The sequence below is a fragment of the Podarcis raffonei genome, chromosome 16, assembly GCF_027172205.1.
Source record: "Podarcis raffonei isolate rPodRaf1 chromosome 16, rPodRaf1.pri, whole genome shotgun sequence".
NCBI lineage: Eukaryota > Metazoa > Chordata > Lepidosauria > Squamata > Lacertidae > Podarcis > Podarcis raffonei.
Window position 1 is genome coordinate 985,503 of NC_070617.1, and position 69,782 is coordinate 1,055,284.

At 45.7% G+C, this 69,782-nt stretch overlaps 5 protein-coding genes and 1 non-coding gene across 8 annotated transcripts in view; 3 read left to right on the forward strand and 3 right to left on the reverse strand.

Moving 5' to 3' along the window:
- The first annotated feature begins 3,503 nt into the window (after nt 1-3,503).
- Nucleotides 3,504-10,341, forward strand: LOC128404416 (uncharacterized). The gene is made up of 3 exons (XM_053370013.1): nt 3,504-4,916; nt 7,193-7,531; nt 9,892-10,341. The coding sequence occupies exons 1-3, from the start codon at nt 4,835-4,837 to the stop codon at nt 10,248-10,250; spliced, it is 780 nt and encodes a 259-aa protein (XP_053225988.1). The 5' UTR covers nt 3,504-4,834; the 3' UTR covers nt 10,251-10,341.
- A 9,414-nt stretch (nt 10,342-19,755) lies between these two features.
- On the forward strand, nt 19,756-35,444 carry LOC128404415 (SLAM family member 6-like). Of its 3 annotated transcripts, XM_053370009.1 has the most exons (6): nt 19,756-20,090; nt 20,170-20,223; nt 30,195-30,539; nt 31,473-31,772; nt 33,005-33,138; nt 34,386-35,444. In XM_053370009.1, exons 1-6 carry the CDS (start codon nt 19,802-19,804, stop codon nt 34,392-34,394), a joined length of 1,131 nt encoding a protein of 376 aa, XP_053225984.1. In that variant the 5' UTR covers nt 19,756-19,801; the 3' UTR covers nt 34,395-35,444. The 3 variants fall into 3 exon arrangements, with proteins under 3 accessions (XP_053225984.1, XP_053225987.1, XP_053225985.1); XM_053370012.1 differs by lacking the exon at nt 33,005-33,138 and having other exon boundaries at nt 34,386-35,443; XM_053370010.1 differs by lacking the exons at nt 33,005-33,138; nt 34,386-35,444 and adding an exon at nt 32,088-32,845.
- A 5,241-nt stretch (nt 35,445-40,685) lies between these two features.
- On the reverse strand, nt 40,686-40,811 carry LOC128404536 (small nucleolar RNA SNORA40). Its single transcript, XR_008328133.1, has one exon. It is a non-coding gene; the product is annotated as a small nucleolar RNA SNORA40 (small nucleolar RNA).
- A 3,196-nt stretch (nt 40,812-44,007) lies between these two features.
- LOC128404047 (SLAM family member 9-like) lies at nt 44,008-48,536 on the forward strand. The gene is made up of 3 exons (XM_053369307.1): nt 44,008-44,344; nt 44,451-44,753; nt 47,899-48,536. Exons 1-3 carry the CDS (start codon nt 44,221-44,223, stop codon nt 48,012-48,014), a joined length of 543 nt encoding a protein of 180 aa, XP_053225282.1. The 5' UTR covers nt 44,008-44,220; the 3' UTR covers nt 48,015-48,536.
- A 4,065-nt stretch (nt 48,537-52,601) lies between these two features.
- Nucleotides 52,602-53,501, reverse strand: LOC128404219 (vomeronasal type-2 receptor 26-like). Its single transcript, XM_053369701.1, has one exon. It carries the CDS (start codon nt 53,499-53,501, stop codon nt 52,602-52,604), a length of 900 nt encoding a protein of 299 aa, XP_053225676.1.
- A 10,996-nt stretch (nt 53,502-64,497) lies between these two features.
- Nucleotides 64,498-69,782, reverse strand: part of LOC128404220 (vomeronasal type-2 receptor 26-like) — a 6,895-nt gene continuing 1,610 nt past the window's right edge. The window contains exons 2-5 of the mRNA XM_053369702.1: nt 68,921-69,091; nt 66,809-67,036; nt 65,868-65,994; nt 64,498-65,399 (exon numbers count right to left, since the gene is read on the reverse strand). Coding sequence (XP_053225677.1) covers nt 64,498-65,399; nt 65,868-65,994; nt 66,809-67,036; nt 68,921-69,091 — 1,428 coding nt within the window. The remainder of the gene's footprint in view (nt 65,400-65,867; nt 65,995-66,808; nt 67,037-68,920; nt 69,092-69,782) is intronic.

The window sequence follows — 69,782 nt, forward strand, 5'->3', positions numbered from 1 at the left end:
AAAACAAGGCGGCTTCTGGGAGAGCGCAGAGGAGCCGAGGCTGGGCGGATCAGTTGGCAACCCTCCTCAACCCGCGGGAACCCCCGCCGCCGGAGAGCCCCGCGCCTGCGCAGTCGTACCCGGCTCTGCACGGGAAGGCGGAGCATGCGCACTTTGCCCCTTCGGCTCCCTCCCTTCCCTTCTAGGCGAAGCGGGCATAGAGATACGGCTGGTCCCGGTAGGGGGGGGGCGAGAAGGAGGAGGAGCGAGGACGAACCGCCTCAGTATTGCAGAGAGAGAGAGAGAGAGAGAGAGAAAGGGATTGCCTTCCTTCCTTCTCCGAGCTGCGTCTCCCTTCTGCGCTGCAGAAATGATGCCGGGGGCACTGGAAAGGGGGCCCGAAGAAAAGCGAGGAGGGGTCGGACTCGTCTCTTGCAAGGAGGGCGGACCCTGCTAGGGCAGTTCGGCTTGCAAGGACAGGGCCGGCTTTGCTTTAGGTTTCGCCCTGGTCTTGCCCTCCGAGCGCGGGGGATCCTTTCTCCTGGGGGGCTCACGGAATCCCCCTAAGGACTGGAGAGCAGCCGGGGAGCATTTGGGGTTCTTTCCCGTTCCTTCCTTCTCTGAGCCGCGACCTCCTGCAATCCTGCCTTCCTCTTCTCTGGAAGAAGGGGCGCCCCCCGCCATCCCCCCCGCCTCCTCCAGCATCTCGCCACCCCCCAGTCCTTGACAAGGCGCTCGGACTAGATGAGGGTTGCCATGTTCCCCAAGGGGGGAATCTTTGCAGCTGTTAACCCCCCAGCAAAACAATGAATGGGGGGGAACTCCAAAGAACTCCGGGGCGCAGGAGGGAGCCGGGCAAAGGCCGCCTCGTCCCAGGCAGAACTTTGGGAGCGAGTTGCCCCGGGTCTCGTTTGCCGACCTCGCTCCTGGCCTGGGGGGTGTTTTGCACATTGCACTCTTTGTGCCTCTGGGGCGCAAGGCACGCGAGAAATAGTCCCCCCTCGATAGACAACTCGCCCACCCCCGTCCTTGCAGGGGGAGCTCCGCCCAGGGACCGCCTTGCCTCGGAGCGCGCGGGGCTGACATGAGAACATGCTCGGTCGGTGCCGACTCCAGCTGGCAAGGCGCGCCCCGCGTGACTCAGATCTCCGGCCAGCTCCTCCCTTGTCCTGCAGTCCCGCCTTCCTCCTCCATCTCGCCGCCCCTCCAGGCTCCAAAACGTGCCTCCCATTGGCTTGGCGGCTCCTTGGCCGGCGCCTTCCCCTTGCCCGCCCCTCTTCTCTGCACATGGTCAAGTGGGAAAGGGAACCGGCGCCCCGGCTCAGACCCCGCCGGGCTTCCACCTTCCCGTGCAGAGGCGAGAGCGGGGCTCTCCCATCCGCGAAGGTAAGAGCGTCGCGCCTCGGCCGCGAAGAAAGTTTGCAAGGAACTTTTTTTTTGCAAAATGAAAAAATCCCTTCCCGTATCTCCTTCGAGACCAGCGAAGTTTGTTCTTGGTCTGAGCGTTGGTGCGCAGGCACACTTCTTCAGATGCACACTCTCTCTATGTAAGGGTCTGGTGACTTCTGTTTCAGTGCATCGGAAGAAGTGTGCCTGCACACGAAAGCGCACGCCAAGGACAAACTTCGCTGGTCTCTAAGCCCTGCTGCTGGAAGGATTTTCTTTTCTTTTCTTGCAGTTCGGAGAAAAGGCGACTTGCTAGGGATCCTAGGATCGAGGGGTTGGAAGGGGCCACGCGGCGCAGGCAACTCCCTGCAGCAGCGACGCGGACTTATAAAAAATATTGGGGGGGCCCGGGAAAGCTCATGAATAATAAATAAGCTCATGAATATGCAAATAAAGTGGCGCCGCCTCCTCGTGAGCGAATAGGGGAGAGCGTGCTGCGCCTATTAATCAGCTCCAAAGGAAATTGGGTGGAGCTTTTGCTCGGGAGGGAGGGCAGGAGGCATGCAGCCCGCCCCCCCCGTGCATTTTGGGCTGGGGGAGGGGCGGCGATGGCGCTCTGCTGGAGGGGCGCCGGAGATTATTGGGGGGGCGGAGCCCCCCCAAACGAATTTTTGAGGGGGCTCGGGCCCCCTCAAGCCCCATGGAGTCGGCGCCTATGCCCTGCAGCGCAGGGAAGAAATAAAAAATCCTCCCGGTAGCACCTTAGAGCCCCGTGATGGTGCGGCTCCTTGGGGAGTTGGTGAAGTTATATGGGCAGAGAAGTTTTCCTCCCTCCCTCCCTCTCTCCTGTTACTAGAACGGGGGGGGGGGGGGCGCACATCCAATGAAGTTGAACGATGGGAAAAAATTAAGGACAGATATATTTTTAAAACCCGGTCCTTCTTGACACAACGCAGAGTTAAACTAACGGAGCTCCCTCTTGCATGTGGCTGTGATGGCTCTCAAACTTAATCAACTGTTTGGTGTTTTGTTTTGAATGTTTTTACTGGATTAATATTCGGTGTTTGCCGCCCTGAGACGGGTCTTGGCCGGGGAGGGTGGGGTATAAAGAAAACATTATTATTATTATTATGACTAAAAGGGGTTTAGGCAAATTCTTGGAGGAGGAGAGGGCTGTGGATGGCAACTAGGCAAGAGAGCTCTCAGTCGGAGTCTGCAGCCAGCAGTTCCTCTGAATGAGAGTTGCAGGAAACTTGGAAGGCAGAGTGGCAGCAGAGTGGTATTGTGTTTACACGCGGGGGTTTCCCCCTCATTGCAACAGCTCCAGTCCATTCTTGGCTGTTTGCAGGACCATTTATATCACGCCACCAAAGGTCAGTGAAACAGTGACGTCTCTCAAGAAGTGTGCATGCACACAAAAGCTTATACCAAGAAAAAACTTAGTTGGTCTCTAAAGTGCTACTGGACAATTTTTTATTTTTTTATATTTTTCCACCCAACATCAGTGTGTGACGTTTCTTCTCCTGTTCCCAGCTGGTCTCCCCCCCTCTCCCCCCTCACAGTTTCATCATCCGGTAGCTCAGCTCATTGAAATGGGAAAAGACCAGCCTTCTCTGCAGCTTTTGACAAGAGCGGCGCTTCTGGTATAAGGCTAGCTTCCTTTTGTGGTGCTGTGTGGCAGCTTTTACATTGCCGCCACCACCTCCAAGCTCCCCCCCACCCCATTGCAGGCACCACCAGTGTTATGTACTGAAGTTCTCACCCTGTCCAGGAGCAGCGTCCGGAGTGCTGGTGAGCAGGGGGCGCACTGGGCTGGCAGCCCTGACCTGGGTCAGCTTGCCACCCAGGCAGGTTTCTTCACTCTGCCTAATCAGGGAGCTGGCCCTGCCCCACTTTTCAACTTCAAAACGAGGAAAGCTGGTCAAAGTCATTGACACCCTTGCTTATCCGGACCCCCCCAAACCCCACCCCCACCCCTCCATTGAATCATAGAACTGCAAAGTTAGAAGGCGCCCTGTGGGTCAACCCCCTGCAATGCAGGAATCTCAACTGAAATATGCTCAGAGTCAAGTGTGGATTTCATGCTCTTTGTTCAGCTCATAGTAGTGAGGAATGGAAGTTCCCCCAGAATGTCTGCTTTATCTACATTATTTACACAATGGGCCCCACGTGATTGGCTAATTCCGGGATTCTCCTGTAGCCCAATTAGGTTGCGGATTCCCTTCCACCTGGAGCTGGATTGGGTGTCTCCTGTGGACCAATCAGACTGCTGCATTCTGGATCCTATTGTTCTAGGACCAATCAGACTGCAGCATTCTGGATCCTATTGTTCTAGGACCAAGCAGACTGCTGCATTCTGAATCCTATTGTTCTAGGACCAACCAGACTGCTGCATTCTGGATCCTATTGTTCTAGGACCAATCAGACTGCTGCATTCTGAATCCTATTGTTCTAGGACCAACCAGACTGCTGCATTCTGAATCCTATTGTTCTAGGACCAACCAGACTGCTGCATTCTGAATCCTATTGTTCTAGGACCAACCAGACTGCTGCATTCTGAATCCTATTGTTCTAGGACCAATCAGACTGCTGCATTCTGAATCCTATTGTTCTAGGACCAATCAGACTGCTGCCTTTTGGATCCTATTCAACTCAGTACATAACATCAACTATCACACCCAAGGAATACAGAGAGGTGAATCATGAACTAAACAACTCTGTAGATGGCTTGTGAAAATTCGTTCACAATAATGTAGGACATTTCAACTCCTAATACATGGAATCTTAAATAATATGTACAATGCAAAAATTTCAATAACAATGACAGACGCAGCTCACGATTTTGAAGCCAAACAGTCCAGGTATTCCCGAAATAAGTCCGTGAGAATGACTATGTATACTTGTGCTGGTGCGATCCCAGCGGAACTCCAATGACGAGAGACCCAGATTTCAATCCCTGTTTCATGATTCTCCTTCTGGTCGGCCCAAAAAGGGACTCTAAATGATGCCTGACTTGCTTATAAGAAGTTATTCATTATATAGTAGTTCCTTGAGATGCATTGTGGGGAATGTATGTGGGAGAACAACAGCATGAACCAGAATGAATGTAGCCTTTGGTGGGGCCAGGACAAGTTCCCTGTGCTGGGGCTAAGCCATGGGACAGGTGCAGTCCCTTTGAGCATGTGCAGAGTGCATGTTACGAAGCGCCATTAGCCATCCTCCATACAGTTAGCATTAGAAGAAATACCTGTATTCTCCAGACTGAATTCCAGGCAGACTTGGTGAACAGGGAAAGTGGTGTCTAAGCCGGGGCTTTCCTGGGGGAACCCAGAATGGAGAGAGATTTACACCCCCTACATTTAGGGTGTCTTCTCTTTTCGGACAGGTGCTTGCTGCTAGAAGGACTGAAGATGTGAATCTCTGAGCCAGACTCCCAAGTTCTGATCTGCAGAGACCAAAATCGTGTGCAATGCCTTCTGATGGGCCAAGCATGGGTGGCAGAAGATTCAAGTTTTCACTTCACTTTGGAATAGTCATCAACCTTCTCTTTGGTAAGTCCTCCAATTGCAATAGAAGGTCTGTCACTCAGGTGACCCCTATCAAAAGCCTGGAGAAGTTCTGCCAGTCTGTACACAAAACAATGCTAAATATACCACATCAAGGGAAGTCATGTTGTTGTTCTTTGGTCGTTTAGTCGTGCCCAACTCTTCGTGACCCCCTGGACCAGAGCACGCCAGGCCCTCCTGTCTTCCACTGCCTCCTGCAGTTTGGTCAAACTCATGCTGGTAGCTTCGAGAACACTGTCCCACCATCTCGTCCTCTGTCGTCCCCTTCTCCTTGTGCCCTCCATCTTTCCCAACATCAGGGTCTTTTCCAGGGAGTCTTCTCTTCTCATGAGGTGGCCAAAGTCTTGGAGCCTCAGCTTCAGGATCTGTCCTTCCAGTGAGCACTCAGGGCTGATTTCCTTCAGAATGGAGAGGTTTGATCTTCTTGCAGTCCATGGGACTCTCAAGAATCTCCTCCAGCACCACAATTCAAAAGCATCCATTCTTCTGCAATCAGCCTTCTTGATGGTCCAGCTCTCACTTCCATACATCACTACTGGGAAAACCAGAGCTTGAGCTATACGGACCTTTGTTGGCAAGGTGATGTCTCTGCTTTTTAAGGGAAGTCGTAGTCCCACTCTATTCTGCCTTGGTCAAAGCACACCTGGAATACCTTGTCCAATTCAAGGGCACCACAGTTTAAGAAGGATGTTGGCAATCTGGAGCATATGCAGAGGAGAGAGACCAAGAGTGTGAAGGGTCTGGAAACCAAGCCTTATGAGGAGCGGTTGAAAGAGCTGGGTGTGTTTAGCCTGGTAAAGAGGAGAATCCTCCAGGAAAACAATCTCTCAAAGGACCTGTTGATGGCATTTTACCACTGTACAGTGGAGAGTGTATTAACTTATGGTCTGTGTGTGTGGTTTTGGAGCTGCACGGTCAGGGGAAAAACAATCTGTCCAGGGTTGTAAAGACTGCGGAGAGAATAATTGGGTGCCCTCTTCCCACCTTGGATCAAATCTATGCTTCCAGGTGCCATAAGAAAGCGGCAGAGATAGCGCAGAATAGTGCGCACCCCGGAAATGATCTCTTTCAGCTTCTGCCTTCTGGAAGAAGGTCCAGGGTTAGAAAGACTAGGACCAGCCGCCTGAGAAACAGTTTCTATCCAAATGCGATTTTGGTTTTAAATGCAGTGTAAGGAGTCCCTATGGGAGTATATTGTATTTAATTATGGGGTATCAGAGTTTTTAGAGGGCTAACCAGGCTGGGATAGCTGGGATAGCAGGCTTGTGGGTTTTTGAATGTCTGATGTAGATTTTTTTGATTTTGTTCTGTATGGGACAATGACAGTAAAGATTATCGTATTGTATTGTATCGTATCATATGAAAGCCATCATCAAATATCTCAAGGGCTGTCACATGGAGGAGGGAACCAGCATGTTTTTTTCTGCTCTGGAGGGGAGGACTCGAACCCATGGCTTCAGGTTACAAGAAAGGAGATACTGACTAAACATCAGGAAGAACTTTCTGACAGGAAGAGCTGTTCGGCAGTAGAACGGTCTCCCTCAGGAGGTTGTGGACTCTCCTTCTTTGGAGGTTTTTAAGCAGAGGTTGGATGGCCATCTGTCATGGGTACTTGAGTTTAGATTCTTGCCTTGCGGGGGTTGGACTAGATGACCCTTAGGATCCCTTCCAACCCTTCATTTCTATGGTTCTATGATTTTTTTATTCGATATTATTTTGGGTGATTGTATTTTTTGCAAGTATACATTTTGTAGGGACGCGGGTGGTGCTGTGGTCTAAACCACAGAGCCTAGGGCTTGCCGATCAGAAGGTCGGCGGTTCGAATCCCCGCGATGGGGTGAGCTCCCGTTGCTCGGTCCCTGCTCCTGCCAACCTAGCAGTTCAAAAGCATGTCAAAGTGCAAGTAGATAAATAGGTACCACTCCTGCGGGAAGGTAAACGGCGTTTCCGTGCGCTGCTCTGGTGCGCCAGAGTCCTGCTGGCCACATGACCCGGAAGCTGTACGCCGGCTCCCTCGGCCAATAAAGCAAGATGAGCGCCGCAACCCCAGAGTCGGCCACGACTGGACCTAATGGTCAGGGGTCCCTTTACCTTTACCTTATACGTTTTGTAACTCTTGGACTACAACTCCCATCACCCGTAGCTAGCAGGGCCAGTGGTCAGGGATGATGGAAACTGTAGTCTTTGTAGTCCAAAAACTGGCGACCCAAGTTTGAGGAATATGGCCTTATTTCCTTCCTTCCTTTTCTTTTACTTATCAGGAACTGGACCCACAGCACAGAATTCTCCCCCTACCTATGTGAATGAGCTCCAGGGAAGATCGGTTTTGCTTCCTATAAACATTCCCCCAGGAGAAACAGTAGCCAAAATCAAATTGGATTTCCAGTCCCGGACGGGTGAGATCAACCACCTTGCTGAAATAAGCAATGGAAGGTTGGAATATACCAGTGTCTGGTTGGGGCAGCGGCTCATGATGGTCAATGAGACCACCCTGAATATCAGCCACCTGCAAATGGAAGACAGTGGAGTCTACAAGGTTCATGTGAGGTTTAATGGAACTTCATGGTATCCAACGTACTACTTCAACGTCACCGTCTCTGGTAAGCAATTATTCTAAGATCCTTCTCTGCCTCTGGTGGAACTGAACGTGGAACCTAAGAACCCAGGAAGAGCGAGCTGGATCAGGCCCATGGGCCATCTTGTCCAGCATCATCTTCTCACACTGGCCAGCCAGATGCCCATGCGAAAACAGGAAGCGGGATTCGAACACAAGAGCCCTTTCCTCTCCAGTGGTTTCCAGCAAGAGGGTTTTCAGAAGCATAGCTGCCTCTAGCTGTAGTGAACGCCACCAACTCAGATGGCTTTAAAATAGGGCCAGGCAGGTTAATGGAGGATATTGATGGCTGAAAGCGATGATAGCTAGGGTCTACTTCCTCCGTTGCAGACAGTGAGCTTCTGAGTCCCCCCTGCCAGGAATCCCAGGTGGAGAGAGTTTGCTGTTGTGGGTCAGGTCTTGCATGTGGGCACCTGGTTGGCCACCGTGAGGGAAGGCTGTTGGACTAGATGGGCCCCTTTGGTCCGATCCTGCTGAAGGGTGCATCTGATGTTCTTACATTGCAGCTATTTTTGTCTCTGTGTGTGGGGAAGCCAAGTTTAAAGCCCTAAACGGCCTCAATCCAGTATCCCTGAAGGGGCGTCTCCACCTCCATCGTTCAGCCCGGACACTGAGGTCAAGCTCCGAGGGCCTTTATTTTAATACTTTGTTGGAAGCCGCCCAGAGTGGCTGGGGAAACCCAGCCAGATGGGCGGGGTACAAATAAATTATTATTATTATTATTATTATTATTATTATTATTATTATTATTTAGTCAGAATATCCTTTCTTGCCATTTGAATCCATTGGTTCAGGGCTCCAGAGCAGCAGAAAACAAGCGCGCTCCACCTTCCCTGTGACAGCACTTCAGATATTTGAAGGTGGCTCTCGTGTCACCTGGCCCTCCGCTCTTCTCCAGGCAAAACATCCCCAACTCCCTCAACCTTCCTCATAAGGCTTGGTTTTCAGGCCCTTGGTCATCTTGCGTGCCCTCCTTAAATGAATGAAAAACTTACGCTGTTTTTGCACCAGGGGTTTCCAGAATTTATTCTTCTTATTATTAATTTATTGTTAATATTCTTTATTATTTATACATATATACATACACCGCCCATCTGACTTGGTTTCCCCAGACACTCTGGGTGGCTTCCAATAGAATATTAAAATACACTAATAATTAAATATTAAAAGCTTCCCTGAACAGGGCTGCCATCAGATGTCTTCTAAAAGTCTGGTAGTTGTTGTTCTCTTTGACATCTGATGGGAGGGCGTTCCACAGGGTGGGTGCCATCACCGAGAAGGCCCTCTGCCTGGTTCCTTGTAACCTCAGTTCTCGCAGGGTGGGAACCGCCAGAAGGCTCTTGGCAGAATGATGGGGGTGGAGACGCTCCTTCAGGTCTACTGGGCTGAGGCTGTTTAGGGCTTTCAAGGTCAGCACCAACACTTTGAATTGTGCTCAGAAACATACTGGGAGCCAATGAAAAGTTTTCAGGACCAGTGTTATATGGTCCTGGCAACCACTCCCAGTCACTAGTTTAGCTGCCGCATTCTGGATCAGTTGTAGTTTCCGGGTCACCTTCAAAGGTAGCCCCACATAGAGTGCATTGCAGTAGTCCAAGCGGGAGATAACTAGAGCAAAGACTAAACCTTTGGAATAGCTTTCTGACAGTAATAACTGTTCAGTGGTGGAATGGTCTCCTTCAGAAGGTGGTGGACTCTCCTTCCTTGGGGGTTTTGAAGCAGAGGTAGATGGCCACCTGTCAGGGGTGATCTAGTTGAGATTCCTGCATGGCGGGGGCTAGGAGTACAGGACCCTTGGAAATCCTTTCTACAACTCTATGATTCATTTTTTTAAAAATAAATTTTTATTAGTTTCTCATCATATCATTTTCATCAATAATTAAACATACTTTTATATCTTATACCATTTTTTTGACTTCCATCAATCACATCTGAAAATTTTCCAATCTATTCACTTAATATACATTTCTTACTTTTATTCTTACTTTTAAATCTCATAACTCATATCTCTATTCTTTCTCTACTTTGCAATGTTTCATATATTTCTCCTTACAAAGCTTCCTGTAGTTCTACTAGCGTAATTTGTTGATTACAGTTGCTCTTCAATTAGTTCGTGTACGTCTTCCAATCTTCTGTGAATCTCTGGTCCCGCAGGTTTCGAATCCTTCCTGTCATTTTGTCCAATTCTGCATAGTCCATTAATTTCGTCTGCCATCCTTCTTTTGTCAGAATTTCTTCTTGCTTCCATTTCTGGGCTAACAATACTCTTGCCGCTGTTGTTGCATATAAGAACAATTTATCATCTTTCCTGTTAATATCCTCACCTATATAATTCATTTTTAACAGCTCCAGTGCCAAAGCCGCAGATCACTCGGCTAGACATCTCCAAGACTTCAGAGGGCTTCAACGTGACCCTGCAGTGTCTGGCACCTGGAGAGGAAAAGATTGACATCTCCTGGGGAAGAGGGGACCCCGTCAGCCCCTTGGAAGAAAGCTCAGATAGGCACTGCCTCTCTGGCAATGACACTGTTCTAGAGTTGTTCTGGCAAACCTGTTCCACAAACTCCACCATCATCACCTGCCAAGCCAGCAATGCTGTCGATCAGAAGAATGCCTCGTATGACTTGAGCAGCATCCCCGAGTGTGAAGGTGTGTGCCTTCTTTCCCCCATTATGCACTGCTTGCAAAAACCTTTGTTTCCCTGAGCCTTTGAGGCAGTAGCAGTGGATGCAAAATGTACTATCAATCAGGCTGAGAATTTTTCCACCCTGGTTTTTAAATATTTGAGTGTTTCGATTTGGCGATTTGATGGCAATTTGGATGGATTCTTGAGCTGGGATTCCTGCATTGCTGGGGGTTGGACTAGATGAGCCCTGGGGCTCCCTTCCAGTTCTGTAATTCTATTATCTCACCTCCTCTGCGAGTGTATCAACTAAGTTGAAATGAAATGCAGCTTATCCCTTAAAGCACTGTACAGTTCTACCTCTGGATGCGAGTAGAACATAACACGCGACTGCGCGTGCGTGGGTCGTGTTTTGCCGCTTCAGCGCATGCGCGTGACGTCATTTTGAGTGTCTGCGCATGTGCGAGCAATGAAACCCGGAAGTAACACGCTCCGTTACTTCCGGGTCGCTGTGGAGCGCAACCCGAAAATACTTAACTTGAAGCACATTTAACCCGAGCTATGACTGTATTCAGTATGAGTAATGAGCTGTTAAGTTGGTTCCCTGGAAACTGGACTTTGGCTTCCAGTATTCCAAAACTGCAAAATTGGGATGGAGTGTTCGGCAGTCCAGGCAGCTGTGTGGTATATACTGCTTTTGCTCAGCTAAAAAATCAAATTAAGGTTTTGTGGCAGCCCAATTCTCATTCTGTGTGGGGAAAAGCTGAAATCAGTTCACAATCTTTTCTGATCCCCTCTGTGGTTGTTGCTGTCGCCCTCAAGGGAGAATTTTTGCTTATTATTACAGGTGAAAAGAGTAGTTCTTGGATTATTTTTGGGAGTATTTTTGGGATCATGGCTCCTATAGTTGCTGGACTCATCTGTTGGAAGCAGAAAAATCCATTAAAATCCAGATTGGAAAAGGTAGGAGTGTGTGTGTGTGTGTGTGTGTGTGTGTGTGTGTGTTGTTCTTTTGCCCCTCTCATCTGAGTTTGGGTTGCCACTTATTGTTTTCCCTTCCTCTTTGTTTATCCTGAGAGGCAGAATCTGGCCAGTTCCTCCAAATGATGTGTTTCATTTTACGTGCCACAGTTTTTACATCCGCAAGGCCAAAGGCACAATTGGGTGCCACCCGATATTAACGCTCCTCTAGTGTTTTCTCTCAAGTATTTCCGCATAAGGTTGGAACTCCACAAAGATTTGAATCCTCTTTGCAAAACTGCTTTTAAAAAGAAGGGTGTGTGTGAAGGAGGAGTGTGCTTTGTTCTGCCTGCTAAAGTGGGAGGCGCCCGGCTGATGAACAACCCACAAGTTTTGAGGTTTCCACATTTAAACCCATTAGTGAATATTCCTGGGTTATTTCAGGAAGTCTGAGGCTTAAGGATTTCCAGCAGAAGAGCAATTCGTGTCCCTCTACCAGTGGGGGGAGGAAAAGTGCTGCCCCACCTGCCACCCACTGTGTGTGTGTGTGTGTGTTGTATTGTGTGCTGAGATTCCTCCTGTCTGGTTGATGGAGCTCCTTTGTAGCACGATGCCCAAGACGCCAGTTGTGCCTGGGTTTAGGTGGGCTCAATTCTGTTTTAGGAGCTGGTGCCAGGCCCAGCAAACTAGATCCTCTTAAGTCTCACCCAAGGATCCTCACCATCAACTTAATCAACAGCCCTGTTTCTTCTTTCCCTGCAGGTTTTCTGCCGCAAGAATTCCACATCCAACACAACTGAATTGCAGGAAGTGGTAACTTCACCAAGTGCCTCTCAAAATGGCTATTTAGCATGTCCACCTTCGGAGCAAGACGAAGCCAGCGACTCCACCCCACAGACCACGTGAAAATTCCTGAGGGGTCTTGGCAGACCTCTTCCTGATTTTTGCAAAGTACTGTGCCAAGTACTGTTTTTAATTCGATTTTTACTACTTCCCTTATTTCTTATATTGCACTTTGTTGCATTACAATCTGCACTGGATAGAATTTAAATTGCAATGCAGTACAATGCAATACAAGGAATAAATGGAACAATAAATAAAATCTAGAAGTTCAATGTGAACATTTAATGTGATGGACGGTGCCATCTCTTGCCTTCAAGCACAAATTTACAGACAACCCCAGGGCTCCTGTCTGCTCAAAAGATTCCAAAATACTCTTCTTGGAGGTTCTATTAATTGGGACTGTGCGAATCGTATCAGTTCATTTTTGGTATTGCTTCATTTCTCCTTTTTATAAACTCACATTTGGTTCATCACATTTTCACATTGATTTGCTTGGAAACCCCTAGACTATGTCCAAGCACTGATCGTGGGTTGGGGGATCATCCAGTCATATGGAAGGCTTCCTGATCTGCTTGCGGTTCTCCTAGAAGCATTTCAGCAACTGTCATGCAGAGTACACTGTGGGACGCAATGGACCTCCTGCATGATGTCATGTGCAATAAGCTGCGATCAATTGCCATTTTCTTCTCTGACATTTGAACGTGTTTCTATTTTTAACTATAGCACTTTTATCACTGTAGCATTCTTGGTCTTCCTGAAGGACTTCCAGTGGGTGTTGTTGTTGTTTAGTCATTTAGTCGTGTCTGACTCTTCATGACCCCATGGACCAGAGCACGCCAGGCCCTCCTGTCTTCCACTGCCTCCCGCAGTTTGGTCAAACTCATGCTGGTCGCTTTGAGAACACTGTCCAACCATCTCGTCCTCTGTCGCCCCCTTCTCCTTGTGCCCTCCATCTTTCCCAACATCAGGGTCTTTTCCAGGGAGTCTTCTCTTCTCATGAGGTGGTCAAAGTCTTGGAGCCTCAGCTTCAGGATCTGTCCTTCCAGTGAGCACTCAGGGCTGATTTCCTTCAGAATGGAGAGGTTGGATCTTCTTGCAGTCCATGGGACTCTCCAGAGTCTCCTCCAGCACCACAATTCAAAAGCATCCATTCTTCGGCCATCCAGTGGGTAGGGTAGGATATAGTTTTGATAGTTGTGTTTAAGAGTGACGCTTATGATGCTATGTGTGCATTATACAGTAAGCCTAATGAATTTAAGGAAAACTCAACCTTTATAATCATGATAGGCAGTGGTGTGTTTCTAGGAAAAGGTGCTGGAACACCTCTCTCGTTGCTTACCTCTACTATGCATCCAGTAGCCTAGAAAAACAATTTAGCCTTAAAAACCAGGACAACCTTTTCTGGAACACCTTGGCAGCTGCAAAATGTTCGTTGATCCTACCAGCACTCCTGACCATCCTTACGGGGATGAAATTATTTAACGTTACATAAACGTTACATAAATCATAGGATTTGGTAAGGTTTAGTGCTTTTTCATTGCAAAGGTAGGGGGTGAGTTAACCCCAAGGGCTTGGTCTTGAGCTCCTGGATAGAGTTTGAAAGTGTTTGCACACGGTTTCAACTGGCTTGCTAAACCCTCTGTGATTTAGGGCTTGCCCTGCATGCAAAAACAGGCTCTGGCGAACTGAGCGGACCAGACCAAGCGTGGGTCCAGCAGTCGAGAAGGCGGTTTCCACACATGCTGTAGAGGGAAGTTGAAAGGCTTCTTTGCCTCTGTGATGTTGATTGACTACTTCCTCTAATGTTGTATCGACTGAATGTTATCCTTTGTGAATCCACTGTACATTTTCCGCTTAAGAACTGTGAAATAATGCGTGTTGCCAATATTTTGTTAGCCAAAAAGCTGCTAATAACATTGTCCATGGTTCTGCCCCAGGGAGACAGCTTTGGTGCTACCAATGCAGCGGTTAGACTCACTCCTTGAGGGGCACGCCATGGTCTCTCAAGACAGATGGATGCCAACTGAGGATGCCAATAGCAATAAAATACGCCAATGAACTGGCTTTTAGAGACTTAAGAGACGAAGAATGCACATATACACCTCGTCTCTTTGTCTTAGTGTTAGCTCCTTGGAGCCAACCAACTTGAAGCAAGCTGTGAAAAAGGAGATACGTCTACGTTTTATTTTCCTTTTCTCTCTCTCTCTTGTTTATGTATCTTTGTTCTTTCCAATTCCTTTTTCTACCTTGCAGTTTTGTAAGCTTTTTTCATGTATATTTTTGTGTTTTTAATTTCATAATTCATTTAAATGTATTTGTATGTATGTAGAAATTAAATTAAAATAAAGGACAAAAAGGGAGGTAGAATTACCAGCTGTGCCTTACACTACGACCAGCAATATATGAACAAATTTATGTAGCTGACACCATGTAGCTTTTGTTGGTTTTGTAATGTTTGAAACTTAAGTCTTTTTAAGTAAAGCTTTGAAAACCATATTTGGGATCGAAGAGTTTTATTTCCACACAAAAGTCAGCAGAGATTAAAAAAAACAACAACCCGCCATTTGCTTCAACACTCTCAATACATTTGCCATGTTGGCAGCTGGAAGCAGGAGTCCAGTGACATCGGAAGGAGGGCATATTCCCCCAAATGTTTGGAGCCTGGAGCGCCATGGAATGAGGTTCGGCCACAGAGTGGCCCCTAAGTCTCAGGTTGCCTGCCTGTGTCATCCAGGGCCACCCCTGCCTTTGGCTACAGAGAACGGTGCCTAGTTAGTGGCCTTAGTCTGCAGATCGGGGCCAGATAGCGGGGCATATGTGGCCCCCCAGTCCTCTCCATCACCCTACTGAGCTTGGGGGTGTTGCAGGACTCTCCACAACAGCCACCCTCCCTGACCGTGTGCCATGCTGGCTGCTGGGGACGGTGGCCGTTGGGAACGCCCAGAGGGCAGCATGTTACACAACACACCAGACAAAACAAAATAAAATTCCTTCCAGTAGCACCTTAAAGGGACCCCTGACCATTAGGTCCAGTCGTGGCCGACTCGGGTTGCAGCGCTCATCTCGCTTTACTGGCCGAGGGAGCCGGCGTACAGCTTCTGGGTCATGTGGCCAGCAGGACTAAGCCGCTTCTGGCGAACCAGAGCAGCGCACGGAAACGCCGTTTACCTTCCCGCTGGTGTGGTACCTATTTATCTACTTGCACTTGGATGTGCTTTCGGACTGCTAGGTTGGCAGGAGCAGGGACCGAGCAATAGGAGCTCACCCTGTCGCGGGGATTCGAACCACCGACCTTCTGATCGGCAAGTTCTGGGCTCTGGTTTAACCCACAGCGCCACCCGCGTCCCTTAGTAGCACCTTAGAGACCAACTAAGTTAGTTCTTGGTATGAGCTTTCGTGTGCATGCACACTTCTTCAGATACACTGAAACAGAAGTCACCAGGCCCTTATATATAGTGAGAGGGCGGGGAGGCTTCACCCATTCCCGCCACCTTTCTGAGTAATACCCCTCCCTGGTCCCTAAGTCAAGTCAAATTCACCCCTTTGTTTTGTCTAGGCTTCATCCCACTATGGGACGCGGTGGCGCTGTGGGTTAAACCACAGAGCCCTAGGACTTGCCGATCAGAAGGTCAGCGGTTTGAATCCCCGCGACGGGGTGAGCTCCTGTTGCTCAGTCCCTGCTCCTGTCAACCTAGCAGTTCAAGAGCACCTCAAAGTGCAAGTAGATAAATAGGTACCACTCTGGCGGGAAGGTAAACGGCATTTCCATGTGCTGCTGTGGTTTGCCAGAAGCAGCTTAGTCCTGCTGGCCACATGACCCAGAAGCTGTACGCCGGCTCCCTCGGCCAGTAAAGCGAGATGAGCGCCGCAACCCCAGAGTCGGTCATGACTGGACCCAATGGTTAGGGGTCCCTTTACCTTACCTTTACCTTTACCATCCCACTATGGGGCAGGTAGGCATTGTGATTGAGATGGTTATCTGTCTTACACTCTTGGGCAGGATATCATAACTTCAGTGATTATGGTGGGCTCTCACCCTCTTCCCTGGGTCCTAAATGCCACTGGAACTGATTGACACAACAGGTGATTTCTTATGAATGTCTAAAGTTTTCCCACTGAGCCTGTACGTGGATACATTTATCAGCAATTTGCTGCATTTGGTAATGTGCAGCAGAGGCTCTTCGTCTTTGCCTTGCGGTTTGCAGAGGCAAGGCTCGTGAGACAATTTCTCGGTAACGATGCCAAACATACATACATACATACACACACACACACACACACAGAGAGAGAGAGAGAGAGAGAGTTTTGTCTGCCTCACGGCACAGTTCCCTGAATCAAGAAGCATTGCAAAATAACCTTTGCAGAGAAAAAAGAAAAGAAAACAGGAAGTGGTGATGTTATCCACATCAAGACGCACAGATAACAGACGCACAGATTCCTTGCTGCTGGTCTCTCCAGGTCCTTTGGAAGGGTAAGTTCTCTTCTGGGACTGGGGAGGAGGGACAGCTGATTCACCAAGGTCCAGTCTTTCTGAGCTTTGTGCACCTTGATCATTGAACCCAGAGCAGCTGGGCTGATCCCTTGTGCTCCATCTTGACCACTGAGATCATCTGATGGGACACGTCTGGGGGTTCCTCAGGGAGGGCTTTGCTTGGCACAGGGCCTTGGGGGTGGCAGGCCCTACTCTGGAACTCCCTGCCAGCAGATGAGGTTCAGCAGGAATCCTTGCTGCCTGTGAGCCAAGTACTGTGGTACCTCGGGTTACAGACACTTCAGGTTACAGATGCTTCAGGTTGCAGACTCTGCTAACCCAGAAATAGTACCTCGGGTTAAGAACTTTGCTTCAGGATGAGAACAGAAATCGCGCAACGGCAGCAGGAGGCCCCATTAGCTAAAGTGGTGCTTCAGGTTAAGAACAGTTTCAGGTTAAGAACGGACCTCTGGAACGAATTAAGTACTTAACCCGAGGTACCACTGTAGTTGCATGAAGTGGGAAATGTGGTGGGATGGCAGGAGGTTGGTGGACAGAACCAGCCCCTAGGACTCACATAACTTCACAAAGTCATCCCCCCAAATAGAATGCCTGGGTTCAAAGCCCCCACTTGGCCATCACGAAGCTCCCTGGAGGTCATGCTCTTGGGGTCCAGCCACTGCCTCTCAGCCTAACCTACCTCACAGGGTTGATGTGGGGTTTAAATGAGGAGGGCAAGAACCATCTATGCCACCTTGAGGTCCTCAAGAGAACAGGTGAGTTAGAAAGGCAATAAGAAAGTGAATAAGATTAAGCCTTGAGATGTGTAAGATGGCAACTCGGGAGAAGAGAGCCCCTGAGCATCTAACCCAGTGCTGTTGTTGTTTTAAATGAGCTAATAACAATAATAATAATAATTTATTATTTATACCCCGCCCATCTGGCTGGGTTTCCCCAGCCACTCTGGGCGGCTTCCAACACAATATTAAAATACAGTAATACAGTAATCAAACTTCCCTAAACAACTATTGTTGCACTCAGTGCAGAAATTAGGGAAAGGCTGTATTATGGCTAGGTCCAGTGCTTTCCACCCAAGCCAAATACAGCGGAACCTCGGTTCTCGAACGTCTCCGTTGAGCAGCGTTTTGGAACCTGAACGCCGAAAACCCAGAAGTAAATGCTTCCATTTTCAAACGCGCCTCGGAAGTCGAATTTTCTCAATTTTCAATTTTCTCAAATGAATTTGCTGACAGCCCTTTGTGCCTTGGTTTCCGAATGTTTCGGAAGTCGAACGGTCTTCCTGAATGGATCACATTTGAAAACTGAGGTTCAGCTGTAAGTGCTGGAACTTGCCATGAAGTGGTTAGAGTAAGTCAACTCGGGGCAGTCCTGAACAGATGCTGGTCTGACTACAGCCGGGTTCTCCACTGGTAGAGGTGCTATCAAGTATGGCAAGCTGTCTCCCTCACTGCTTTGGGAGTTGCCCCTGGTTCTGGTGCAGGTCCGTTAAATGTGCCCTGACTCCTTTCTGTAGACTCGCATGCGCTGGCCAGCTTCTGTTCTGAATTGAAATGTTCGTTTGGGGCTTCTCAGAAGTACATAAAGGCAAGAAGAGGGCCCACCTGAGAGGTGCCAGAAATGTGCTCTGGTGCCCTCCGGCTGGGAAGAAAGACTGGGTAGGTCACTAATGCAGGCGAATAAAGTAAAGGTAAAGAGACCCCTGACCATTAGGTCCAGTTGTGACCGACTCTGGGGTTCCAGCGCTCATCTCACTTTACTGGCCAAGGGAGCCGGCGTACAGCTTCTGGGTCATGTGGCCAGCATGACTAAGCTGCTTCTGGCGAACCAGAGCAGCGAACGGAAACGCCATTTACCTTCCCGCCGGAGCGGTACCTATTTATCTACTTGCACTTTGATGTGCTTTCGAACTGCTAGGTTGGCAGGAGCAGGGAACAAGCAACGGGAGCTCACCTTGTCGCAGGGATTCGAACCCAGAGCCCTAGGCTCTGTGGTTTAACCCACAGCGCCACCCGCATCCCTAATGCAGGCAAATATGTAACATCAAAAAAAGAAGTGCAGGATGTACTGTATAGTGGTGATAAGGGGACAGGAAGTGTGTTTGGAGAGATGGAGCATGACATGAGCGTGATGAAGGAAATCTCACCCCCTCCACTCCTCAGTGGCTCTCCTGGACTTGCACCACATGCCACCGCTTGTGCCTTTGCAGGAGAAGGAAAGCAGAAGTCTTGCTTCTTGAACCACCACTTCAAATTGCTTCCGTAATAAAGTTGTTGATGCATCTATCTGTCCACCGCAGGGCAAGATGACTGCGGGAGGTTCAAGCGAAGGCTCCCTTACCCTCTTGGGGGTCCTCATCGGCTTGTTCTTTGGTGAGTTACCAGAGGTTCACCTCAGAGGTTTCCCTGGATAGGTTTTCTTTAAAATGTATGAGCAATCACATGGGGCTGCTTAAGCAGATTGGGAATATGTTTATGAAATATACTCAGAGTTGAGAGTGGATTTCATGCTCTTTATTCAGCTCATAGTGGTGAGGAGGAATGGAAGCTCCTCCAGAATGTCTGCTTATATACCCGTATTTTTCGCTCTATAACACGCACCCGACCATAACACGCACGTAGTTTTTAGAGGAGGAAAATCCGTAGGCATGCCACCCGTAGGCATTCCCTCCATAACACGCACAGACATTTCCCCTTACTTTCTAGGAGGAAAAAAGTGAGTGTTATGGTGCAAAAAATACGGTACATTATTTACACAATGGGCCCCACGTGATTGGCTAATTCCAGGATTCTCCTGCACGCCAATCAGGTCACGGATTCACTTCCACCTGGAGCTGGATTGGGTAGCTCCTGTGGACCAGTCAGACTGCTGTATTCTGGGCCCTATTGTTCTAGGACCAATCAGACTGCTGTGTTTTGGATCCTATTCAACTCAGTACATAACAGTTTAACTCTGTCATATGCCATTTTCCCAGTCAAAATCCTCCCTAAAAACAGCCGCTGTTAGACTCTGTGTGTCAGGGGCCCTCTCTTCAAAAGCCTCAGGAGCTATTAGGTTGCGGTGGCTGAATAGATCCTTCATGTTCAGAAGCACTCTACCTTGGAATATCATTCACTGCCGGGGGGGGGGGGGAGGCAGAGAGAGACACCTCTTCCTCTTCCTCCCCCTCCTTGATTTTCCTCTTCTTTCTTGGTTTTTCCCTCCTCCTCCTCCTCCTCCTCCTCAATTTTCTCGTTCTCGTTCTCTGGATCTTCTCCTCCTCCTCAACTCTTTCTTCTTCCTCTTCTTCATTAGGTGCTGTTGCTAACCCGAATAAAGCTCCTCTGCATCAGGTTACTGGGATGGCTGGAAAACCAGTCCTTTTCCCTTTAAACATAACCTCTGGGGAAACTGTGCTGATGATCAAATGGGACTTATACCCCCGAAATGGCACCCCCTTTGAGCTTGCTGTGCTCAGGAACGGACAACTGAGGACTTCCAACCTGAAAGACATGGACAGACTAGACGTGCTTAATGAGACCACGCTGCGGATCAAGGCCTTGCAGGAAAACGAGACTGGGGTTTTGAAATCTCGAGTGACATACACCACCTCCGAGATGGAAATATTCGAATTCAATCTCACTGTCTCTGGTAAGTCACGACAAATCCATCCATTTTTGTCCATCCTTCTGAGCAATTAATAAGATGGCTGCAACTTTCCCCCTGACAGTTCCTGCGCCAGAGAGCAACCCACCTGATGTGCCCAGCGTTTCCCAAAGTGAAGGTAAGCAATTCATTGCTCCCCTACCCCATTCTCCACATTTTCTGCCTGGGAAATTTAAGTATTCATATATAATTCATAGGGACACAGGTGTGGGTTAAACCACAGAGCCTAGGACTTGCCGATCAGAAGGTCGGTGGTTCGAATCCCCGCGACGGGGTGAGCTCCCGTTGCTCGGTCCCTGCTCCTGCCAACCTAGCAGTTCGAAAGCACGTCAAAGTGCAAGTAGATAAATAGGTACCGCTCTGGCGGGAAGGTAAATGGCGTTTCCGTGCGCTGCTCTGGTTCGCCAGAAGCGGCTTAGTCATGCTGGCCACATGACCCAGAAGTTGTATGCCGAATCCCTTGGCCAGTAAAGCAAGATGAGCACCGCAAGCCCAGAGTCGGTCACGACTGGACCTAATGGTCAGGGGTCCCTTTATCTTTACCTTAAGTTGTGTTTTGCTGGAAATTCTGTTGTGTGTAACAGAATTTGCACCCTGTTCTCTCGAAACTGAAGCCCCTTGTGTTTTCAGTGTTCCTACATGCTTAGCTTTGGAGCACACAGAGCAGCTCTGCCTCAGTGCCCCCCCTTGTCCCCCCCTTGCCTCTTATTCCGCAGCCTGCCGAGGGGGCTGCCACCCACTCTGGGAACTACTCAGTTAAAGCTATTTCCAAATGCGTACATACCATGCAGGGACAGTTATTAATTCACACCATTAAGGTGCACCAAATGCCTGAGTTTTTATCACTTCGATGGCTTTGTCCTGTCCAGCAATCTATAAACATTTTAATAGAACAAAACCCTTCAGTTTAAAGCTAAAGGTAAAGGTACCCCTGCCCGTACGGGCCAGTCTTGACAGACTCTTGGGTTGTGCGCCCATCTCACTTAAGAGGCCAGGGGCCAGCGCTGTCCGCAGACACTTCCGGGTCACGTGGCCAGCGTGACAAGCTGCATCTGGCGAGCCAGAGCCGCACACGGAAACGCCGTTTACCTTCCCGCTGGTAAACGGTCCCTATTTATCTACTTGCACCCGGGGGTGCTTTCGAACTGCTAGGTTGGCAGGCGCTGGGACCGAGCAGCGGGAGCGCACCCCGCCGCGGGGATTCGAACCACCAACCATGCGATCGGCAAGTCCTAGGCACTGAGGTTTTACCCACAGCGCCACCCGCGTCCCTCAGTTTAAAGCTATGGAGAACTTAATAGTTTTGGATTGCAAATTGAACCCATTTGCTTATTTTCATCATTTTATCCCCTCATTTTACCTTGGGATGGGCAAACTGGCATTTCGATTGCAGAAGCCCCTAAGGAATAACGTTTGTTCATTGCAGGGGAATGGAGGACGACTCTGGTGTGCTTCATTGTTGCCATGATGGTTGCAGGTTTTCGCTTCATGCAAATAGTTTTCAGAAGGTCTGAAAGAGGTAGGGAAGATGCGTGTATTTGTTTATTCATAAGACTTCTCACCTGCCCTTCGCCATAAGGTCCCAGGGTGGGTTACAGCCAGGCCTAGGCCATTGTAAGGACAGATTAGAAAGGACCCAACCAAAATGATGATGATGGGGATGGAACAGCTCCCTGATGAAGAATGGTTGCAGCATTAGTGAGGCGAGGAAGAGGCTGTCAAGAATTCTGCTCATATTGATCGAGAGCAGATCCCAATGTATAGTTAGCAGAGTAAAAACTTAAAACACGTTGCAGGATTCCCCCCAAAATAGACCAGAGGCAATTCGTATTTCATTCAGCAAAGCTACTGAAGGCAAAAGGGCATAATGGTCACAAATCCATATACATTCAGAATGGTCCATAAGAAACCCAGTTGCAGCACACTTAACTTAAAACTTTGAGAGAGCCAGTGTGGTGTAGTGGTTAAGAGCGGTGGACTCGTAATCTGGTGAACCGGGTTCGCTTCCCCACTCCTCCACATGCAGCTGCTGGGTGACCTTGGGCCAGTCACACTTCTCTGAAGTCTCCCAGCCCCACTCACCTCACAGAAATTTTTTTTCCTTCCAGTAGCACCTTAAAGACCAACTAAGTTAGTTCTTGGTATGAGCTTTCGTGTGCATGCACACTTCTTCAGATACACTTGAAACAGAAGTTGCCAGATCCCTCTACACAACCTCACAGAGTGTTTGTTGTGGAGAGGAAGGGAAAGGAGATTGTTAGCTACTTTGAGACTCCTTCAGGTAGTGATAAAGCGGGATATCAAATCCAAACTCCTCCTCCTCCTCCTCCTCCTCCTCCTCCTCCTCCTCCTCCTCCTCCTCTTCTTCTTCTTCTTCTTCTTCTTCTTCTTCTTCTTCTTCTTCTTCTTCTTTCAATAACTTATGGTAAGACTAAAATCTTAACACTAAGCATACTATAAATAGAACACCACACCAAATGCAAACTGACAGAGGCAACACAATAGAAGTTCATTAAAAATGTACATGGCATGGGAAATGTGGTTAGAGAAAGGGTTTTCTCCCTCTCTCATCACACTGGAATTTTTTGGCCTCTGACAAAGCTGAACATTGGAAGATTCTGGACAGATAGAAGGCAGCCCTCCTTCACACAAACTATGGAACTCCCTGCCACAGCATCCATCAGCATGGATTCCTTTAAGAGGAGATGATAGACATTCATGGAGGACAGGGCCATTTATGGCTACTAGCCACAACGGCTACACTCTTGTCTCCACAGTTAGAGGCAACAAAGCTTCTGACGACCAGTTGCTGAAGGGCACAGGAGAGGTCGGATCCTGCTTGTGGGTTTCAGCCACTGTGAGAAGAGGATGCTGGGCTAGATGGGCCGCTGGCCTGATCCAGCAAGCTCTTCTTGCATTTTTATGTACTTATGACTCCCTGCCTGAAACCCTCAAGAGCTCTTCCTGGTTCAAGTAGGTGATATTGAGCTGGATGGACCAGGGCCTGTGGAAGGACAAGGCAGCTTCCTCTGTCCTACCATGAAGGCATTTGGTACACCTCTGTGGGGGGGGGGGAGTTCCACATTTGGGGGCCACCCCCTCTGCTCTCTTGAGGATATAGGGAGACCAACTGGTCAATGCAGTGACATGACCTGTATGTATTTCATTACACCCCACAGTGCCGAATAATAGAACTCCCCTGAGCTTCATTATGGGGAAGAAGCGGAGGAAGAAGAGAAGATCCTCCACAGACAAGAATTGTGACCAGGTGAGGTGATCTTGCAGAGTGGCGTGTAATAAATGAAAATCTGCCCTTATGCCCTTATGGGGGACACAAGAGCCCTTATAGAGTCCTTACATTGGTTCCCTATTAGTAGGAGAAAATAACAGAGGCCAAGCAGAGAATATTGAGAAGCAAAGCGGCTAGTGAGCCTGATCTTTATTGATCTGTTGCAACAGGGTGCCCCCTTCACACGCAGGAAAGGAGGAGGACCCCGAACAAAGGTGTGCCCACCCTTATATAGACATTTTAAATTGCCCGCCCTGGAGTCAAAGACCACCCCCAGAAACATCATACATACATCACAGAAAGGGCGGTCTACAGCAGAAATCTGAGTGCGTTGTTTACCTCCTGTCTGGCAGGTGACCTGTTAATGCTCACTTGATTGGATTGCCTGGGGAGCCTGGCCAGTCTTTTGTAATGATAAATACTTAGTTCCTGGGTCAGGTCACAGGCTCACCCTATTCATGCACAGACAGACATACCCTTAAGACAGGATTTGTGAAGGAAAAGACAATGGGGAGGCTCTTCCATTTGACCTTGCAGAGAAAACACCTGGTCAGCCTGGGAGTCAAAATGGCTCCATGGCTGCTCTCCTGTGCAGCTTCAGACGTGTGGCCTATATAACTATGGACGTGTTTGCTTGGTAGATTTATGAACCTTTATTATATACATAAGACCTTAACTTATTTATTTCAGGCGGAACACTGGGGTGCTTTTCATTCACTCCCTCCATCAGGTGGTGCATGCACTGATAGGAACAGAGCCCAAACCAGAAGGAGGTCTCCAAGTGTTTGGGAGAACTTCAAAGTTTGCTGAAGAAGACATTAAAAGTGAAGGGGGCAAATGAAGCCCAGAATTAGGCTTCCTAGCAGGGGAAGGGGGAAGCAGGCTGGGGCCCTCCAGATGGACCCCAGTTCTCATCCTGCTCCCCGACCAATGGTCCTGCTGGCTGCTGGGGCTGAGAGGGAGTGGGGAGTCCAGCAACCATGATGGTCATTTCAGGCCAAATTGCCTCCTCCAATTGCTACTTCCCACAAATTCCAGTAACTCTTGCCAACACTGCCCAGAACTGTCTCAGCCTTAACTAGTCACATGGACTGAGCCCCCCAAAAGAAACACGAAACAAACGTCTCATCACAAATCTGTGTGTATAAATATGCACCACCTGCCTCAGAGGTCAGGAGCTCCGGCAGGAAGGAAAGCGTTTCCGTGCGCTGCTCTGGTTCGCCAGAAGCGGCTTAGTCCTGTTGGCCACATGACCCGGAAGCTGTACGCCGGCTCCCCTCGGCCAATAAAGCGAAATGAGTGCCGCAACCCCAGAGTTGGCCACGACTGGACCTAATGGTCAGGGGTCCCTTTACCTTTACTTAATAAAGTTATTGCCCTTTGGATTTTTTCCCTACAGGGCAGTAGGGAAAATAAGGTAAAGGTAAAGGTACCCCTGCCCGTACGGGCCAGTCTTGACAGACTCTGGGGTTGTGCGCCCATCTCACTCAAGAGGCCGGGGAGCAGCGCTGTCCGAAGACACTTCCGGGTCATGTGGCCAGCATGACAAAGCTGCATCTGGCGAGCCAGCGCAGCACATGGAACACCGTTTACCTTCCCGCTATAAAGCGGTCCCTATTTATCTACTTGCACCCGGGGGTGCTTTCGAACTGCTAGGTTGGCAGGCGCTGGGACCGAGCAGCGGGAGCGCACCCTGCCGCAGGGATTCAAACCGCCGACCTTTCGATCAGCAAGCCCTAGGCACTGAGGCTTTTACCCACAGCGCCACCCGCGTCCCTAGTAGGGAAAATAGACTACAGTAAACAGACTTTACTATTTTTGGATGAGTGGGACATGGTTTCCAGAAACGTTTTAAAAAGAAATGTAGAACAGATGGAGTGGAAGGAAGATGTTCGTTGATCCAGTAGCAGAGCACACTGTCCAGGGTTCGATTTATGCTAGGCTTGTTCAGGTGGCCTTGGGTCACCTGAACCTTTTCTAAGCTGCTGCCTGGGCCTGCATCTGGATCCGGTCAGGTCCTACATAGCTGGTCCTTCGTTCTTCAGCTGCTCAGTTCATTCATAGCTGGTTCTGCATACTGGAGTGGCTCAGGTCCTGCACAGCTTGTTCTGTTTCTCTCTGTCCTTGCAGGTGGATCAGAATGGAGACAGTAAAAGGTAAAGACCCCTGGACGGTTGAGTCCAGTCAACGGCGACTATGGGGTTGTGGCGCTCATCTTGCTTTCAGGCCAAGGGAGCCAGCGTTTGTCCACAGACAGCTTTCCGGGTCACGTGGCCAGCAGGAGTAAACTGCTTCTGGCGCAAGGGAACACTGTGACGGAAACCAGAGCACATGGAAACACCGTTTACTTTCCCGCCAGAGCGGTACCTCTTTATCTACTTTCACTGGCGTGCTTTCAAACTGCTAGGTTGGCAGGAGCAGGGACTGAGCAACGGGAGCTCACCCCGTCACAGGGACTCGAACCACCAACCTTCTGATCGGCAAGCTCAAGAGGCTCAGTAGTTTACACCACAGCGCCACCCGCATCCCAGAATGGAGAACGGCAGTTGCTTTCTCCCTGCCAATGGACTGCTTCTCTCCACACAGTTTGGAGTTGATTCAGGTGTGAATCTCAGGAGCCACTATTGTTGACATCCAGCCGGCTGATGGCTTTTCTATTTTTCTTTTTAAAGAAAAGTCTACCTGAATCAGTATGCAAACTGAAGCACAGCTGTCCTTTAAAAGGTGCTAGAGGTGATTTCATTAAGAGCTTTCCCTGTGTATGGAATTGCCCAAAAAAGATGCTAGACTGTTTTCTTATGCCACTACAGCGGCATGACTTTTATTAGCTAAAAATTGGAAATTGCAAGAAATATCAACAATAGAAGAATGGCAGATGAAGATGTTGGACTTTTTGGAGCTGGCCGACCTGACTGGAAGAACCCACGACCAGAAAGAAGAGGAGATACAAGAGGATTGGAAGAAATTTAAAGAATATTTAGCTAAATGTTGTAATATAAGAAAAATAGAAAATTCTTGGAAGTAATAAATAGGCTTGGGGTAGAATAAGAATATGTGGTAGTAAATATTAAGGATTAGAATATTAATAAAGGAGAAGAGGTTAGTTAATGAAAGGAATCAACATAATTAGAAATATGAATTTGGAGAACTGTTATATAGGGTGATATAATGAAATTCAGTCAGAGGGGATTCGAGGAAGTCAGTTATCAATGTAAGGAGAATTAGGTATTTGAAGAAATGATTTTTCTTTGTGTTTAATTTTATTGTAGTGTAGTGTGTTTTTCTTTGTTGTGTGTTTTGTTATGTCATTTTGTGATAAATATGGAAAATCAATAAAAAAACTTTTTGGAAAAATATATATTTTTTTGGAAAAAGAAAAAAAGAGCTTTCCCTGTATATGTGAAAAAGTGGGCAATCGCTGGGTGTCCCTGGAACCACGTCTGAGAAACACGCCAAGGCCTGGTTTGCTCTCTGTGACTATTCAGTGATCTGGTGTTGCAGTTTCCCTTTGGAATCTGCTGGGGAGCAAGACTGCTGTGAAACTCCCATCTTGCTGAGCTCGGCCTGCGTATGTGTGGGAAGGAAGCTTCATGCCGGGGAAACTCTGCAAGTCTTCAGGGGAGGCCCTTCTCTTGGTCCCACCACCTTCCCAGGCCCGCTAATGTTCTTAGGCGATTGGTCTGCCTCGCTCAGTATTGCCCTCACAGACTGGCAGCAGCTCTCCAGCAAATGCTCTGCTAACGGAGCGATGGCAGTTTCCGAAAGAGCAGTTAAGACTGAATGCAGGTTTCAGGTTGCATCTAAGGCTCCTTTTGTTGTTTAGTCATTTAGTTGTGTCTGCCTCTTCATGACCCCCTGGACCAGAGCACGCCAGGCCCTCCTGTCTTCCACTGCCTCCCTCATGCTGGTAGCTTCGAGAACACTGTCCCACCATCTCGTCCTCTGTCGCCCCCTTCTCCTTGTGCCCTCCATCTTTCCCAACATCAGGGTCTTTTCCAGGGAGTCTTCTCTTCTCATGAGGTGGCCAAAGTACTGGAGCCTCAGCTTCAGGATCTGTCCTTCCAGTGAGCACTCAGGGCTGATTTCCTTCCGAATGGAGAGGTTGGATCTTCTTGCAGTCCATGGGACTCTCCAGAGTCTCCTCCAGCACCAGAATTCAAAAGCATCCATTCTTTGGCGATCTGCCTTCTTGATGGTCCAGCTCTCACTCCCATACATCACTAGTGGGAAAACCAGAGCTTGAACTATACGGACCTTTGTTGGCAAGGCGATGTCTCTGCTAGAAAGAAGATATAAACAAACTGCTCAACTCCCCCCTCTTGAGATACACACACACACACACACACACACACACACACCCACACACCCACACACCAATGGCTCATAAGGACTCTTCTCTGCTGTGGATGAGTTATGCAGACTACCAGAAGTTCAGCAAGGAAACTGACTCACTTTTACTGACTAATCATCAGATCCCAGGTGACCAATCTGAGCCCTGGCTTCACTTTGCCTGCTTTCTTGCTGACTTTGTGTCGTGATTTGTTTAAACACAGCCCTGAACTCAAAGTTTTGTGCTTTGCTTTGCAGCACATGCACAGCCATGGCTGCGAAATGTGCCGGCAAAATCTCCATGGCCTGTCTTCTCTTGGGCACTTTCATCTGCTCCTTCCTTGGTAAGTTCTGCAAATCTTGCTCGCTTGTTGAAGGGGGGGCGAGGTTGTTGAAGAGAGTCAGGGAGTGAGGTTTGTCATGAAAGAGGAAGCGGGGATGGCTAAATTACAGCTGAATGAGGCGGCTCAGAGAAAGGGCTCGCTCAGTTAACAGGAAGGAGCTTCTGCCCATAAATTTTAACCATGTGCAGACAAATTAGAAAGAACTATGCAAAGATTTCTGTCTTGCACTTCCAGTGCTTTAATGTAACTCAGGGCAGCTCCAGAGTTATTAAACCATTAGCATTCCAGAAAAGGGAACAACATGGAAAGTGGAGAAAGCTTTTCTTCCACTGCTCTGGAGGGCAGATTCAACCAACAGATTCAATAAAGGAGATTTGAATTAAACATTAGGGAGAACTTTCTGATGGTAAGAGCCTCAGAAGGTGGTGGACCTAGAAGGTTTTGAAACAGAGGTTTGATGGCTGCCCATTAGCCTGGAGGTCCTCATCACTTAGTTGTAGCTCTCGCAACCTGGCCCGCTCTTTGGCGATGCTGATGGGGACACTTAAGGGGCCAGCTTAGGTCATTCTCGTACAAAGAAACTTGTCCAACTAATTTAGCAAGTGAAACCTCTATTGCATTCTTTGTTTTTGTTTTTGTTTGGACATAATTTTTAAAAATAAACAACATGTAACAAAATCATTTCTAAATCCATATACAGTGGTACCTCTGGTTGTGAACGGGATCTGTTGCGGAGGCCCGTTCGCAACATGAAAAGAACGCAACCTGCAGCGGCGCATCTGCGCACACGCAGCTTGTGATTCATCACTTCGTGTGACGTCATTTTGTGCTTCTGCGCATGCGCAAGCGGTGAAACCCGGAAGTAACCCTTTCTAGTAATTCTGGGTTGCCTTGGGACGTAACCTGAAAGAACGTAACATGAAGTGGATGTAACATGAGGTATGACTGTACAGTGGTACCTCGGTTTAAGAACAGTCCGGTTTAAGAACGATTTGGTTTAAGAACTCTGCAAAACTGGAAGTAGTGTCCCGGTTTGAGAACTTTACCTCGGTCCAAGAACGGAATCCGAACAGTGGAAGGGCACCGGCAGCAGGAGGCCTCATTAGGGAAAGTGCACCTTGGTTTAAGAACGGTTTTGGTTTAAGAACGGACTTCTGGAACGGATTAAGTTCGTAAACCGAGGTACCACTGTACAGAGATTACTCTGAATCTCGCAACTTCCTTCCACCCCCTCCATGGGCCCTAATGCTAATATTTATATCTGCATATCAATTCATTATCCAAATATTTTGTCCCTCTAAATTATCCATAATTTTTGTTACTTTACAAGTGTGGTTAAAATCCTGCTAATGTTTTTGTCTGTTTACAATGGTCTCGTAGATATATTATAATTTTCCCCCATTCTTTTTTAAAGTTCTCGTCCTTTTGGTTTCTGAGCTTCCCAGTCAATTTTGCCATTTCAGCATAGTCCATCAACTTGGTGTGCCATTCTTCCCTGTTGACATTGTTTCTTCCTTCCATCTCTGGACTAGTAAAGTCCGTGCGGCTGTTGTCGCATACATAAAAAGCCTTTTCTGGTCCTTTGTGATCTCGGTACATGTAATTCCTAGAAAAGCTTCGGGGGTTTTTTTTAAAAGCAAAAGTTACTTTAAACAGTTTTTTCATTTCATTATATATCATCTTCCAGAAAGTTTCTGTTATCTTGCATTTCCACCACATATGATAAAATGTACCTTCCTTTTCTTTATACTTCCAGCAGATATTGGTTCTTGTTCTATACATTTTTGCTAACTTAGTAGGAGTCGAATACCACCGATACATCATTTTCATATCATTTTCTTTCAGCGAACAACATGCCTTAAATTTCAAATCTATTTTCCATAGCCTCTTCCAATCTGCCATCTGTATGTTGTGTCCCAACGTCTATTGCATTCTAACCCTCACTGTGTACAGGACCCGAGAACTGGAAAGGACTCAAGGAGTCATTCACACCATCTGGCAAACGTGCAACAATATTATGATATCCTGCTCTACCTGATATAAAAGAAGCATCAATATTTGGCGCTCCCCCCTTCACTTTCTCCCTTTCTCCTTTTACTTATTTTTCCCTTCCTGAAAAACACTTAGGCCTTGTAAGCAGTCGGGAACAGAAGACTCCTACGATTCAGCTGAAGAGGATCTTGGGAGAATCTGCCTTGCTTCCTGTACATATAACCTCGGCCAATACCGTGTCCATCGTTAAATGGATATTCCACCCTCGACAAGGCGAGGCAAACGACCTTGGGCGATTCAGCGATGGGAAATGGAAGCGGTGGAATACGAGCGACAGTTTGGGGCAGCGCCTGGAAATGGTTGATGGCACCACGCTGAAGATAAGCAATTTGGTGGTGAAGGACAGTGGGAACTACACGGCTCATGTGACGTTTTCCACAGGAGTGATAGAATCACACACATTCAACCTCACTGTCTATGGTATGTACTTGTTTCACCATCACACACTGTAAGGATGAGGGAGAAATTCAGTCCTGTTCACTTTCACCTGCCTAGGGGAAAGTCCACCTCCTTCCTTACAGACTCTTTCAGGTGTTGAGATCGGCAGTCGGGACCCTCTTGGTAGTCCTGCCATCCTCAAAAGTTTGGGGAGGGTGGCCTAGGGACAGGGATGGAGAGAGGGCCTTCTTGGTGGTGGCCCCTAGGCTGCAGAATGCGTCGCCGTACATGCATAAGAACATAGGAAGGATCTGCTGAACCAGGCCAAAGGGGACCTCTCTAGTCCAGCCTCCTGTCTTCACTGTGGCTGACCAGATGCCCATCATGGGAAGCCCACAAGCAGAACCCGGGAACAACTTTTCCTTTCTGTGGTTTCCAGCAACTGACACTCTTCTTTCATCAAGCCCATCTGATGGATGTGGAAGTGGTGATGAGGAAGGAGCCAGCACCCCCCCAAAAAAAACCCCCAGTCAGTGAAACCCCAGAGGCATCAAAATAAAACACAATTCAAAGTGTTGGTGCTGACCTTGAAAGCCCTAAACAGCCTCAAGGCCCAGTATACCTGAAGGAGCGTCTCCACCCCCATCATCCAGCCCGGACACTGAGGTCCAGCGCTGAGGGCCTTCTGGCGGTTCCCTCCCTGCGAGAAGTGAGCTTACAGGGAACCAGGCAGAGGGCCTTCTTGGTCGTGGCGCCCGCCCTGTGGAACACTCTCCCATCAGATGTCAAGGGGATAAAGAACTACACAACTTTCAGAAGACATCTGAAGGCTGCCTTGTATTGGGAAGATTTTAATGTTTGGTGTTTTACTGTGTTTTTATATTCTGTTGGAAGCCTCCCACAGTGGCTGGGGTAACACAGTCGGGTGGGCGGCATAGAAACAACAAAATATTTTTAAAAATTCATTTCTAACAGAGCCAGTGCAGGAGCCGCAGGTCACCCATAAACTGATCTCCAACACGCCTGATGGCTGCAATGTAACCCTGCGGTGCCAGGCATCAGGAAAGGGAGACCTCCGTGTCTCCTGGAAAAGAGGGAATCCCCTCAGAGCCCTAGGCGAATGCCTGGGCTGGCACCAACTCTCTGACAATGGGAAAGATCTCCATCTGTTCTGGCATCGCAACGCCTCGGATACCAACATCACCTGCCTGGTGAGCAATCCGGCTGATCAGAAGAACATTTCCATCAACCTCCTCAGCCTCTGCCCAGCTGAAGGTAAGGAACCCCTGGCCCATTTCCTCCATTAGCCTTTCTTTATTTAATGGATTTGTATCCTGCCTTTCTCCAAGTTTATTTTATTTGTCAAAATATTTGTATACTGCTGGGCTGTAAAAAAACATATCAAAGCGGTTTACAGCAACAAGACCATAAAAGCATATAAGAAAGGTTAAAAAGAGACATCAATTAACTGTTGTGGGAGGATCAAAATGATTGTAAAATCAGTGGAATGTATAAATCTGAAAAGTATAAATAACATTTTTTGACAAAAAAGACCCGAGCAATTAAAACTGCAGTTTTCCCTGATATCAGCCCAGCAGGCAAGCAGTGCCTGCGCCTTAGTTTCCAAAGGCCTGTCTGAACAGGAAGGTCTTAGTCTGCTGGCAGAAGGAGACCAGAGAGGGAGCCAGTCGAAGCTCTTATTGGGTCACCACCAGCTCTGATGCTGATGGGACTGAGAGGAGGTGCTCATCTGAGGGCCTTTGCACCCGGCCAGCTCCGTAAAGGGAGATACAATATTTTGGGTAACCTGGATCTAAGCCACGTAGGTCTTTAGAAGTCAAAACCAGCATTCTTCTTCTCTTTCTCACAGGGAGGGATGAAGCAAGCACCATGGGGGCATGTGTTGGCAGGTGTGTGGTGAACACACAGGGTCCCCGGACGTTTCACTGTCTACTAATTCCTGTGGCACCACTTTATTTCTCGCTGCCCCCACCCAGGCCCTACCTGGCACAATACTGAATCCAGTCAGAGTGAAATTGGAACATAAACTTTTGTTTATTTACAGTGGTACCTCGGGTTAAGTACTTAATTCGTTCCGGAGGTCTGTTCTTAACCTGAAACTGTTCTTAACCTGAAGCACCACTTTAGCTAGTGGGGCCTAATTAGCTAATTGGTGGTGGCACCCTCCCTGTGGAACGCCCTCCCATCAGATGTCAAAGGGATAAAGAACTACACAACTTTTAGAAGACATCTGAAGGCTGCCTTGTATTGGGAAGATTTTAATGTTTGGTGTTTTATTGTGTTTTTATATTCTGTTGGAAGCCTCCCAGAGTGGCTGGGGTAACGCAGTCGGGTGGGCGGCATACAAACGATAAAATATTTTATCCAGTGCAGGAGCCGCAGGTCTTCTCTTTCTCACAGGGAGGGATGAAGCAAGCACATGGGGTCATGTATTGGTGGGTGTCTTGTTACAATCACCCTGAAAAGACAATAATTGCTTTTTTCAGGCAACCGGGCATTCTGGTTGATTCTCTGGCTTTTTCAGAATCCCCGCATCTCACTTCCAGTCATATCAATCATCTTGTTAGTGTTCTTGGGGGTCATCCTGTATAGGAAAATCAAGAAATGTCAGACCGCAAAGGTAGGAAGCATCTTTTGTTACTCTCTAGTACATGTCAAGTGGAGTTGGGTTGGCAAATTATGCATTCTTCTTTCCTGAGAGAACAGTGCTTGTTAATCTTATGGAATAACACATTTCTGCTGTTGGGGCCAGCGATGCTTCTGAATGTTGTGGGAATGTTCAGGGATGCAGGAGAGGATATATTGTCTGATAATAGCCTTTCCAACTTGTGTTAACAAGTTCACAATTTAGCAGAGTAACATTTCCCTTTTTAAACTCACAGCGGATGTGTTTGCTCAGGCTCGCTAAAGCCTCTAGAATAACTGTTCTGGTATTTTCCCCTTATTCCCTCATAAAAGATAAGACACGACACAGTCTTCTATAAAAGTATAAAAAGAGTTTACCCACTCACATTCTGTTCACAGTTGGATCCCAGAAGGCAGACTTAGCTTAGCAAAGAGAGAGATGGCTGCCCTGGCCTGTGCTTTTGTCATTACCTGCACAGGTGAGGCGACGCCCACCTCTAGTCACATGCAGAGGAAGTCTGTTCCAGCCCAGAAGGAAACAGGAAGTTGACCTGCTGGCTGGACAAAAATTCCACCCATGTGTAAACATGTTCACTCTAGGAATGTGGTACTTGACTGCTCTTGTGTTTCACATCCCACAAATGTCAGCTGCAGGAAACCGCAGGAGAAGAGAGCTGCTCTTATGCTCAGTTCCTGCTTGCTGGTTTCCCACAAGCATCTCATGGGCCCCTGTAAGAACAAGATGCTGGACTAGGTGGGCCCCCTTTGGCCTGATCCAGCAGCCAGGCTCTTCTTACATTACAGTGGTACCTTGCTTCCTGGATGGCTTGGCTCCCAAACAAATTGGCTCCCGAACGCCGCAAACCCGGAAGTAAGCGTTCCGGTTTGCAGACGTTCTTTGGAAGCCAAACTTCCATTTCGGGTGTTGGCACTGTTTCTGGGGCCAATCAGCCAATCAGAAGCTGCCTCTTGGTTTGCGAATGTTTTGGAAGTCGAACAGATTTCCAGAATGGATTGAGTTCAAGAACTAAGGTACCACTGTATTATGTTCTTAATGCACAAGCAGAAGTGTGGATGAGCCCAAAGTGGAAGTAGGATGTGTGTCAATCCAGTAGTGTACAGGATTTGATTTATTCCTGGTTTGCTCCAGCAGCCTCAAATCTTCAGGATCTGTTTCCTTAGTGTGTGGTTGGCCCTGAGTTATGAAGCCTTTTACATTTCTCTTTCTGCCTCTCTCTGCAGAGTGACTAGAACACAGAACACCTCTCTCTCTCTCTCTCTCTCTGACAATGACTGAGCTGCATCAACCCCCAGTTCCCCCCCAAAGAGGAGACGGAAAGCCCTCGAGTGAGTTTGGATCTCCCTGACGCTGTCTCTGAGAGCAACTCTAGTTGCATTTCTTAAGATGAAAAATTGGAAATAAGAATTATTGCACATGCTTTGAGTGAAGAAAAGGGTATGTTAGCTGCAAATTAAGCCTGCCACTAAGAAGTTAAGAGTGATGGAATGGACTGGACAGAAGATAACATTAAAGAATAACATCTATCCCGGTATGTTGAAACGGAACGGAAAGGAGGGGGGGAACTTTTCCTTTTTTTTACTACGATATTATCATACAACTTATAGCAAGTGAGAGTGGAAAATAAAAATATCAACTAAAGCCTTTGTTTTGTGCAAGATTTGGAAAGAAAATAAAAGGCTCTCTTGTGACTCAATTTTTAATCGGGATCCGCCATTACGAGACAGACTATGTTGCGAGATTAATAGTCAGAGGGGGAGGCGAGCCGTTGTTCTGTTATCATGTTTGTATTCTAAGTTCGATGGCAAATCTTCTCTGGAAAGACTGATTTATGGTGCAACTTGTCTGGGAAAATTAATGAGCAGATGCTTAGATTTTATTTCATCGGAACTGAGAAAGATGGCGCCTGCCGCCCGAGCAGGACTTCTGGATCAGCATGTGAAGATTTATTGCAAACAAAAGACTTACCAGCTTTAAAAAAGGGAGAGTCTTCCAAAGTTCACACAGAAGCATAATAATGTTTACTTTAACTCGCCTGTGGAAACACTCAGAGGCTATTAAGAAGAAAAAGGATATCAACAAGAAGATTGAAAGATGGGATTGGTGAACACTAAAAGCAGCAGAAATATGAGATGACTGGACCCTTACTGAACTCGAAGCATGGGAACCCCCAACAAAAAATTGTAATTTGGCAAAATATTTGGACTTTATTATATGTATTGGTATAATTTGGAATAATTAATGTGATATGATTGGATTGTTAAATGGAAAACTTAATAAAACTTATTTTTTAAAAAAGAACAAAGGTGTGTCAGCCCTTATATAGACATTTTAAATTGCCCACCTTGGAGTCCAAAACCACCACCAGAAACATCATACCTACATCAAGGGGTGTAGCTCAAGACCACCCCCCCAGATACATCATACCTACATCACAGAAAGGGCAGTCTACAACAGAAATCTGAGTGCATTGTTTATCTCGTCTGACAGGTTACCTGTTAATGCTTACTTGATTGGATGCCCTGGGAAGCCTGGCCAGTCTTTTGTAATGATAAATACTTAGTTCCTGAGCCAGGTCGCAGGCGCACACCCTATTCATATCTTAAATGTGTCCTTAAGACAGGATTTGTGAGGAAAGAGACAATGGGGAGGTTTCCCACTTTGACCTTGCAGAGAAAACATTTGGTCAGTTTGGGAATCAAAAATGGTTTCAGGTCGGTCTTCCTGTGCTGATCTATGTACGTTCTTGGTTGGTACATTTATGAACATTTATTATATATCTAAGACTTTAAAAGGGATGCGGGTGGTGCTGTGGGTTAAACCACAGAGCCTAGGGCTTGCCGATCAGAAGGTTGGCGGTTCGAATCCCCATGATGGGGTGAGCTCCCGTTGCTCGGTCCCTGCTCCTGCCAACCTAGCAGTTCGAAAGCACGTCAAAGTGCAGGTAAATAAATAGGTACCGCTCCAACAGGAAGGTAAACGGCGTTTCCGTGCGCTGCTCTGGTTCACCAGAAGTGGCTTAGTCATGCTGGCCACATGACCCAGATTTATGCCATTCCAACATTGTTCTACTCAGAAGGAAAATGGCTAGCAGGTGTTATGTACTAAGCTTGGATCCTAGAACAATAGGCAAGTAGGACCCTAGAGTGCAACAACTGATTGGCTTGCAGAAAAAGACCAATCAGGCTCCAGGAGGGAAGCAGAATCAGACAGGACTCATTGTGTAAATAATGTATATAAAAGCCTGAGGTTTTGGGGAAAATTCAATCACTGTTTTACAAGGTGCAATAAAGAGCATGAAATCACTACAGGACTCTGAGTATATTTCAAAGGGGAGGCGCTTGGGACATGGGTAGGGGCAGCCATAATAGGCTCCACTGCCAGGGTGATAATTGCTGGCATCCTGGCACCTGAGTGCCAGACAAATAGCCATTCCAAGAACAATCCCAAACCCAACCTTCGTGGATTGGGGTCTCAGTCAAGAAAAAAAGGTGTGCTTAACTTGGCTGGGAAAACAGGAAAATGTAAATGCTTACCTTTGTTTCACCTAAAGATTGGAAGGGGGAGGTCAGGTTTCTGCCAGAAGACCCCTCCCAATTTATGACATAGTTATGACAGATGTATGATCCTGTAGTAAGGGTGTTATGGGTAATTTGGGAAACCTATAAAAAGGGGAGCCATCCTTTGTTCAGGGCTTCTTTCTACTTCTTCCATGTTGTAGTTTGAAGTCTTGTTGCAATGATAAAGATCAGGCCTACTGGCTGCTGTTTTGCTTCTATAATCTTGGCTGGAGTCTTTGTTTGATAATCCAAGTGAGCTGGGGAATTTTTCCTGTAACATCCAACAAGACACTTCCTGTCTTATAATGATGAATGACTTGTGTCAACAAGAGAGCCTCCACATGGGGGCTCTCTTCACAAAACAACCATGCAGAACATTATCCCAATCATAGCTGTCAACCGTCCCTTATTTGCCGGGAAAACTCCCTTATCCCAGCGCTGTGTCCCGCTGCTGTCCCTTATTGATGATGTCCCTTAAATTTCCCAGGTTTCAAAGGAAGCAGCTCCTCTCCCTCCCTCCCTGCTGGCCAGGGAGGAGGGAGGCTCCAACTGTTGCTTGGCTGCCCTGCCCACCCCCCTCCGGCCTCCTCTCACCAGCCTCGGCCCCCGGGAGCCCCTCCCCGCCGAGACTGCCGGGAGCCTCAGGTCCTTCTGCCGCCATCCTCCTTGCGGCCGCCAAACTGAACGTCTCTGCCTGGGGCCTCCCCTCTGCCCGTTGCTGCCACTGCCACTAGGCTGTACTGCGGCTGCACTGCCGAAGGACCCGAATAAGATGGGCAGCCTGGCGCAGCCTATGTATTGCTGAGGAGCCTTGAGAGGAGAGCGAGGGCAACCATAGAGAAAGCAGTTCAGTTCAGAGAGAGGACGAGGAGGCGGAGGCGCGGGCAGGTGTTCCAAGGGCTAACCATATTGGGGGAAAGTGGAGGAAGGACCGCAAGTGCTTCTCCCATAGATTTGTAGTGGTAGACTAGCATAGATGGTCTGATCTGCAGGTTTACTTTGGGTGCTATTCCCCCCCTTCCTCCCGCCCCGCCTGATGGAACTGAGAGCTGCAGATGGAGCACGAGAGAAAAGATACAGAACTGCAGCAGCATCTTTGTAGCTTGGACTTTGTTTTGCGCGAAAAGTGGTTGCTGCTTGTAGTTATTGAATTGCAGTGTTTCATCAGCTGGTGTCTTGAGCAGCAACCTCTGGAAACGAAGGGCTAAAAACTGAAACCAAAATTATCTGGTCCCTTTTAACTTTGCATTTCAGCTGGTTGACTAAAATCCCTTATATTGGCTGCTGATCCCTTATTTTCGAGGCTGCTGGTCCCTTATTTTCAAATCTGTAAGTTGACAGCTATGATCCCAATGGGTGAGAGGGAAGACCAGCATGATTAAATGGGCAGTGCAGTTATGGTGAGAATGCAACAGCTTCTCTGAAGACAATTCCATCAAGTCATGATGGCTACATAATGGCTCCAGTTTCAGAGGTACCATGCCGCCAAACAGTAATGCTGACTGATGGGGAGCAGAAATGGGGAGAGTTATCAGGCCCCCTTTGGCCTGATCCACTTGCAGGGCTCTTTGCATGCTCTTAATACAAGCAAGCAATGCAAGAGCGGAAGTCAGTAGATCGGAAGGCAACCTAACAGCCAATAAAGGAGATCTCAGAACTGTATAGGAATTTGTTACAAGGTGTACGTATGCTTGAACCCACATGGGTGTCCGGCATGTATATGAACTCACCATAACATGTCTGAGGGGAATGGAACCTTTTGTGTGGAGTCAGGGTGTGTTTTCATTTAAAATGTGTGTGTGCTTTTAATCCATACACCCAATAAAGAGCTTTTCTACAAAAAGAGTTGTTTACTACACGGAAATGAAAGAGGTGGAGTGTACGAGTGCTGCTTCAGACAGCGAGGTAGCAGGCGTTACCATTAACATCCACACAGCTTAATTCCAAAATTTGTTGTTGTTTAGTTGTTTAGTCGTGTCTGCCTCTTTGTGACCCCCTGGACCAGAGCACGCCAGGCCCTCCTGTCTTCCACTGCCTCCCTCATGCTGGAAGCTTCAAGAACACTGTCCAACCATCTCGTCCTCCGTCATCCCCTTCTCCTTGTGCCCTCCATCTTTCCCAACATCAGGGTCTTCCGGCTTGGGATTCATCCAGCCCAGCCTTTTGCATGATGAATTCTGCATATAAGTTAAATAAGCAGGGAGACAATATACAGCATTGTCGTGCTCCTTTCCCAATTTTGAACCAATTAGTTATTCCATATCCAGTTCTAACTGTGGCTTCTTGTCCCACATAGAGATTTCTCAGGAGACAGATGAAGTGATCAGGCACTCCCATTTCTTTAAGAACTTGCCATAGTTTGCTGTGGTCGACACAGTCAAAGGCTTTTGCATAGTCAATGAAGCAGAAGTAGATGTCTTTCTGGAACTCTCTAGCTTTCTCCGTAATCCAGCGCATGTTTGCAATTTGGTCTCTGGTTCCTCTGCCCCTTCAAAATCCAGCTTGCACTTCTGGGAGTTCTCGGTCCACATACTGCTTAAGCCTGCCTTGTAGAATTTTAAGCATAACCTTGCTAGCGTGTGAAATGAGTGCAATTGTGCAGTAGTTGGAGCATTATTTGGCACTGCCAAACAGTTAAGGATCCCAAGTACCCAGAAGTCTTAGAGAAAGTGATTGCAGCAATGTGCCATAGTAACCACTAGGGAAGGGGAGGGATATACCCAGTCTTGAGGAGCACAAAGTCAGGGCGTTAAGATCTGTGCCTTCTGAGAGTTAAGCTTCCTACTTCAGATTCCTGTGCCAGTGAGGTAAGAGTCTCTCACCCATTCCTTGGTCCAGCTAAGCGTTGGGTTGGTCCATGAGAAGTTTGAGGAGCAAAGAGGGGGTCCCATTGCAGCTGTGATCTAACTAACCATTGAAAATCTGAGGTTTAAGTATAGAGTATACCTATAGAGAGCCAGTGTGGTGTAATGGTTAGAGTGTCGGACTAGGACATGGGAGACAGGGCTGGGTGATATCAGGTTTTCAACATCGTGCTGTATCCCCAGGTTAACATCACAATGTAGTGATGCATCACGATGTCTGAAAGGAGGAAGGAGGAAATAGAATGGGAAGAAGCAGCCAAGATACATCGCCCAGCCCTAGTATCGGCCCCACACCCGGGGAGCACAGAAGGAGAGGAGATTGCCAAGTTGGAGAGGCATGGTACTCTTCACACAAATGAGGAGTCCCAGCCCACATTGAAAACCGCAAGGCACTGGGTTGAACCCACCACTGCTCCTGCCACCGCCACTGCCTGGCATGTGGAGGGAAAAGGAAGGAGCACTGGCCCCACCACTGCGAGGCACTGTGGTGAAGCTGCTGCTGCTCCCGCCGTTGCCAGCGCAAGGAATAAGGCAGCCCACCTGCTCAGCCAGAGAAGGCGGTCAAGGTGCTGGCCAGCCAGCTAGTAAGCCCCACCTGCAGTATACTGCCTTGGTCAAAAAATCAGGTAATCATCATTACACTCTGGTTCTCAAACCTGTTCTGGACAATGTATCAATACATCTTCCAGACCTACTGGGAGACCCAGCTTCAAATCCCCACTCAGTCCTGAAACTTACAGGGTGACCTTGGGCCACCCTCATACACCACCTTGGGCTCCTTGAAGGAAAATGTGAGATATAAGTGCAACAAACAAACAAATCTTTGGTTCTTCTTCTTCTTCTTTTTTTAACCCCCCTGAAAACAATAATTGGGAATACAGTCTTAGAAATGGATTTATTTCACAAACGTTCTTACGAATATTCAAAATAGTGCCCAACACAATAATTTAATTGCTACAGAAACTGGTTGACAAGAATTACCACCCCACTGTATTCTCTAATTGCCTGTGGCCTCTTTCAGATAAAGAGCTTTTATGGGATATGAGAAAAACTCAAGTTGTCCCATCCTAAGAGTACAGTATTCCTGGGACTAACAAGTCATGTTCCTTCCTATTAGTAACTCAGCCAATACAGATCAGCTGTGGGTTGCAAGAAAGGATTTATTCTTAGCACTTGACTCCATGGTTTTTTGTCGATGAGAGCAGCCAAAACCTGAAGCTGTGCTGAAATCTTTGGTTCTTCTAACTTTATGGAGAGAGGGGGAAAGAGGTTTCCTTAGTGGGTGAATAATGTAACCCCGTAGTCCTGAGAACTAGTGCATTGTTGTTTTGTAAGATGAGTTTGAAGTGAAGAGTACCTGGGCTTAATTTTTGGAAGACCATATACACATCTCTCTAGTTCCTGAATAACAAACTTATCTCAAAAGAGATTTTCAATGTCTTCGTCAAGACCTGTTCCCGCAAACAGGAGGAGGGTTATTACATTTTCTGGTAAATACAAGAGACAGATATATATTTAATTAAAATACATGACTGGCCAGAAAAATACTTCCATGAAAGTATCCCAAACCTTAGAGCAGCAGCAAAAAACATTTCCAATAAAGTGATCAACACACAGGTCCCTTCTGATGGAGCAATCTGCCAGAGTTTGGAGCTCTCTCAGTTTCGTACGGTTCCAATCTTCCGTTTGCTGCCTCACTGCACCTTTCTCTTCAAGGAGCTCAAGGTGGTGTACATGGTTCTCTCCCAGCTCCTTTAATCTCTACAAGAACCCTGTGAGGTAGGTCAGACTGAGGGGTAGTGACTGGCTCAAGGTCACCCAGTGACCATCATGGCTGAGTGGGATTCAAACCCTGATCTCCCAGGTCCCAGTCCAACACTCTAACCCAGCGGTTCTCAACCTGTGGGTCCCCAGATATTGTTGGACTACAACTCCCATCATCCCTGAGCTCTGGCCTTGCTAGCTAGGGGTGATGGGAGTTGTAGTTCAACAACATCTGGGGACCCACAGGTGGAGAAAGGCTGCTCTAACCACTACACCACACTGGCTCATTTCGGTGTGCATTTATCCCACAAAAGCTTGGTTCCATTTTGCCTAAGTCCCCCCTTTTTTGCAAGCAAATTTCCCGAAAGAGCATTTGCTTTAGTATATTGATCCCCTGGATATATGCATTTTCCTGCACCATTTCCCCTAATAAACACACACACATTGGCCATGCAAAAATTCTCAGAAGTGTGCATTTTGGAGGACAGATGAGTTTCGGTTCACCTGCTGTCATCCCTTCTGCTGGGTCGTGCAGCCATCATGTCAGCTCTTATCTTCTTTGATCTGCCACCAAGAAACCCAGGGCCAGCACTTCTGAGGGCTGGGGTGAGAGAGCCTCGCTCAACTGCTGCTTCTGGCAGGGAAGTGAGACTTAAAGTGTCAAGCATGGGGGCTGAAGAGGAAACTTGTGGTTGGTTAGGAGGCCTGAAGGCAACGCAGGAGGCGCTGAAGACTGGTGCAGAGAGGGAAGACCACACACAAGAACCTGTTTCAGAACCAGGGGAGGAAGGTGGCAGAGAACGGAGGCAAGGATGGAAGCCCACAGCACCCAGCTCATGCTTCTACTCGCCATTCTGCAATTCCCAGGTGAGCGGTGGAGAAAAGGGAGACAGGAATCTCATGGCCAGCCTAGCAAGACCTACCTCCCCTGACAGAGGCTGGTTTTTGGATCCCAAGTGGGGGGAGAATCCTGTTTGTTGCACTCAGGTCCTGCTTGCTTGCAGGTTTCCTTTGGGTCATCTGGTTGACTGGGCTAGTTGGACCCCCTTTGGTTGTATCCAGCTGCTGCTGAAAGACCCATCTGATGTTCTCAAGACCCAAAACAGTCAAAGGTGCTCCTCATCTCCAGCGCAAGTCCTTAGTGGAGTGACGCATCCCAATGGAAAGAGTCAGGGGTGGTTAGATTGTTGGACTAGAACCTGAGAGAGACCAGGGTTCGGACCCCCACTTGGCCACGAAGCTCCCTGGTTGTGACATTGGGGCCAGTCACCATCTTTCAGCCTAGCCTACCTCAGAAGGTAGTTGTGAAGTTAAAATGGGGAGGAGGGAATCCATGTACACCACTGAGACCAAGGAAATTATGGTAGCTCTGCTTGCCCATCTGGCAGCCATTCTCCTGAAATTCAAGATTCCCCCCCACCCCCAAACAACAGCAGCAGCAGGAACTTTGTGAAATGGGAACCATTCTGTTGTTCCAAGGAAAGCGAACAGCCGTAAGTTCCAAGAAGGTTTTGACACCTTCAGATTTTAAGACTTTAAGAGAAGGATTTTCGCTTTCCATTGTAGGGAAGCAAAACTGCAGGGCTTACGCAAATCAAAAGGACACAGATAAGATGGAAAAAGCTAAAGGGATAGAAAAGAGAATTGTTAAAAAGCAATTAAACTCTAATAGAATTAAAACAATATACAAAAGGGTTTATTAAAACACAGGTAGTAAAAACAGCACATCAATATTTAAAGCTGTTTCCTTAAAAACAACACAAAAAACAGTCTATAGTATCTATAGCTTTTAAAGTTTGATGTTTTATTGTGCTTTAAATATTTTGTTGGGAGCCGCCCAGAGTGGCTGGGGCTGTCCGGCCAGATGGGCAGCATATAAATAATAAATAATTATTATAAATAATAAAATTATCATTGTTGTTATTACAGTCTCTCTCCCTATATTTATTATTACTATTATTAATTACTGTTGGCATCCATTACTGCTATTAATTACTACTACTACTACTAGTAATTATTACTATTAATAGTAATTATTACTAGTAATTACTGTTACTAATAATTATTATTACTATTGTAGGAATAGTTTGCTTCCTTTTTTAATAATAATTTTTATTAATTTTTACATATAAATTATCATTCATACAACAAAACTTCATTTCTTATACAATCCTTTTGGACTTCCATCAGCCACTCTGATGGTCTTCCATTCTTATCACTTATTCTGCATTTCTTAAATTCCTATTGCCTTTAATAATCTTAACTAACAGTCCCCCTCGTTACCTTTGTGTGTGTGCAATATTTCAGATAGTCCACCTTACAAAACTTCTCGCAAACCTACAAGCGTAATCTGATCATCACAATTACTTTCCAAATAGTCCGTAAATTTATGTCAGTCTTCTGTGAATCTCTGGTCCCGCAGATTTCGAATTCTTCCTGTTAATTTAACTAATTCTGCATAGTCCATCAGTTTCACCCTCCATTCTTCTTTTGTCGGTAATTCTTCTTGCTTCCAATTTTGTGCCAATAATATTCTTGCTGCCATCATTGCATATAGAAATAATTTACAGTCCTTTCTTTTCATATCATCTCCTACAATGCCAAGTAAAAATGCTTCTGGAGTAGTTTGCTTCCATTTCTTATTGACTTCAGGTGCTGCTCAATTTCCTGCGCAAGATCCCCCCAACCAGTTGCACGGAATTCTTGGTGGGTCAGTCTTGTTTCGCCTAAATGTACCCCCCTGGAAAAGAGTGGACGAGGTTGAATGGAAATTCACCCCCACAGGGGGTCAGCCACTCCTGGTTGCCGAATTCGCCGAGGGGAAGCTGAGGAAACCACACCCAAGCAACAGTTTTGGACCACGGGTAGAAATGGTTGATGAGACCACGCTGAAGATGAAAGACCTGACGATGGCGGACTCTGGAGTGATGGATGTCCGCGTGAGGTTTGCTTCCTCAGCAATTGTGGAGTCCTTCTTCAACCTCATAGTCCATGGTAAGGGACTCTATCTTCTTTGCCTATCTCACAACCAAGTGAGGAGTTGGCCATCAAACTTTTGGTGTGCCACAGAGCGCAAACATCTATCATTTTTATCTAACAGAGCCGGTGCCATCGCCACAAATAAATCACCAGATCGTTTCCAGCACTGCCAACCAATGTAATGTGACACTGCATTGTCGGACGTCTGGAAAGTCAGATTTGCATTTTTCCTGGGAAAACAGAAACCCACTCAGGACCTCAGAAGCTTTAGAGTGGTATCGCCTCACCAATGACGACAAGGATCTTCACCTGTCATGGCGGCCAAACACCTCCGATTCCACTTTCACCTGCCTGGTCAGCAACCCAGTTGATCAGAAGAACATCTCGCTTGATGTCTTCAACATCTGTCAGGATGAAGCTCAAGGTCAGTGAAATCCTAGCATGATCTTGTCACTGTTTTACAGGGTCTATTCTCTGGATTGTTATTGTAATTTTTAAAAAACTTTTAAAACTTTATGTTATGCTTTAATATTTTTTTCTGTAAGTTGCTTAGAGACACTTTATGGAGCAAACAGCTAATCAATAACATTTATTTGGATTAGTTGACCCTTGGGGTACATCCCGATTCTACAATTCCATGATTCTATGAAAAACAATAATGATTCTGGGTGTCGTTCAAGAATGGTCCTACTCAGAGTAAACCCACTGAAGTCAATGGACATGAATAACAGAATAATAAAGTTGGAAGGGACCCCCAAGGACTCCCTATTTTCTGGTTGTACCTCTTGTTCATCACAGAATCATAGAATTGCAGAGTTGGAAGGGACACCAAGAGCTATCTGGCCTCCTGCACTGCAAGAATCACAGCTAACAACCCCCTGGCAGATGGTCTTCCAACCTCTGTTTCAAAACCTCCAATGAAGGAGGGAGCCTGTTCCACTGTTGAATGGCTCTTACCATTGGAAAGTTCTTCGTAATGCTTAATCAGATTCGCCTTTCTTAAAATTTGAGTCTTCCCCTCCGGAGAAGCAGGAAATAAGCTTGCTCCATATTAGGCTCTATCATTTCAATGGGTATACTCTGAGTAGAACTTTGCTGAATACAGCTAAATATGAATACCGGTACCTTAAAGTTAGGAGTATAATGTGTTCAATTGACTGGGTTAAATATAATCTTCTGTTGGTTTTTTATCCGAGTGGGTCAGACACCCACCAAAATTAAGGTATCCCAGATATTTCTCCATAGCCTGGCACCCCAAGATACCTTCGCAAACCAGTTTAGTGGGTAGCCTCAAGACCCACCCTTTTAGCTGTGGAACTGCATCTTACTGGAAAACATTCAGTATATCGTACAATGTAATTCATTCCCTGTGCCTTATAGGGCTTCTTCTGAGGGCCATGGGACTGCATTTTTGTTTTAGTAGTAGCAGCAGCAGCATTAAGATTGCTTAGATTTCTTATCCATCTTTGTCCATGAAGTCTGAGGACAGATAAAAGCGCACTATTAAAAACAGCTAAACCTGATTGCAGTCAGGGTGCATCCTAAATTTACAAATTAACAGAACACTGTAAACAACTAAATACTTGGGCAGGATTTGAGTAACGCTTGCAGTGTACTAAAAACTAAGGTAAAAATGGATTATTTTGAGAAAAATAGAGAAAATGTGTGATGCAGTTGTAAAAGATTGAAAATGGAAACCATGGAAGGGTGGAGGGAAATCTAAAGATTCAGGGAATCCTAAATGTTGATGATTACATCTAATGTTTGAATTTAAATGTGTAGTTTAAAACTGAATAAAAAAGATTATATTTAAAAAAATAGGGTGCGTCCTGAAATATATATATTTCAGGTTTTGAAGACCATGCTTCACTGTCCTGGTACATAACCACAATTTTACAAGAACGTAAGCGACAGATTTTTAAACCTGGTTTTAAGCTGAGCTGAAAGCCGAAAGTTACACTCAAGGTTATTGATTGCCTCTTTCCATTTAAAATAACTGAATTCTTTTAGCCTTAAAATGAATGAATGAATGAATGAATGAAATCTTTGCTAAACTAAGCCTCCTTTTTTGATGCTAAGCTGACTCTCCCACTAGCTGGGTCTGTGTACGTAAGGATAACTTCTTGCTTCAGATCAGACATCCAGCCGGGGTACTGAGTCCTATCATTATTCCAGCTTCCCATTTCTAATTCTTTGACTCCCCTTGCACCCCAAATGGTCATCAAACTCTTTCTTAGGAAAGGGAGGGGAGGGTATTAACTTGAAAATGGTGTGTGTGTGGAGGGACTGGGGACAAGGTTTTAGGAGCCAAGAAGAAAAGAGGGAGCCTCTCAAAATTGGTTTGAATTGTGAAGTGATATTAATAAGCCTTTTTATTTTTTAAAAATGGTGTGCCTGGGAGAGGAATTTATTGCTGTGCTGAAAAGTGAAAGCTAAAAGATGAACTCTAGCGGGAGAAGTGAAAGAGGAGAAATGTGAGGTTTCACGCAGAGGGAGCAAGCTCTATAAAGTTCATTATTTTGGGAGCTGAAGACTTTCCCAGCTGAATATATGAACCTTTGCTCCTAGCATTTACTGTATTTTTCTGTGTATAAGACGCCCCCATGCATAAGGTGCCCCCTATTTTTTGAGTCCAAGATTAAGAAATAAATAATTGCAACACTCCGTGTATAAGATGACCCCCAATTTTAAACTTAATTTTTTTGGGGGCAAATATAGTCATACACAGAAAAATACAATATTTGTTAGGGCTTTAGTCTTGTTTTTAACGCATTTGCTGATTATGTGTTTTTAACGCTTTTTAATCATCTGATGTGTAAGTCTCCTTGAGACAGTGGTTTAGAAAGCAATGAATAAAAAATAGAAAGCAATAAGAAAAATAAAACACATTAATTTATTTTATAAAAAGGTATGCAATGCTTGATTGTAAGAAAAAAAACCTCTCAAAGTGGTTTACAGAAAGGATAAAACAAATTATCAATAAGAAAAAAATAACAATAATTTAAGACTTTTGAAAAGTTGAGATAACAACAGACTAAAACTTGCATCAACTTTCTGGGCAAACTTGTCTAAAGAAAAATGTTTTCCCCAGGCCCCGAAAAGAGTACAGTTGAATGCGCTTGCCTGATATCGTATTTGTTCTGTTATTAGTTATCTTAGGTGTAAGTTTCATTGAAACAGTGGTTTACAAGATGATTGCTAAAACAATAATAATAGTAAAAATAGCCAGGGCTGTCTCTAACTAAGTTCTAGACAGAGTAGGTTCACTGAAAGAAGTAAGTCCAAATCAGTCATGGATGTTAACTTCAATGGATCTACTCTGAGTAGTATTAGCAATGGGCACTGTTTTAAATGCTTGGGCAAACAGCATCGTTTCAGTGAGAGTTCATTTCCCCCCTGCCGTCTCATGAGTATGTCAGATTGTGACAATTAAATATAAGTTAACAGAATGAAGCAGCAATTGGGTGAGAGACTATGGGTAACAGTTGTGGTGAGGGGCAAGGGTCTGAAAGACCACCATTTTGAAAGACCTCTTCCATTCATCTCCTCCTCCTCTCCCCCCCCCGCAGATGGATGTAGCTGCTTCTCCTGGGTGAGGACCGCCATGGCCGTGGGGCTGGGCCTCCAGGTTGCCACCATCATCTTGTTAAATGTTCTGGAAAGGAAAGTTGGAGACCAGTGTTGAGTCGGCGTAGAACCACGAACCGCTAACATGGAGCCCACGGGCACCCACCACTATGGTGGCCTCTGCAATAGGTTTTGATAAAGATCTCCTTTTTGAAAAGCCACAGGATGTGAGGGACTGTTTGCTCTTCCTGCTTGCAGTGGCTCAGACTCTCTTACCACAACTCTGCCACGTTTGAGATCGGACCCCCCCTGGCTACCCCCTTCCATTCCAGACAGAGGAGAGGCGCCAAGAGCTTTCCTCTAAGAGCATCGTGGCGGCGGCTGAAGTACGTGCTTTTCTTTCCATTGGAGGAGGTGGCTGGTGCACCTTATTAGCTGTGGCAACCATTTTGTGCCACGTCCCATATCCCACGGTAGCCATTTTGTGCTATACCCCGCACCCCACAGTAGCCATTTTGTAACTGACAGCCACAAAATTTCAAATCCACCCAACGCCCAAAAATGTTTGCCGACCCCGGTGTGGTTGGTTGGAAAAGACACCCTGTCCGGTTTACAAAGTAGCCACTGCCTGCTTACATTAAAGAGAACAACAAAGCTTCCCCTGTTGGGAACCTTCAGATTGCCTTTTAAAAGCATGCCTACTGAACAGGAATACCACATTGGATTGAAAACTTTCTCATGTTTGTTACTGTATGAGATGGTGATGTTTAGTGGTTTTAGCCAATTGGTTGGTCCAGTAGGTGGGAGATAGTGGTGGTGGCGGCAGTTGGAGTCCAACCACATCTGGAGGGAACTTGGAGGAAAAGGTGAAACATAAATGCAACAGATAAATAAACTATGGCAAAGGTTTGAGACTCCTCCGATTCTTCATTCTTGAAAGCAAGGAGACAATATTTACCACCCCTTCAAAAATAATGAATAACACTTAGGTTCCCTAGCAGTAACATTCTGAGCGATCACCATGCGTGTTAGCAGACAACAGCGGAAGTGGAGAAGATGCTGTCAGATCAATTTTCACTAGATAATTCCCCCCGCCCAGTTGGTTTCTGGCTTACATCTTTCACACCTCGGGTCTAATGCGACAAAAGGCAGAGAGATGTTTACCACAGTGGAAAGGATGACCAAAAGGTTCTTTTATATAGCAGCAAATGTGACACACATGAGAACATGATGGATTGGGACAATGGCCCATCTAGTCCATAGCTGTCAACGTTTCCCTTTTTAAAAGGGAGATTCCCTTATTCCGAATAGGATTCCTCACAAGAAAAGGGAAAAGTTGACAGCTATGGTCTAGTCCAGCACCCTTTTCTCACTGTGGCCAACAAGGTGCCCATTGTGGAAAACCCACAGAATATATGGGATGAACCAGGACTGGAATGCGACTCTGCCCTCCTGCAATTCCTGGCAGCCAGTGTTCAGAGGTGTTCAGAGCAGGGTTGCCACATCTGGTCAGGCAAAATAAGGGACAGGGATGGGGGTGGGGATTAGAAATGGCTGTACCTGTTGCAAAAATGACTTCAAAGGAATCGATTACAATGGGTTGATCCAGTGCTGGTCATACTCATGGAGCAGAACCAATAAAATTTATGGATCTAAGTTAGCGAAGCACATTCATTTCAATGAATCACATCCTCTCCACTTACTGAGTGTCTGCCTGTCAGAAGAATGGCAAACGTAGAAACCCAGCCAGAAAGAGAGGTGGAGATAGCAACCGCTTCTGTTTCTCTTCCTCACAGAACTTGGCCTCCAACACCCCTTTCTAAATAGCTGCTAATGCCAATTCATACAATGTTGTTGTTTAGTCGTGTCTGACTCTTTGTGACTCCATGGACCAGAGCATGTCAGGCACTCCTGTCTTCCACTGCCTCCTGAAGTTTGGTCAAACTAAATCCTTACACACATGCACCTAATCAAATCTGTGAGGCTTCAGATGGAACTTTTAGGAGAGGAGTACAAAGGATAACTCATCAAGTTATCAGAGTTGACTTAGCTGCACCTGGTCACCCATATCTGCCAGAGCTTCTTGGATATGCTACAGTGATTATGTTCATGCACTATGAATGGTGAACATAAAGGACCCCTGGGTGGTTAAGTCCAGTCAAATTCAACTTTGGGGTGCAGCACTCATCTCTGTTTTCAGACCAAGGGAGCTGGTGTTTGTCCACAGACAGCTTTCCGGGTCATGTGGCCAGCATGACTTAACCGCTTCTGGCACAATGGAACACTGTGATGGAAACCAGAGTGCACGGAAACGCCGTTTACCTTCCCGCCCCAGCAATACCTATTTATCTACGTGCACTGGTGTGCTTTCAAACTGCTAGGTTGGCAGGAGCTGGGACAGAGCAACAGGAACTCACACCATTGTGCAAATTTGAACTGCTAACCTTACATTTGGCAAGCCCCAGACGCTTGGTGGTTTACACCACAGCGCCACCTGTGTTTCTTAGTCACTGACTGTCAGTGTTGAGCATACTAATAGTCTAACTCAGCATAACACAATTTCCCATGCTTCTAAATGTTCTTTTTTCCCTCTGGCTTCCAAGAAACAGGTGATTTGTGACATTTATAGCTTTTTTTTTAGTTATGGGAAAAATAAGGGGCTGGGCTGCTAAGTGATCGCAATACACCTGCATCTTGAGAATTCATCAAATTAATCAGGTGCTGTATGAAGTACATCAGATACAATTGAAAGCTTAGTGAATGGCTAGTATTGTAACATCAGAAGAGGCGAGGGGTGTTAGGAATGAGACTCCCCCAAATATCCTAATATTTATGGAAGTTAGTCTATCTTTAAATACCCAGAAGCTGTCCCTACCACTCCAGAAAAGCAGTGAAGAGAAGAGAAGGCTGTTACAATGGAAGAGCAGTCTCTGCAGTTGACATCCCTCAGAGGTGTGGAAAAATGGCCAGAGAAGATCTATCCTTCCAGTGAGCACTCAGGGCTGATTTCCTTCAGAATGGATCAGTTGGATATTCTTGCAGTCCATGGGACTCTCAAGAGTCTCCTCCAGCACCAGAATTCAAAAGCATCCATTCTTCAGCGATCAGCCTTCTTTATGGTCCAGCTCTCACTTTCATACATCACTACTGGGAAAACCAGAGCTTGAACTATACGGACCTTTGTTGGCAATTATAGCAATTCATAAAAAGAAGTAAATCACCCCACAATTCCTCCTCCTCCTAAAAATAATAACAATTTTATTTATACTGCACCCATCTGGCTGGGTTTCCCCAGCCACTCTGGGCGGCTTACAGCATATCTGTAACATCAAGCATTAAAAACCTCCCGATACAGGGCTGCCTTCAGGTGTCTTCTAAAATACATTTATTCTGTTTGTTTCATTTTATAATTCCTGGACCATCCATCACCAGACATGGGAATCACAGGGTGATTTGAAACATAATATAAAGCATACAGCACAAAATACCAACCAAATTGGAATAATTAATAAAATAAATCAGCAATGAAATAGAACAACAGAGGAAACATGGGGCCATGTGCACCCTAAATTAATTTCACTAAAGTTATGGGAGAAAAAGTATGATTACATTCCATCTGAAACAGGCTAAATACCCAATTCCTGTTCAAAAGACCCAGCCACTAACGCTGTTTCCATCTGTTGGTGCCCATTGGTACTGGTAAGGCAAAAGGCAGGGAGACCAACAGTTGAGTCAGACCCAATAATACGCAGAGCCAACTAATTTTGTCCCCATCATCTTCTCTTTGGAGTTCTTCAAGGGCAAAACTGAGACGAAGGATAAAAAGCTGGCAGGCAGTGCCATGCAATGGATATATTGTAATTAAGAAGGTCGGCAGGTGATTAAGAAGGTCGGCTGGCTGAAGGTGGCCTGAGATTGGTGGAACATGGCTCCATTTGCCTTGATAAATTAGCCTCCACAAGTGACATCTCTCTTGAGAACTTTGCCCAAGTGGGAATATTAATAACTAGGCAATGGTTACCACAAACCTTATAGACCAGGGAGGATCTATTAGGGAGAGGGTACACTATAAAATCAAGAGTTTTCAAATCCCAGTGATGGCTTATCTTCTAAAATAATAATAATAATAATAATAATAATAATAATAATAATAATAATAATAATAATAATTTATTTATATCCCACCCTCCCCAGCCAAAGCCGGGCTCAGAGCGGCTAACAACAATAAAAGTAACACAACACTCTAAAATCAATTCATTTAAAAATCAATTCAAAATCAAATTCATGGCAACCATTGGGCTAGAGTTCTGTGAGGATTACCAAAGGAAGGGAAGGACACGAGAAGCATATCATTCTGTCATAATTATGGACTAAATTTCTGAAAACAGCACAAATAAACCACCTCAGAAATAAGCCAAAGTGAAATATCTCCTGACTTTGTCATACAATTCTTATTTGATGATTGAAGGCATGAAGAGTAGAGTTTGTAATCTGTGCTTGACTAAACCCCTTTCCTCACGGCACATGCACTCTAATGTAGGGGGGCGGAATATGAAATCAGACAATAAACTTCCAGAAAGGATTTGTTCTGGTTAACAACTGTTTATATGAGTTGAATAAGTTGTTCATGACTATCTCCAATGCCTTAAAATAAATAACTGATTTTAGCAGAATGTGAGGCATAGGCACCTACTGTTTAGCACCTTTAATTTATTCTTTGAATTAGCTGTCCCCTAGTGTTCAACTCAGGCCTAACCACAATGATAAAGCATTTTGGTAAAAATATACAAATCAGTAACCCTGCACTGGAAGCTAAGATGGAGAAGATCTCCACGGCCACCGTGTATTTTCCCTTGGTGCTCTGGTAGGTGGGAACAAAGGACAGCCAAACACTGCAAAACAGAAGCATACTGAAGGTGATAAACTTGGCTTCATTAAAACTGTCGGGTAATTTCCTGGCTAGGAAAGCCACAGTGAAGCTGACAATGGCTAGGAAGCCCATAAAGCCCAAGACACAGTAAAACATAATAACTGAACCTTCATTACATTCCAGAACAATTTCTTCGGCCATTGAGTGCATGTCAAAATACAAGAATGGGGGAGAGGTTGCCAGCCACACAGCACAAATAGTGGTTTGAATAAGGGAGCACGACAGAACAATGGAAAAGGCCAGTCTTTTCCCGATCCATTTCCTCATCCTGGACCCAGGCTTGGTCGCCATGAAAGCCATGATGACAGTGATGGTTTTGGCCAAGACACAAGAAACTGCCATTGAGAAGATAATGCCAAACGCAGGTTGTCGAAAGAGGCATGGTATCTTCTCAGGCTGACCAATGAATAGGAACACACAAAGGAAGGAGAGCAGGAGGGAGATGAGGAGACCGTAGGTGAGGCTCCGGTTGTTGGCTTTGACTATGGGAGTGTCTTTGTGCTTAATGAAGACTCCAAGCACCAGAGCTGTGAGGAAAGAGAAGGCAAGAGCAAAAATGGACAAACTGGTCCCCAAAGGTTCATCATAAGACAAGAAGCTTATCTTTTTTGGAACGCATAAATCCTGGCCACGGTTTGGATATTGATCTTCTTGACATTGAATACAGACGTCCATGTCTGGAAAAGAAAACACGGCTTTTGATATATACATTAAACAACCCTTAGCATTCAAAACCCTATCTGAGCCTAGGGTGCTTGGGGAGAAAGATACAGAGAAGAAACTACAGAGAACATCAGGCTCCTTCAAATGTCATGTTATCGAAGTCATTGGACCTTTTCTTTGGTCCTGAATATTTTTTGGTAATTGGTATTTATGTTTGATTCGTGTGAACAATCGTGATTCTTAAAATTTTTTAAAGTCCTAGAGGAAGGCTGGTCCTTTGACGTACCACAGACATCCCCAAACTCGGCCCTCCAGATGTTTTGGGACTACAACTCCCATCATCCCTAGCTAACAGGACCAGTGGTCAGGGATGATGGGCATTGTAGTCCCAAAACATCTGGAGGGCCGAGTTTGGGGATGCCTGATGTACCATGTAACTGTATTTGTAATAAGTTATGGCTGGGTCAGAAACAGAGATCACAGAAATAAAAAATAGTCTTGTGACACCTTAAGGACTTGTGCATTTTTATGGCATCAGCTTTTGTGAACTAAAACTCACTTCTTCAGAACATCTGGTCCAAAGGAAAGCTCAGCCTCATCACTGCTCTCCTTGCATATCAAAACTAGGAAGTTAGCATCATCCCAGTTTTTTGGGGGTATCCTACAATATCCTTTTACTTTCTCTCTCAGATGAGGCCATCATCTTCATCACCACTGAGCAGCTTTGGATACTGTGAATCAGAGCCAGCATGCATTTTTTGGAAACCTACTCTGTACTAATTGTTAGGATATTGATGTTCTGTTCCACCTAAAGAGGAACAGATATGTGGAGTTGTTGTATGTCACATGTCTGTTTACATTCCAGCACAGCTTGCTGGGAACTTCCCTTTTGTATAGCTTTTGCTTATGCTTTTTGCTTGGACATGAAGGGGAGCAGACATGTTTTTCCTTTGTCCTGATGCTGAATAAAATGTTTGTAAATACGCTTTACATATGCCTCTCTCTCCCCTTCTGTTGCGAAGAGTTCTTATCTCTGCTGGCTTGCGTGCTCAGTTTCTGAAAGCTTCAGAAACTCGGGTCACAGATACATGCTGTTCCAAGGACCAGAGTTCACCGGCTGCCGGCTGGTGGGCTGGAGCCAGCTGAGGACCTGCCAATTGCCCCCATCTCCTTGGAAGCACCCCAACACTAATATCTCTTACCTGTTTTGTTTGAGATCTTTCCTTCTGGGCATGGAAGGCAATCATAGCAGCAGAATGGTGCCCCTTCCTTCTTAGTCTTACTGGACCCCAAATGGCAATTGTCATTACACACAGAAAGAGGCGGCATCTGTCCATAAATGAAAGAAGACACTAATCTGGAAATACTCTCAGGAAATACATTTGGGGAGTTTGCTTCTCCTGAGTCACTCTGGATTTTAAAAACGGGCTAAGGCTGGAATCACACAATGGCATCACTTACAGTTTGCTTCCCCTGAGTCCCACTTTCTCAACATTTGTAAAATGAGTCAATGCATTTCAAGATAAGCATGAACCCTACCTGGTTGAATTTGTCTGGCCATACAATGATATCTTCATAAATAGTGAGCACATTTTCCTTGTGGGCCTGTGGGTCTACGCTTCCAACTCTCACTCTGAGAAAGGATTGGTTTGGGAATGTGACCCAGTTGATAATATCAAATCCAGCTGCTAATGACCCGTTTTCATCAAAGGAAATGGTTTCCCCAGCAGTATTGTTAAAGGAAACACTTCTCAGATAATGGTGCAGCTGAAAGAGGTAAGTAAAAAGAAAAAGAAAAAAGGTGAAGGTTTAAGATACTTAAAAACACAGTATGTTTTTTGTTAAATAAGGTAAAGGTACCCCTGCCCGTACGGGCCAGTCGTGTCCGACTCTAGGGTTGTGTGCCCATCTCACTTAAGAGGCCGGGGCCAGCACTGTCCGGAGACACTTCCAGGTCACGTGGCCAGTGTGACGAAGCTGCTCTGGCGAGCCAGCACCAGCGCAGTGCACGGAAACGCCGTTTACCTTCCCGCTATAAAGCGGTACCTATTTATCTACTTGCACTTAGGGGTGCTTTCGAACTGCTAGGTGGGCAGGAGCTGGGACCGAACGATGGGAGCTCACCCCGCCGCGGGGATTCGAACCGCTGACCATATGATCGGCAAGTCCTAGGCACTGAGGTTTTACCCACAGCGCCACCCGCATCCTTTTTGTTAAATACACGTGTGTATTTAGAAAGGGATACAAAAGTTTAATGGTAGGCTAAAAAAAGACTTGACGACTTACAACAGTGTAGAAAGCTCTCCTGAAGGAGTCTGCTCAGGATATTACCTGCCATCTCTGTTGATATGAAAATGTCCACCTTCCTTTATTTGCCCTTCCTCTGTGCTTGGAGTCAAACAGATAAATTTCATGCAGAGCATGTGCCACAGCATAGACAGCATTGTAGACACTGTAACTGTGGCCGGTCATGCTCATTTCAAAAACTGACGCAGGGAGAGTCTCCAGCTTTTCCCTTCCAGTACAAATTCTCCCACCCATGTTGTCTACCAGAGAGCCTGGAAATAAACAGCTAAATGCACGTTCCCAGAAGACTCTGATAAAGTCATATTCCTTTTCCAAGGTAGGATTTATTGCATGAAGAAATTTATGGAATGTCTGCAGCTCCGTTGAACTTACTGCAAACGATATAGCACCCTGGAGGAAATCTATGTCCCAATTACTCTGAAAGGGAAGAGATGCGAAGTCCATCTGGGCTGTCATAATCCAGACTTTTGTCTTAAGTGGCATGTCCATAAATGTTGGGATGAATAGCAACATTCTCACAACAATCATGGTCTGAATTTCACCATGTGCAATCAAGACGCTAGCCGTGCTATTCATGACCATCTTTGATTTTTCAATTCCATTTTCCACCATTTGAGGAACGTCATCGGAAAAAGAGAGTTTGGGGAATTTTTCTATGAAGTCAAAGCAGATGGCACTCTGGGAAAACATGGGAAGCACAATCTGGGAAAACCTCTCTCCAGTGTCATCATCCAGATAAAGCACCCCAATCCATGTCCACCTGAAATGAAGAAGTAACTGGAGAATCCCTTTATACTGATGGTCCACATCTGGGAACATCTGGTGAAAGAAGACTCCTTGATCTTTGCAATCTACTACAAGAGCAGAACCATATGGGAGCTAAGTAAAGAGCAGATGGAAAATGGTATGTATGTATGTATGTATGTATGTATGTATGTATGTATGTGTATATATATATATATATATGTTTTGTGTGTACAGTCAAACCTCGGTTGTTGAACGTAATCCGTTCTGAAAGCCCATTCTTCATTTCCAAGATGTTTGACAACCGAGGCATGGCTTCCGATTGGTTGCAAGAGCTGCTTGCATTCAAGCGGAAGCCATGTCAGATATTCAGGTTCCGAAAAACGTTTGAAAACTGGACCATTGACTTGTGTTTTTTTTTGCGTTCAGGAGCCGAAACGCTCGAAAACGGAGCCATTCGGGAACCAAGGTTTAACTGTATTGTCAAAAGAAAACACATATGCCTAAATACAGTGTTCCAATCTAGATTTCATTTTGTTTCTTTCATGAACCAGAAGGGTTCAATATATTATTAATTTTTAAGGCATAGACTTCACATATCCAACAGAGATACTATTTCTCAAACCTCTCCTCAAAATCCCCTCAGATGTGAAATTCCCCTTCGGGGCATCAATTGCCCCATCCTTTGTATCCTAGGCTTTGTATTTGGACATAAATTGGGGAAGAATTTGCTGGATCCAACCTGATCTGATATTCTTGAATTTGGTTGTGGATTGAAACTCAATTCCCATTAGGAGTGGGCACATTTCCTGGTTTTGCAATGCATTTCCATGCACAGAATTCTGTGTTTCTTGTAAAGACCATAAGACGCACCTAGTTTTTGGAGGAGGAAAACAAGAAAAAATAATATTCTGAATCTCAGAAGCCAGAACAGCAAGAGGGATTGCTGCACAGTGATCCCTCTTGCTGTTCTGGCTTCTGGGATAGCTGTGCAGCCTGCATTCGCTCCATAAGATGCACACACATTTCCCCTTACTTTTTGGGTGGGAAAAGGTGAGTCTTATAGAGCAAAAAATACGGTATTTAAACACACTGAAAAGTGTCCGTTTTGTGTAAAAAGTGAGCAGAAAAGTGAAGGGGAAGGACAAAATCAGGGGAAATGGCAGACAAAGGGATGCAATGGGATAGAAAAGGAAGGAGTGGACCTCTCTTTCAGTGCCAGGAAATGTCATTAATTAACTGCACAGTCCATCCCTATTATATATGCAGTTTTCTAATGTTTACTAAATCTAAAATGCTGGGTTGGATGATTCTTTATTTTTTGTGTGAGCACAACTTACCTGTGGAATCTTGTAGTTCCACAGCATAATTGCCATATTGAGATCAACATCAAAATTAGGTCCCCCGATGACTGCTATAAGATTGTCCTGGACATCACACTTGTAGTTAGGGAAGAATTTTCCCTTTGTGGAGAGGAGTTCCATGGAGGCAAGATATGTTGCACTGGAACTGAAAGCACTGTTATAGAGGTGGTAGCCAAGGCTGATGTTGGGTAAGATCCGGGGATTTTCATTTATCTCTTTCAGAGCAAATACCAAGGCCAGGATGTGCTGGTAGTGGTGAGTCAGTACTCTAAAATGAGAGAAAATACAACCTTGAAGTGGCAACATCTCTTCTCTTAATTTCAAAAACAACTTCTCATCTAAATAGCTGCCTTAGTTAACCAGCATTTATATTTTATACAATTCAGCGACAAATTTAATAAGAACTTCACTTTATTATAGCCTGTTCCTGACGTTTTTCATGGGGAAATCTAGCAACACAGAATCAAATGCCATGCTACTACATTCAGTAAACCCTTTAGGTTCCCCAAACATTTCAAATGTTCTCCAAAACATAGTACCTGCAGCTATTAGGGTGATCTCTTGGTAAGGTAAAGGTAAAGGTAAAGTTACAGGTAGGTAGCCGTGTTGGTCTGCCATAGTTGAAACAAAATAAAAAAATTCCTTCCAGTAGCACCTTAGAGACCAACTAAGTTTGTTATTGGTATGAGCTTTTGTGTGCACGCACACTTCTTCAGATACACAAGGTAAAGGTAAAGGACACTTGACAGTTAAGTCCAGTCACGAATGACTCTGGGGTTGCAGCGCTCATCTCGCTTTATTGGCCGAGGTTGCCGGTGTACAGCTCCCAGGTCATGTGGCCATCATGACTAAGCCACTTCTGGTGAACCAGAGCAGCGCATGGAAACACCGTTTACATTCCTGCTGGAGCGGTACCTGTTTATCTACTTGCACTTTCAAACTGCTAGGTTAGCAGGAGCTGGGACCAAGCAACGGGAGCTCACTCTGTCGCAGGAATTCGAACCACCGACCTTCTGATTGGCAAGTCCTAGGCTCTGTGGTTTAGACCACAGCGCCACCTGCGTCCCCAGTCTTGGTAGATTGGTGCAATACAGAAAAAAGGTAAAGGTAAAGGGACCCCTGACCATTAGGTCCAGTTGTGGCCGACTCTGGGGTTGCGGCGCTCATCTCGCTTTACTGGCCAAGGGAGCCGGCATTTGTCCGCAGACAGTTTTTGCAGGTCATGTGGCCAGCAGGACTAAGCCGCTTCTGGCGAACCAGAGGAGCGCATGGAAACGCAATGCAGAATACTTGACATAAAATCAGGTTGCAATGAATATTGTTTGCCAAAGGAGCACAGGTTGCTAACATAGTTCAGATGCACATCATAATAACAACAACAATATACCAACTCTTAAGGATAATGAGATTATTTAATATTAGGGGGAAAGTATAAATAATAAGGACGCGGGTGGCGCTGTGGGTAAAACCTCAGTGCCTAGGACTTGCCAATCGCAAGGTCGGCGGTTCGAATCCCCGCGGCGGGGTGAGCTCCCGTCCTTCGGTCCCAGCTCCTGCCCACCTAGCAGTTCGAAAGCACCCTTAAGTGCAAGTAGAGAAATAGGTACCGCTTTATAGCGGGAAGGTAAACGCCGTTTCCGTATGCTGCGCTGGTGCTGGCTCGCCAGAGCAGCTTCGTCACGCTGGCCACGTGACCCGGAAGTGCCTTCGGACGGCGCCGGCTCACGGCCTCTAGAGCGAGATGAGCGCGCAACCCTAGAGTCGGCCACGACTGGCCCGTACGGGCAGGGGTACCTTTACCTTTACCTATAAATAATAAAGCAAATAGATTGCAGTATGTCAGACATAATTCTAATGAACAAAACTTTTCCTAGCAAGGGAGGGGTCTTTTGTTCAGCCCAACTTTTTAAGATAAGTGACCCAATTTGAATAACTCAGACTCAGTGCTGGATTTACGTATAAGCTAAACAAGATATAGCTTAGGGCCCCACTCCCTTGGGCCCCCCCAAAAAAATTAAAGGAAAAAAATTTTTTAATTGTATTTCAGTTCAACAATTACTTTGATAAAATATATATTTTGTTATGTGCAAATGGCTTTAGATACCTTTTAGGTCCATAAATTACCATATAGCATATATTCAATGACACACACACAAAAAAAGAAGAAGCGACAACTTGTGGTTGACAAAGGGCAGCTGGACATAGAAAGGACCCCATTACCCTCAGTCGTTTAGGGCCTCATCAAACCTAAATCCGGCCCTGCCCAGACTAATCCATGTAATAATCCTTTAAATTTCACAGTTCTCCAAAGTACTAAAATATGGGAAGAAATCATTTGTCGTGTTTTATTCTAAAACACATTTAGAACTGTGTAGAATGTAATAAAAGACCTATTAAAATATAAGTTTAGGGGGTGTGCTTTTTTAAAATCACAGATTAGTATGGCAATGGAACACAAGTAGAGGTTCCACTGTATCTAATATTTTGATATTTTAAAATAAAGTCTCTTCTTCCATCCAATTATCTTAGCCCACCGCTCCTTTCGTTCATCAGTGTTGCTTAATTTGATAGTTTCATTCCGCATTAACTCAGCTGAAATTTCAGTGAATTTCAAAAAACTCTAACTTTTGGAGCAATCCACTTTCTTCCCAGAGAGAGCATTTATATAAATCACTCTCACAAATGTTGCCATCCACAAATGCCTCTTCATTTTCAAAGCTATGAACTGGTACTTAATTGATCAGCTGTGTAATGTGCAAGTGAATCATAGAAACAGGGATGGACAGATCAGTATATATTTTGTCAATTTCAGGTATGTTCACTCATAAATCATCTGCGACCATAACCCATTCCGGAGGTCGAAACGGGTCGCTGGGAGAGATGCCGTTGTGTGCAGGTGTGGGTGGCGAGCGCCACTCTTGCGCCTGCACAACCGGCCACAAACCAGCAGGTTTGCTGCGGATGTTGGGCAAAATGGATGCAAGCGGAGGCAGATGTAAGAAGAGGTTTGACTGTATTAGTAAGTAAAGGTAAAGGGACCCCTGACCATTAGGTCCAGTCGTGGATGACTCTGGGGTTGCAGCGCTCATCTCGCTTTACTGGCCGATGAAGCCGGCGTACAGCTTCTGGGTCATGTGACCAGCATGACTAAGCCGCTTCTGGCAAACCAGAGCAGTGCACGGAAACGCCGTTTACCTTCCTGCCGGAGGAGTACCTATTTATCTACTTGCACTTGGACGTGCTTTTGAACTGCTAGGTTGGCAGGAGCTGGGACTGAGCAACGGGAGCTCACCCCGTTGCGGGGATTCGAACTGCCGATTTTCTGATTGGCAAGTCCTAGGCTCTGTGGTTTAACCCACAGCGCCACCCACATCCCTTGATTGTATTAAATAATACTAAAAAATTCTGAAACTAGATCAACAGTTGCATCCAATGTTCTCCACCGTATTCACAGATGGCTAAACTGTGGAGGTCATTTCCCCACTTCCTTTTCCCCCAAGAGAGGGTTGTAATTCTCCAATGGTGTGGAAAGTTTCAAAATAATAATAATAATAATAAAAATCTGAAAATGTTTCAGAAAATTCTAGCTTATGACAATTCAACTCAGCTGTAACAAGATAATTCAGACAGTGCCTTTTATGATCACCCACAGGAGCTGTTCTAATACACTGAGGCAAAACTGAGAGAGAATAAATGCACCATTTAATTAATGCTTTCAGTCATATACAGAGCAGAATGCTGTCATGCAGAAGGTTTTCCATATAAGCTGGAAATGCATATAAAACGAAGCTGTGAAAAAGAAGAATATCAGGACAGATACACGATATGCTTAAGAAAACCCAACTCCTTACACAAGGTCATCAAAGAGCTCAGAAGAGAGACGTTGTTTGAAGTTTAGCGCACTTAAAAAATGGAAGATGTGCGAAATAATGCCACCAATTATAAAGTCTCCTGGCTGATAATACTTGTGATGGATAAGAAGAGGGTCACTAACATTGCATCTAGAAACAGGAACCATGCACCCTGCCTGAGGAAGTACCACTGCTAGCAGCACCAATAATACCTCCATCTTGCACAAAAATCTTCTTGATAGAAACCGATCAATCTCTTCCTACACCAACATCGCCATGATACTGAATTGTACAGTCTGGCTTGAATGACCACTCACTTGGATGATTGAAGCCAGGGCTGTATGGAGCAAAATTTCATTTATCAGAGCCTTGTGCGTCTCTAGCCCCAGAAACAGAATGGAACTCTCTTTATCTATTTATTTTTCCAGTTCTGAACGACACAGAAGATCTTAAATGCCTTCTTCCATCTGTGGTGTTTTGCTAGCGGCCAGCTGAACCGTCTAAGGAATTGGAGAAGTAGTAATTATAGATAATTCCATAACTATAGGGGAGATAATAACTTGCTCAGAATTCTGGATTCTCTAAGATGAAAACATATCGATCACATTTCAACGGAGCTCTCTCTTCATTCTCCTTAATGGGGAGACTAGGGACAGCATAGGTACAAGAGGGGGTTGCACTAGGTGAAAAAATTGCACTAGGTGAAAGGCCCTGATTCAGCAAAAGAGCTCAGTTTTCAGAGGCTGCCTGGTTTGTCTCAGTGTTATGTCTGGAGCTGGGATCTTAGAATAATAGGCAGGTAGGATTTTGTTGTTGTTGTTTAGTCGTTTAGTCATGTCTGACTCTTCGTGACCCCCTGGACCAGAGCACGCCAGGCACTCCTGTCTTCCACTGCCTCCCGCAGTTTGGTCAAACTCATGTTAGTAGCTTTGAGAACACTGTCCCACCATCTCCTCCTCTGTCGTCCCCTTCTCCTTGTGCCCTCCATCTTTCCCCACATCAGGGTCTTTTCCAGGGAGTCTTCTCTTCTCATGAGGTGGCCAAAGTCTTGGAGCCTCAGCTTCACGATCTGTCCTTCCAGTGAGCACTCAGGGCTGATTTCCTTCAGAATGGAGAGGTTTGATTGGCCATAGGAGCTGTCCAATCCAGCTCCAGATGGGAAGCTTGAATTGGCCTATCAGGTAATGACCTAGGTGTGAATACAGGATATATAGCCTGGGGTCTGGGTGGGGCCCCAGCAACAAACACACATGAGGACTGACCTTATTACAACTTGAATAAACTCCTTAAAACTAATGGCTCGACTGAGTATATTACACTCAGGTACGAAACAATAACCAAATCCAACAATAAAATAGATTTTTGCCTATGCATTCACTCTCATGGCATTTTTAAAATAAGAAACCATGATTATTATCTTTTTGTCACAAATGATTGAAATTTGCTGGTAGAACAGCTGCTTCTAAGTAGATAAAGCATTGCAAAAATAGATTGAATTTGCCATAGTCCATCATCGCCAATGCACTTTGCAACACAAAACGTTTTATTTGCAGCTGTATAGCTGAGTCCAGAGACTCGTGTGTCTATGGCCCCATTGGAAATGGCACAGTAGATAGTGTATTAATAGCATCCTCTAGTCTTGGTTCTTTGTTTCACATCTGACCCCTGAATTCCCTACTAACTAGAGCAGTGGTTATATAATAAGTGGTTCCCCACCTTCCCCCCCCGCCATGCTCCACCTAAGCATCTCTAAAATCTCGAGGCCCCCTCCGAGTGACATATTATTTTTATTATTCAAAAAGTGAATTCATGTTTGCTTGGAGGAAGCCTAAAAGACCATTAACTGTTCATAACTCATTCTCAAACTGCCCCCCTTAAAAATCAAACTGCCCCCCTGTGCCCCACATTGGGAACCACGGAACTAGAATAATTAAGAGATGCAATTATGGTAAATTGGGTAATTCTGGTGTAGTTCATGGGTCACTCATAAACTGTAGTTCTTCTGGGACTCTGCAAAAGAAAACAAGTTGCTTTTTGTTCAGGTCTCAGCAGGATTCTCCTGAGCGGGATGGCAAGATATTTATTATGAGTCAAATATATGTGTTCCTGTGCATATTTGCAATATTTCTGAATAAATTTCAATATATTAAGGCAGGGTCAAAATGTTTGTATCCAATGGATGAGTTTGCACCCCTTATCACTCTTCTCAATCCACTGAAGTAAATCTAACAGGACTATTGAAGAACTATTATCAGCAGGCAAAGGGGATTTTATATTGGGATGTGGAATATTGGGTGTGTAGATAATTGAGGGTGCACTGTGAAATTATATGCCAGTTAATAACCTCAAAAAATGCCCCTTCTGGTTTCACAGTTTCACATGATTACATTGGTGTCAAGAACATTGGTGTCAGGAGTGCTCTGATGGTGTTTCCTGCTTGGCAGGGGGTTGGACTCGATGGCCCTTGTGGTCTCTTCCAACTCTATGATTCTATGATTCTATGATTCTATGATTCTAACATGGAGAGTAGTGGAAATGAATGAGATGCCACATGTGTGGATAAATCATGGTTGAATGAGATATGATGAACCAGGACCAAACTTCAGAAAATATGGGACTCAGTTTATATGAACTTCATGTTTTCAATTAATACATATCCAACTGACAATGATCTGGAAAGAAGTATCTCTAATTTCCAGTGACAAAGAATTGCCTGGACCAGTGAGTCATTCTTGTCAGTTCTTAATTCTTTATTCTAATTAACTGCTCCCTGCTGTTCAGCTCAGGCCTCAGTAAAATAACATAGCATTTGGGGATAAAGATGCAGCCCAGTAACCCACAACTGGAGGCCAAGATGGAGAAGATCTCCACAGCCACCATGTATTTGCCCTTGGTGCTCAAGTAGGTTGGAACAAAGGAGAGCCACACACTGCAAAAGACCAACATGCTGAAGGTGATGAATTTGGCTTCATTAAAACTGTCAGGCAACTTTCTAGCTAGGAAAGCCACCGTGAAGCTCACAACAGCCAGCCAACCCATGAATCCCAGGACACAATAAAACATGACAGTGGAGCCTTCATTACATTCTAGTATTATTTCTTCAGTCATTGAGTGCATGTCAACATCTGGGAAAGGAGGAGAAGTTGCCAGCCATGTGCTACAGATTGTGGCTTGAATAAGGGAGCAGGAAAGAACAATGGAGCTGGCCAGTGGTTTCCCCAGCCACTTCCTCATGCTGGAGCCAGGCTTGGTGGCCATGAAAGCCAGAACCACAATGGCAGTTTTGGACAATATGCAAGAAATTGCCACTGAGAAGATCATGCCAAAAGCAGTTTGCCGTAAGATGCATGTCAGCTTGTTAGGTTGGCCAATGAAGAGCAAAGCACAAAGGAAGGAGAGCAGGAGGAAAAGGAGGAGAGCGTAGGTGAGGTTCCTGTTGTTGGCTTTGACTATGGGAGTCGCCTTGTGTTTCACGAATATTCCAAGCACTGCAGCTGTGATGGAAGAAAAGCAGAGAGCAAAAGTGGCCAGACTGATCCCCAACGGTTCTCCAAAAGACAAGAAAGTTTCATCTTTTGGAAGACACCCATCCTTGTCACTGTTTGGATACTGATCTTCAGAGCATTCAAAACAGTCGTCCATGTCTGAAAAAGAAAAAAGAAGAATACTATACTATACTTGTGAAGCATTTTGTGCCCAGAAGAAATCAAGGCAAATGGCCAGAAAGCCTTGAATGATGGCTGCTGGATCAGTACTGGTAAGATATATATAGGTGTTTGGCCCAATTATTTCTATATACAAGAGGGCTGAATTTACTTAGGATTCCAGAGCAATGCAGGTCTTCACTACAACTGAAAGAAGAGAAGTTCATCACCTGGATATCACCAATCATAAGTTCTCCCTGTCTCCATCATCTCCTACTATGCTGAAATCCTTACCTCTGCATTCCATGAGCATATGAGACTATGCTCCAAAACAGGTACATCTTACTAGCATCATTGGACACAATTCTCTTTCCATCCGTGTCTACTTATTTTAATTTTCATGTACTGGATCATTCTTGACAATTCTTATAACTAGTATACACCCAAAATAAAGAAAACATCTCCCACCCTTCTGGTCTGAAATCTTCCCTTCTGGGCACGGGATGCAATCATAGCAGCAAGGTAGCTTCCCTTCCTTCTTGGTCCGACTGTAGCCCAATTGGCAATTCTCATTGCACAGAGAAAGGGGTTGTGCCTGTCCAAAAATGAAAGAAGATGGTAATTTCTGACTTAAACATGCCATACCTGTTCCTCAGATGGAGCCAAATTTACCCCCCTGTTTCCCACACTGGCAGGAAGTCTGAAGTGCCAATCAGATCAGGATGACCATTCACATTACAAGGAGCTGCTGCCCTTGGTCCTTTTGTTGTTCGCTTCACAGCAATTGCCCTCCCACTGTCTGATACTGAATGTCCCCTGCTGAACACTGAGCAGGCCACAAACACCCTGAACCCACTTTTAAGGGGCCTTTCAGAACTTTGGCTCACACCTCACCCGTAGGTTCTTGGGTGTTTCTGCTCTTCATCCAAGTTGCCAGTGTTTCCTGGTTCTGTGTGTCTTCCTTTCTTCTCACAATTATCAGTTTCAGACTTTGGGTGATGCCATTTGCTTCATCACTTCCTAACCATGTTAGTTTTTTAGCTGTGGCTCCTTTGAACATTATCTGAGAATTTCAGAGGCCCAAACAAGGTATTGTTATGTTATGCTACAGCAATGTTTGGGGTAACAACGAAGAACAGTGATGAGGTTCTTCTGCACTTTGTTTCATTTTTTAAATTCAGTTATTAATAAGCCCACCTATCCAACTTCTTTCTATTTCACATTTTGCCATTATAAGCTTTCTACTGCCTGTGCTGTTTTCATTTTAATGTTAGTTCCTCGTCTTGTTCAGGAGGTGAGTTAAATCACAACTAGTTGCATCTTGGAATACCGGTTTCAGAGTTTGAATAGTGGACCCCCTTTTTTTAGCTTTGAGGAAATGTCTGGAGACACTCTGAAATGGACCTTACCTGGTTGAACCTGATGGGCCAGGTGATGGTATCATCATGAATGGAGAGTCTCTTGCTGGGGGGAGCCTGGGGGTTCATCATTCCAACCTTAACTCTGAAAAAGGAGTCATTTGGGAATGTGATCCAGTTGATGATATCCAATTCAGTTACCAAATCCCCCTTCTGGCTAAATGAAACCTCTTCCCCGGCACTATTGTTAAATGAGACGCCTCTCAGAAAGTGGTGGAGCTAAATTAGTGAAGAGAAGAGGGAAGAAATCCACAAGGGTATTAGAAAGATGCAGATGTATAACAGGATGATTTTATTTCCCTCCATTTGTTGGCATCTGTCTGTCTCGAGAACAATGGAGTGTGGCCCCAGGGGTGAGGTCAACCCGCTGTGTTAGCAGACTGAAGTGACCTCCCCGGGGTGCAAGCCTGGACAGTCCTGGGCTGCCCAGAGGACAAGGCTCCCCTCTCAGTCTTGCTGATGTGGTCGAAAGGAAAGCAGAGCAGGACGTTTGGCACCAGCTTGGTTTCAGGGGTTGCCAGAAGGAAGCATGGAAAATAACATCCATCCCCCTAAGAGACTCCACTCTGGATCTGGGTAGGGCTTCCTTTTTAGCCTTTTATTCTCTGGAAGATATCCCAGAAGGCAGCAGAGGTGGAGAACATGCATTTCTACTCTGCACAAGGTCGAGATCACGGATTCTGTTCACAGTAATTCTAACAGCTCATCCACACCATACATTTAAAGAACTCTTGTTACAGTCATGGTTTCCCCCAAAGAATTATGGAAAGGGAAGTTGCTTAAAGGAGTTGAGAGTTGTGAGGAGACCATTAAGAAACTACCATTCGCAAGGTTCCTTGGTGGAAGCCATGGCTCTTAAAGTGAAACAAGAGTGTTTTAATGTTGCAGATGTGCCCCCTGTGTTTTAAAATGAAAGATATAGCAGTCCTATCACATTTCTATGCTGAAAGATGAGGGTAAGAAGAAAAAGAAAAAAATATGGTGCTGGAGGAGACTCTTGAGAGTCCCAAGGACTGCAAGAAGATCCAACCTCTCCTTTCTGTAGGAAATCAGCCCTGAGTGCTCACTGGAAGGACAGATCCTGAAGCTGAGGCTCCAAGACTTTGGCCACCTCACGAGAAGAGAAGACTCCCTGGAAAACACCCTGATGTTGGGAAAGATGGAGGGCACAAGGAGAAGGGGACGACAGAGGACCAGATGGTGGGACAGTGTTCTCGAAGCTACCAACATGAGTTTGACCAAACTGTGGGAGGCAGTGGAAGACAGGAGGGCCTGGCGTGCTCTGGTCCACGGGGTCACGAAAAGTCGGACATGACTAAACAACTAAACAACAAGAGGAAAAAGAGCTTTCTAAACAGTCAAGGAACTGTTTTTGCACCCTGAAAGATGGCGAACTATTCTATATTAGCAGTAGAGGGACATTACCTGCCATGGCTGTGGATCCAGCCCATCCCCTCTTAGTTCATCCATCATCACACTGTGTTTGAATCTGGAGAAATGCATGTTTTGTAAAGCGTGTGCCACTGCCAAGACTGCATTGTAGATGCTGTAGCTGTGGGCAGTCATGCTCCTTTCAAAGACAGACCCAGGAAGAGTCTCAAGCTTCTCTGTCCCAGTGCAGAGATCATTGTCTTTCTTTTCAAAAGAACAAAGAAATGCCTCCTCCCAGAAAGTTCTGATGAAGCCATCCTCCCTTTCTGTGACAGGGTTTCTCTCCTGAAGAAATTTCTGGAATCCTAGAAGATTAGCTGAATGAACAGCAAAGGAAATGGCACCATGGAGAACATGTATGTCCCAATTTCTTTGAAAGGAAAACGATGTAAAATCCATCTGGGCAGTCATAATCCAGACTTTGGCCTTGATTATGTCCTCTGGTATATTCATTGTTTCTGCCAAGTTGGGCATTACTCTCAGTACCATCATGGTCTGAATTTCACCAATCACAACCACGACATTGGCGGTGCTGCCCATAACAACAGTGATTGTTTTAGAACCTTCCTCCACACTTCCCACAAACTCATTCGAAAAGGTTAGTTTGGGAAATGCTTCTATATAATCACAGCAGATACCTCTTTTGGCAAACATGGGAAGGAAGTTTTGTACAAATCTCTCTCCGTTGTCATCACTCAGAGTCACCACTCCAATCCACATCCAGCTGAAATGCAGCAGTAGCTGGAGAATCCCATTATACTGATGAGCCACATCAGGGAACATCCGGTGAAGGAACTCTTCTTGGATGTGGTTACTCGTCATGGGAGAAGAGCCATAGATGAACTGAAAATGATTGTAAAAATTATGCTTGCAAATTCCATCCACTTTGGTGTTTTTATCTACCCTCTTATGGTGAATGAACACAGCTGAGACTGCATAGAGAAAATTTAAAACTTTTTAAAAATAAATATACATAAAAGTTGAACATTGGGGCCCTATATTTCTTGAAATACTTCAATTTATACATTTTTTTCTGCTCAGACACCCGTAGAGTATAAGGTCTTTGTGGCCCTTATATTTTCAATCAAGGGAAAGGCACTGCAAGGGTCAGTTCTCCCTTAAATTTCCCATGTGTATGTCACCATCAGAACATATAAGCAAACAATATCAGACATGTGAACACAGAATAAAGAGCAAATATAACTAGTTTCTGTTGAAGAATCCATAGGACAGCTCTTTGAACCATAAATTGGGAAAAAATAAAATTAAAATGCATTTTAATTTTAAGTGGTAGATGAAGGGAATGCAGTGGATGTAGCCTACCTTGATTTCAGCAAGGCATTTGACAAGGTGCCCCATGATATTCTTGTAAAGAAGCTGGTAAAATGCGATCTTGACTATGCTACCACTCAGTGGATTTGTAACTGGCTGACTGACCGAACCCAAAGGGTGCTCATCAATGGTTCCTCTTCATCCTGGAGAAGAGTGACTAGTGGGGTGCCACAGGGTTCTGTCTTGGGCCCGGTCTTATTCA

Bases quoted from the DNA above. Each gene is read 5' to 3' on its own strand.
- LOC128404416 (XM_053370013.1), top strand. From the start codon at position 4,835: ATGCCTTCTGATGGGCCAAGCATGGGTGGCAGAAGATTCAAGTTTTCA. The intron at 4,917-7,192 runs GTAAGTCCTCCA...TTTACTTATCAG, and splicing joins AGTCATCAACCTTCTCTTTG to GAACTGGACCCACAGCACAG. The intron at 7,532-9,891 runs GTAAGCAATTAT...CATTTTTAACAG, and splicing joins CTTCAACGTCACCGTCTCTG to CTCCAGTGCCAAAGCCGCAG.
- LOC128404415 (XM_053370009.1), top strand. From the start codon at position 19,802: ATGGCTGGAAAACCAGTCCTTTTCCCTTTAAACATAACCTCTGGGGAA. The intron at 20,091-20,169 runs GTAAGTCACGAC...TCCCCCTGACAG, and splicing joins ATTCAATCTCACTGTCTCTG to TTCCTGCGCCAGAGAGCAAC. The intron at 31,773-33,004 runs GTAAGGAACCCC...TGCTTTTTTCAG, and splicing joins CAGCCTCTGCCCAGCTGAAG to GCAACCGGGCATTCTGGTTG.
- LOC128404047 (XM_053369307.1), top strand. From the start codon at position 44,221: ATGGTTGATGAGACCACGCTGAAGATGAAAGACCTGACGATGGCGGAC. The intron at 44,345-44,450 runs GTAAGGGACTCT...TTTATCTAACAG, and splicing joins CTTCAACCTCATAGTCCATG to AGCCGGTGCCATCGCCACAA. The intron at 44,754-47,898 runs GTCAGTGAAATC...CCCCCCCCGCAG, and splicing joins CTGTCAGGATGAAGCTCAAG to ATGGATGTAGCTGCTTCTCC.
- LOC128404219 (XM_053369701.1), bottom strand. From the start codon at position 53,501: ATGGACGTCTGTATTCAATGTCAAGAAGATCAATATCCAAACCGTGGC.